We start from the raw sequence: 72,089 nt of genomic DNA, 5'->3' as shown, positions 1-72,089 counted from the left end.
TACTACTTTTTATCTACAGATTACCCAATGCCTAAGTTTAAGGCATTTAAGTATTTCATGATAAAGTGAGCCACACTGAGCAATATTTTTAGTGAAGAAGAAAGTTTTGAGCCTCTTGCAGTTCAGATTTGGGTCACTTATTTTATTCAGCCCAGTCTGCTCATTCCAAACTCAAACTTAACTCTCACTGACATTATAAATGTCGCTTGCCCTACTCCAGATACTGTGAGTCTTTTTTTCTTTTTAAGCACACTAATATTCAAACATCTTCTGTGTGGAAACAAAATCAGCAGTTTCTCTTTCTATAACTATCTCTGACATAGATAGCACCAACGGCTTCTGGCGCAAACAGGCAGGAGCTTTCAGATAGGTTATCTGTCACCGCACACAGGCTGGGTATAGATCCCCAAATCTTCCTGGATGTATCAGGTTCCAGAATTAGGGTTTCTGGCTCAGTTCCATTGTCACTTGCTAGGCTTTGAAGAAGGAACCGCTGTTCCTGCTTCACAGAATAAATCATCCTGCAAAATATTGATTGCTTGCTTCCAATAAACCACTCTGTACCTTGCAAACTATATTCCTAGCTGTACTTGGTAGATTGTTCTTCTTTCAGTACTCTCATTCTCCCTCTCTCTCTCCAGAGTTTTATCGACAAGCCTAAAATAAGTGATTTCTCAGAGCACAGACACGCTCTTTCTAAGAACATAGATATCTCTTAAGAAAATCTGCACCAAGATGTTCAAAAAGCATTGCTACACGTGGGAAGTTGCATTTCACAAGCCTCTCACGACACTGCCTCTGTTATGCATGCCAATAAAACCAGGGCATAGGCCCTTGGAGGTAAGCGCTGCATTTATTTGGTCTTTAAGCTTTGATAGAGTATTAGCTGCTGTGTGATCTTTATTAGAAGCAAGGAAACACTATGCAGTTTGTCAGGCAGTGGCAGATGTGAAGTAGTGTGTGTGGTTTTTTTCGTTTTGTTTTTTACTCCTAGCAAGTTCTGACAGCCCTGCAAACAGACACTTGGCCATGTACTGTGTATCAGTGTACAATGTGCATTTGATTGTGCTTTTTATTTCAAGCTTTCATTCACTATAGTGGGGCTATGGTCAGAAAAGAACTATCTGAAAATACACCCTTCCTCACTATGCTTCTTACTGTCTTATTAACCACAACTTTTATTGTATCTGCTTGTACTATGCAGGTACATGAACACTGAGAGGGAAGCATATAAACTAGATTTATGCTGGTTGCCCAAATTGACCCTGGTGACACTCCCCATTTTATATAATAAATCATACCTCCCTGTGGAGGAAAAGCTGGAAGTAGTTTATCGCTGAATCTTAAACCACAGGCAGATCTCCGTCCCCACTCAGCTGCTCATTGCTGCCATCTCAGAATTTGCTGGCAAGCTGCTTTTTATGGCTGCCTCTGGCTCATTTGGCCCGAAATCTATGAACTTGAACAGAAAAGCGAGAAGGTTTCTGCCAACCTGGCTCCTTTTGCCCTCCGTGGGCTTAGGACTAATCCCATAAACAACTTGGCCCCCAGACGGGCTGGAGGACAGCAACTCTTCTGCCTCCGCGAGGTGAACACGTGCATCTGTGGCCCTTGCACATGGGTACGCATCATCCCGCAGTGGAAATGGAAGCCTGCGTCCATACGGGCACTCCTCCATACTCCCCAAGCACCCTGAAAGCTCAGAGCTCTGGCCTGTGCCACTTCTTCCTTTCCAAGAGGATGACTGACTGACAGGAACGGCACTACCGAGAACATTTGCTTGACAGAAATGCAACAGGAAAACCTAAGCAGGTTATCCCACCCTTCCTTGTGCCAGGCAAAGATATAGGGAAATGTAATACTCTTTACTAGGCCAAATGACAAATTATTTTTCTCCTCTCCTTCCAGACTGCGTTAAAAAATAGAAATAAAATCTTTCTGGCTCTGGTAACTAGGCCTTTGTCCATCATAGGATTCAAATGCATGGAGAGTCAGAAATATATACCAAACTTTCCGGGGATGAAAACACAGCAGTTGTAAGCACAAGGACCTCAAATTAAATTTAGGGTTTTTTCCTGTCATCTAAGTATCTGCCTCTTTCCAATAACTTCTCTTTTAACCTGCGAGTTGTGATTAAAGGGTAAACTGCTAATTGCTTCAGCCAACAGGCTTAAATACTTATTCTTATCACCAAAGAAATCTCAGTGCAGTCATGTGCCTGTCAGAACCGACTGAAGAATCTGAACATTTACCTCATTTACACAAAAATTTGATCTGGATCCATGACTCATATCTGCCTGAACCAGAATGCTGACACCCAATACCAGGAACCTCAGACACCATGTTGAGTAGGAGCCATCCTTTATCTTTAAAGAGAGAGTACAGAATACACTTTTTCCGTTATTAAACCGAAATATGTATTAGTCAGTTTTCAAAGAGTTTCACCATTTTCAGTCTCAGGAAATATCATAGTTCCTAAGAGCTGCAGCCACAAACTAGAAACCTGTTGTGTGAACTATTGTACAAAAAGATCGAGATACTTTACAAAGACAATGCCTTCCCTGATATATAATGAAAGTAGGAAATTAAAAATTTTCCTTTATGCTGAAAGGACGTAACCGATAATGCACACTCTATACGGGTCCTGCTGAGTGTGCTTTTTAAACCCAGATGAATTTGCACTAGAAATAATACCGGAAATGCTGGCAAATTATTTCTCAGCTTCAGTTTAGGGCAGGGACTGTGAATACTTTGGACTAGTGCAGACTGCAGGATAAGAATACTTCCTTTTAAAAGCAACTGATTCTGCGATGGCTATTCTGCTGAGGTTACATAGATGACAAGTTAAGGACTCCAGTTGTCCCAGTATATGCAAGGCTTTCTCATTAATAACTCAGCTGTCTATCCAAGCTCAGCCTATTGTGACAGGTATGACTGCACTCCTGTTTTACTCATGCAGTTAAGATTGCATATGGTATTTAATTAATTATGTACATAACTAGGCAATTATGTATCTCACAAAGCAGTTATACAGTTATCTGACTTATACGTGAACTGAAAGCACAGAACAGACTGTACAACTGTATATACAATTATGACAGATGTAAATCAAAAATCAGTTGTCTTTGCTTAACTGTGTGCAATTGTCAGCCATCAACCTTATTCATATTTTGTACCAGATGCGCTTCAGTTACTTCTATTAGGTAACAGCTTTCCCAATTGGATGGCAGTGTTAGGAGGGAAAGGTTTACAGCAAGAGATTTCATAGGTCTCAAGCAGAAAATTGAAAGTTGCTTTGTGAGAAGGATATGGTGAGAGTACACAGCGTAGTTTTTCTTCAAAGCAGTGTGGTAAAGTACACAGGTAAGCATGTTTCCTCTCCAACAGCCATCTGGCCCAGCACAGGCTTTGTCCCTCTCTTGTCATTAGCATTGTTTTTACTTCATTCTTAATATGAACAAAGCAGTAAGAGAAGAACAATAACACATCCACAATAGCACAAAAAGTGACTTCCATGTTATGGTGTCGACCAAATCTCTCTTGACCTTCTTGTTTCTTCTGCATTTGAAAGACAAAGAGAGAATGGAGTGGGGAATATGTCTTTTCATATACATAAGGCACTTATTCTCATTTATCCTCTCTCTTTTTAATTTAAAAGCACTTCTGTGGCACTTGCTTAACATTCACATCACACTGTGCATAGATACAATTTTAGGCACGTTATTATTTTTTTCTGTCCTGAGTACATTAGTTTTTGCAAGGCAGCAGATGAAGAAGCCAGAGCTGTCTCATTTCCCCTTTATCATCACCCCTCTCCCCTTCAGTGACATTCCTTCACTTTTGTCTGCCCCACTCCCACAGTCACACACCTCACATCACCTTTTAATCCGTGGGATCCCAGAAAAGGTACCAACTGAAACCCCATCACCATTTATACCCTGAACAGTGCTGAGCAGGAGCTCTCCTGAGCCACATATTAAGAATTAAACCATGCAGTGGCATTGTTTTATTCTTTGTAAAGGAGGGTAGGATTAACAGGAAACCTGAACAGAGATTACTGGACACAACATCCAGCTTAAGCTGTAGATCCTGGGGGGGAAAAAAAAAAAAAAAAAAAAAAAAAAAAAATCAAAGAGTAAACAAAGGAAGAAGCAGGGAGGTTTGGAGGTGCACACTGTTGTCCTGTGCTCAGCACTGTGCTATAGTTAGGATAAACCACCATTTCGCTGAGGCTGCAGAAGCCTTATTTACCCAGCGCACCGCTGTGAAGAAATTGCTCCGAAAACATTTTGGAGGACCCTTTCATTAGCCTCCCTCCATGATCAGAAAGATCCTCCTAAAGAAAACAGATCACTTGGAGTTTACCAAAATGGTGTCCCCCAGTGTCTTCCCCTGCAGTGACATTCCCACCCCTGGCACATCTGCACCTACAGGCACCACACTCCCCTTCCTGATCTCTAGGTAAATTTCGATCAGTAGGTTTGGGTTTTTGGTTTTTGTTTTTTCTATGAATGGGACGACAAGAAAAAAAAAAACCTGCAAGTGCAACTGCTTGAATAGCGACTGAAACGTCCAAGAAACTAAGTCCAAGTGCCCTCTACTGGCATTGGGGAGAAAGAGGTGGCTGGATAACGTGGGTGGGGAGGGAAGGGGGTGGCAGAAAGAGGAGGGAAGTGATATTAAGCAATAGTAAAAGGAAACTGTGTCAATAAAGTGGGTATGGCCTGAAAACTATAATCACGTAGCAGAGCTATTAAATTGTTGGCAGGCTGGGTTGTTACTGTAATGTACAGTACATGCCAAAAAGCATATTGCTGGTATGAAAGCAGTAACAAGGCAGGATGTTGAAACAACTTCTGTTTTGGGGGTGGGGAAGGGGGGGGGGATAATGAAACTCTTTTTAGTTTAAGGGAATGTCTGTACTTCTGATACAGAAGATTAAAAAAAAAAAAGTAAAAAGTTAATTTTTGGCTTTTAAATTTCACATTGGAAAAAATTAGGGAGGGAAGTAAGGAAGAAAAACTCTTGATTATTTAGTACTTAATGTCTTTATTTTAAAGCTGAGAAAAGCAGTTGTGCAACAATGACATTACCACATGAATCTAGTCCTGGAAGAAATTATATCATGTGTGCTTATGGGAACTTAATCCATGAGGTCCCAGGAATGCCGGGATTGTATGTGTGTACATGCACGCACACACACTGACAAAACAGTTCATGGAAAAATCTGTTTCAGACAGTCATTTTTGGATAGAACAACTCATTCTTGCCCTGTTAGGAAAGCAGTGTGTACAATTTTATTGGTACCACTGTGCTGACATTTAGTGAATTTGCAAGATCAAGAAGTACTGTGTAATATACAATTGTAGGGCATACAGATTTTACTGAGTTCAGTAATCCACAGGATCTTATCAACTGCCTCAATAAAAGTTAAAACAAACCTAACATTACTATAGACAAACAGATTAACTGCAGTAGAACAGCAGGGCTCTGTACGAAAAAGAGAGTTAATAGAAATTCAAGCAGCAAACTTTGATAAACTGGTGGTTAAAAATATATGTAAATCTGGGAAAGTACTTTTCAATTCCTGTAATAACAGCAGCAACTTTTTTCAGATTTACTGAAGAGACCATGTCAAGAATGGAGAGTCACACAGCATTCACAAGACACAAAGGCACTGGGGAAGTGAAGCCCAGAACAGGAGAGCTGGACGGAGATGGGATTCAGCTGCTGCATGAGGAAGCAACTTGGGGAAGTGACAATTTTGTCTGTTTTTCTGCCAGGAAGGCAGGGGAGGAGACTGCTCTGTACAGCCTGAATAGAACTGGATGGGATTGCGATTACTCACTGGAAGATTGATGCGATGATTGCAAATCTGTGTATGGTGTCCTTTTTCTCCTGCTCTGTCCAGAATCAGTTTCAGAAATGTCGCATGTTAAGTAATTCAGTAAGTAGCTGCAATATTTATCATACTGGGAGAGGACGAATGCCACTCAATATTTGCAGCATTGCATCTGTTCTGCACTCTGTGATTCTATTAAATTCAGTTTAGGTAATCCTGATGTATAGCCACTTAATTACAGTAAAAGCAAGTCAATTTTTGACATCTAAATTATCCTAGTGCATGTTGAAACCTATCAGAAATGGTGATAAGACCTCGTGTGAAATCAGGTTCATGCATTACACTTTTTCTCAAAACCCATGTATTACGCATTTGTTAGACTGGACCTTGAGGTGAGGATCACATTGAGGTCCCAGTAACCGCCACCAGATCAGCCACAAAGTATCAGCCTAAAAAAAGCTTAAAAATCTTGGGCACCTTTCTGATCTAAAAAATAAATAAATACAAAAATTCTCCTGCTAGCCAGTTAGCTTAAGGTCTCTTTCTGTATGAAACACATGTTGATATTTGATTACTCACTTTAATAGTGTCCATCTGTGGAAAGGGCTGCAGTGCCAATACACATGCATGAAAGCAGTAATCTTATTTTCAATACCAAGGTTTGTTTTATCTGCTTCATCTTTAATATTTCACTGCTGAGAACAGGTTGTGCATATGGTTCTGCAGCAGCTTGTTTGCAGTCCATTTCATTGTGAGCACCTCCCTTTTCACACCTTTCCTTTTCCACCTGAGCTGATTCTTTATACAGTACAGCAACATTAGCTTTTATATAGCGTTCATCATCTGGCCCAAGACTAAACTTCCTCGTGGGCCGGATATTAAATCCACAGCTCAGGACTAGTTCTGATAATGAAAGTTAAATAACCCACTAAATGCAACAGGAAAAAGAAAAGAAAAAGTCTGTCTTGCCTAAGCGTGGATATATCTCACTTGAACAATGACCACATGTGAATCAGGGCTATGGTGAGGCTGGAAACATTGTCCCCTGGAGACAGTTACCAAAACTGTCTTGTGGAGAAATGTCTCAGGTGTAATATACACTGGGAAAAGTGAAATTAAACACATATATGTAGCTACCTTTTTATGCGTTCCTTGCATACTATTCTGGGAAAAGCCTGGCTTGTCCTTGCATGGTTCAGGGTCTTCCACTTCGCATGGAAGTCCCAGGTTCTGTGAGCTCCCACGAGCAGCAGAGGATAAGAAAGCCCCACAGCCCCATTTTGGCCCCTTTACGAGAGGTGGTGTAATAAAGCCTCCATCTGTCTCACATTGCACTTTGAGGAGGCTACGAGGAAAACAGCCATCAACAGGGAAAGGCCCTAAGGGTGACCTGTGTTGCTCTCACTGCGCCACAAACTCCCCTCTTCTGTTGGGCAGTATTTCAGTGCTTTCTGTATCTCTGGCTTTAATGTAAGGAAGCCCAACTACATCTACGAAGTACAAATAAGTGTAGGAACAATAATGCATTATCTTTCTGGGGGTGTCTATTTTGAAGGTAGACATTGCATTAACTTGCAAAAACTGATCTTTCCAGCCAGAGGAGAATTTTTTTCCTCTGTAGGCAGTTAACGGCAAGATCCAAATTCAGACTAACAACTGAATAAAAATCTCACTTTAAATATCTGAGATGTTTGTTGGTGATAACAATGGGATTACTCACATTAGTTTTAATTATCTCAGATTGCAAATTCAGATCTTTCAGAAGTACTTCAATACTTCACGTTCTCTTGTTGGTAGGGCAGAGATCAACTAAATGTATTAAGAGGAAGTCAGATACAAAAAAAGTACTTAGATAAATGCAATCAATGCATGGAATCTGACAATACATTTTTGAGCCTGAAAACATAAAAAATATTCCTCAGAAACAGATAGTAAATTGTCCCCAAACTTACAAATCCAGTTACAAACTGATATCATATTTTTCAACTTTTATAGGAACTAACATTACAGTCTCAGGAAGAGTCAACTCGGGGGAGTAAATTCAAAATAAATAAGAAGGTTGAAAGCATGCTAATAATGTCAATTTGGGGTGACCTTTACAATATCTCACTGCCAAAGAATCAGCATTCATAAAAGGTTAAGTTCTTTGAGAAGTTACCAGCCGAATACCCCAAAATTGAAGCATGCATAATCATTAGTTGCTTAGGAAATTCTTGGCAAATGTGTGTACATAAGAACAAAGATACATCTGTGAACAAAAAGCTTAAGGAACACTTTCTGCAAACCCCTAAATACTATTTCCATCCTAGAATATAGACATTTACAAGTAATTCTGCCAGTAACCAGTAGTAATTTTAGTACAATGTTTGTTTCCAAGTACTTGAAAGCACCTACTCTTGTGTAATGGACTAGGAATAGTAACTACCATCTTTACCCTGTCTACAGCAATTACTTCCCCCCCCCCCCCCCCCTTGAAGCTAGAAAAATGAGGCACAGACTTGATGGAAAGAGAGTAAATTTTTCTAAATTCTTCCACATTCAGCATATGGTTTAGTTGCAGTTTTTTTCCAAGCTAGAACAATATGCTTTACAGGAGACAAGATAATAAATGCTTAATTTGGGGTTCAGTTAAAACAAGCAACTTTATCTAAAAGCTCGTGCTTTGTTTCAAATTGACATTTGTTAAAAGCGTCAGTGTCCATATTATATTACATCACTGCAGGTCAGCTATCATGACTGACACGGTGACATGGGACAATGAAAGAAGGCAGATTTGCCTTAACTCTCGCCACGCCACATCTCCTGTATGCTCTGAACAAACCACAGACTTCAGGTTCCTTTTGCACTGTTACTAAACCTCTTTGCAACAATCAAGATAGACTACAAATTTAAGATATATAGAGATTTTTGCTTGTTGAGAAAGGAAAGAAACCAAAGAACCCCCCCAAGATTAACACAAGAAAAAATATAAGATACTGTCTGGCACAGGCAGGCTTTCTGTTGCTGATGTGCCAAAATCCACCATCACTCTCTCACATCAAGATACCCAATACAAGCCCTGCTTGGATCTCTCAGTGAGGCTTTAAAGTGACACATCCCCTACTTACAAAACACTAGCACATTTTACAGGGAAAGGCAACGTTAAAAAGTAAGCTTGTTATTTCTGTGATGAATGTTCCTATGTACTTCTGGGCTTCAGTAAATTTACATTCTAGCATTGCCATTCACCTTTAAATAAATATTGATGAAGGTCAAAGTTGTTTATGTTTTCAGGGTTGAAGTTAAGTGGCTAAGTCCACATTTAGGATTCTAACATAAAGGCGGGAGAGCGTATCGCTTCATTGGGTTACAGGTGTGCAACACCTCCAAAAGGTCAGGTTTTAATGAGGGCTCGAGTGCCACAGCACTCACAGACAAATCACACCACAAACTCCAGAGAAGGCTAAACCCAGAAAAGTTTATCAAGGACTGGTGTCTCCTTAGGAGGCCATGAACAGACTCCACACGAAAGGCTGAGCACATACTCCAGGTTGAAAAGACAACAATCCCACACTAGCCTGTGTGCCTGAGGGATGGTTCAGTAACATACAGCTCCTACCTGGTCCATGTCCCAAACTGGCCTTTCTCCTAGCAGCTAATGTGCTAGCTCTTCCTTCCCAATCCCTTTCAAAGGAGCTTAAACCTCCTCAGCAACTCATATATGAAAACCAGCTGGGCTGACTCACCCCACTGCAGTAATTAACCCTTGCTAGGTCTCTGTGGGACCTGCAGACCCCACCATAACAGCAGATTGATGGAGGCAAAACTCTAGTTTTCACTTGGGAGTTTTATTGGCAGGAGTGCGTGGAGGCGAGAGGGTGGGAGAAGAGAGCCCAAAATGATTTTCAAGTATAGTCACAACATTGATAAAAGCCTTAGCATGGATTTAGTCACACTGGAATTAAATTTGTGTAGCTCATGTCTCTGGTAGGGGAGCTCTGCTAGCACAGTTGCAAGCACTTGGCTGCAATCACCAAAATGCTTCTAGTGTGCACCATTAGTGGGTTCTCTGGCTACAGGGAATGGTTTCTGTAACATCTAAGACAAGGTTCTGCTCCATGATTGGGGATTTGAATATAGATACAGCCATTCTGTGTCAATAAATACATGCTGATAAAGTTATCTAGCCTTGATTACTGAATTTGATGAAGGATGTCTGCTAATTTGTGTTGCAGACTTTTGAAAGGTTACTGTCTCCACCTACTTGCTCTTCTGTTCTTCTGGCAGCTGAGTGAGAGGACACCTTTCAGTCATCTCAGGTCCCAGGGATTTTAGTTTACAGAGATAAATACCCAAGGCTGCGAAATACTTTAGCTTAAGATCTAGCACAGGTTTAATTCTGCAAGTCTCCTATAGTTCTTAGAGTGAGAATCACCAGGCGTTAGGAACTCATCAGGTATCTATTTATCTATATGTTTATATGAACCTGATCTCCTCAGCAATGAAGCATGATGTGCATTCATACATAACATGGTATCACCTCCGGAGTGGTGGCAACAAGCGCTTATGTTCATATACGTACTAGAAATAGTGTAAACTATGCGAGATAGGAATTTATGGTCTCCTATACAGAGGCTGAGTGAGAAAGCTTTGAGAAGGACAGATAGGGGATCAGAAGCAGGCAGCAGGACATCTGCAAGCTAAACTCTTGCTCTTCCTACAAGCCTTGCATTGTAGCAGCAATCCCAGCGCTGCCCACTGCCCTGCTAACCCATGCTCCCTCCCAGCCCACACAGGTGGAGGCTGAAGCCAGCTGCTGGCAAAATCCCACACTTTCTTCCAAACTCTCCGTTTGTGCCCTTGAAGGGAGACGCTCCCTGAATGCAGCACTCTGTGACAACCTGCCTGCAGAGGAATCGTGACAGCAGTGTTTTGATTTGGGCTTTCTGAAGTGAATGAGTGATAGGAAGATTTTCAGATCTACCAGACAGACATATGTTCTTGTTTCTGTCAGTCTTTTGCTTATCAGGGGTTATATAATTTATTTGCATAGGAACAGGGCATTTGATAATTATATGCTTTTCCAACACTGTGAATCAGTGGTTAAAAAAAAGAAAAAGGAAAAAAGATTTCTTCAGAGGCCAGATCAATTTTACAAGCAAATTTTTCAGAAGCAATTCTTTTACTCCACTTACGACAGCCACTGACAGTGCTCAAAAGCTGCAAAGACAAAGCTTCCTGTGATGACAGTGCCTCAACATACTGGGTTACTTCAGTCTAATTTACTCAAGTAGTACAATTTCAGTTTATACCAACTGAGAATGTATTTCTTCAGTTGATTAGAAACTGCTGACAGAAAAAAAAAGTGAAAACTCTGCAACTCAATCCTCGCTTCCCTTATGTTTTCCAAATAACTCTAATGAAGTAATCACAAACATCCTTAAAATTTGTGAAGTACTGCAACAAAGATGAGTCTGCAAAACTCTAATCATGTTTTAAATGTCCTGAAGACTCTGTCCAGGCTCTATCTTTATCATTCCCCATGCATTGCAATAATCACAAAGGCCCTTACTCCTACTCTGTGTAAAGGTAGGTGAAGGGGTAGTGTCAAATGCCGCATCACCTGCTTAGTGGGATGTGATAAAGAAGGAATTTGGACTTTGTACCTTTCCGGTTTAAAGTCAAATTGCTAATGCTTCCTGTGCAGGAGGCTGTTTTCCTATGCAGTTTAGTAGGTGACAAATTTAATAGGAAATGATTAAGTAAAAGCAAAGAGTGTTGATAAGGGTTTTATTCTTCTTCAAGGCTTTCGATAATTTATTTTCAGAAAATAATATAATCTTTAAGGAATTTGTACGCATCTTCAGCCTCCGACAAGGCTGCTGCAGAATTTCCTGTTTTTGTGTTCTCAGAACTGCTAAACTGCTGAAGCTGCCGGTAAAGACCTGAGTGTGTTATCCAGAAGAGGTGGAGTCTATAGCAAATCCAGATTCTTCACTGGTATTTTCAAATGAGTATACTGAAGTTACAGGTATTCCATCTCTAACCTCACAAATGGGGCTAGTTCCCACAGCCCCAACTCATCTGTGCACTAACCCTTTCTGTTTATCTTCTGTCGTGCTATCTTTTCTATGTATGAAACCATGGATTTTGTTGCATAAGTTGCCTGAAAGCCAGCTGTAAACATTTACATATAAAAAGGTATTAAGGTAGTCTTAAAACATGTTCTAATGGGTGCAGAGCAACGTGAAACACACAGACCCTGGAAGCAGCTTTGTTACTCCCTGAGATGTCAGATCCTGGTCTCAGTGTGAGCAGACCAACCCCTCGTTTCCTGAAGTGAAGAATCTTGTACCTACAAGGGGCTAGATCCTAATCAGATTCCCAACTGGAAAGCTGCTCCAGCTTAACACCAGGCTAAGGGTAGATACAGGTCTGGCATGGTCAACAGGGAGAAAGTCTGTGCTTTCTAGATACTCTCAGAGGTGTTTATCGCTTTGCAAACCTCCCTGGGAATGCAAACACAGCATGATTGATGGATGCACACAATTCAACAGAACAAACGCTTTCAGCAGATGGGTGGCCCAACAGGAACGTCTGAAGATCCTATTATACAGGAGCAAGAGTGTAATTATGATATTTTCAGGCATATATTCTGCAGGAGCTAGGACCCGCAGAAGCTCCTCGGCAGTCCCCCTCTTTGGCCGGGGCAGGAGCGGCAGGCGGCGGAGGGGACCTGAAAGTGTGTGGGCCAGGTCACGGGGCACCGAGGTGTGGTGCCTGCCCACACAAACAGCCGCCACTGCTCTGGCACCAGCCTTTAAAGCAACGCTTCGGCCCCCACAGGTCGCGTGCAGCAAGGCCTCTTTCTTTCTGCGACCCACCAAGCGATTCCTTATACTTCATGGCCATTTTGCAGATGCCAACAGGCCCCATCCCAGCACTCCCGCCAGGGAAAAGCCAGGCAGGGTCATGGCAGCCATCACAAACCTCCTGTCCCTGAGGGCCAGGCACGGCCCTCACCGCTGCCTCAGTTTCCCTCCATCCCCTAACACGTGCGGGGAAGCGTGACAACCCTGGGGACAGGCAATTTTGGGCCAGCCAAAGTCGGCTGGCCATGGGGACAGGCCTGCTCATGGACACGGGCCTGGCCAGGCCTCGGCCTCCAGCGGGGCCCCCTCCGAGACACGCGCAAGACAACCGGTGGACAGGGCAGGCTGAAAAAACACCAGGCTTTTGGTATTTTTTTTTTTTTTTAGGCAAGGGTCAGCAGACAATGCTTACGCCAAATAATAATAGCTGCTAAAGTGCTGTTACCTGTTTTGTGTGTGCTGGTAATTAGCTGCTGGTTACGCGCGCAATTAACGGGCGGACTGTTTAATACCGGAAATCGCATTGTTCTACTCGGGCTGCGCGTTGTAAGAGTCAGCATGGGGCAGTTTTGCCAGGAGTTATCTATAAAAACCTTCTTGAAGTGCAGTGAGGTTAAGCATCTGGACAGCTTCCAGAGAAGAACAATCGAGCCCAGCTATACTTTCACAGGAGATAATTTGCTTTTCAGGTTATGAAACCTGCGGCACCCAACCTGCTACGAAGCTGCTCGCTTCTCCGTGTTGCGATGGCGCGCTTGGCTCCCGGAGGGCTCATCCTGGAGACAGCGGGACACGCGCGGCACAGCCCCGAACCTCACCCAGGAACGTGCTCTTTCATGGAGCGGGGGGAAGGTATACACCTGTCCATCGGAGGGAGGGAAGCATTTCTTACACAAAAAGTAGCAATTTTAATCCATTCCCTGGGATTTTTACATTTATGAGATTGCATTAGCTTCTCAAAATTCTTCCGAAACGCCTACATGAAAGACACCTTAAGATCCTTGAAGCAGTCTGATCTGCTTCAGTTCCCCTCAAAAGATCCTATGCACAAAACCAGAGCTTATTTGTTGACAACAGGCTTTGGCTGTTCTTTTCCTTTGTCTTGGATTGCAGCCTCTTCCAAAGCTTTGATTTCCAAATGACTTGTTAAGCTTTACCGGGCCTGAACATAAAAGCTGTACTTTTATGTTTCTTATGCGGCATGTGGAATGGGGAAGCTCAACTTAACTGTGGATGCATCTCCTAAGACCTTTCTTCCTCTTGGGGCTCCACGTGTTGCCGCTTTATGAGAAGGCTGACTTGCTTCTTCAAAGCTTGTGTTGTTCCTGTTATCAGAGAGGAATCAAACAAAAAGGGGAGTTTCCACGTGGGAGGCAGTGCCAACACTAACCGTTATTTCATCTGCAATAATAGCTCAGTGGCATAAGGGGCACCCACAGCCAAACTTACTGTTTTTCTTGTTTTTCTGCCAAGAGGATTTCCTGATTCCTGAAATTAGCCCCATTGCCAAGTGATACAGTCAAATCACGTGGTCAGCAGTCCTAATTGCCTTGGGAATACAGAATTCAATTAACGCAGTCCTAGTCCTAAAGCATGGACCAGGGAAGAACTGTTCTTTTCCACAGAAAGCCTGATCTATCCATAAAATAATATAATAATATATATACATACAGTCTATAATATAATGAATTAGCCAGAGCATATTTTTATTTGAAAATTGCTTAAATACTATTCTAATACAGAGGCAATTACAGCAGTATGAAGTCAGCAAATAGCATGATAGCTTATTCCTCTTTTCTGATAACACTTACTATGCTGACATCTGGCACTTTCATACCAGCATGTAACCATGGTGGTTGTCTCACTGTATGTAGCTTTACATGCATTGATTTAATTAAAGCTGTATACTCTTGCAGTGTAGACAAAGCCTAAGACCTTTTTGTGGAGCAAAGCTGGATATAACAAGCCCAAATCTTCTCTCATGCTACCGTAAATGGGGATGTACAGAAGTCACCGGTCCTACACAGATGTAGGTCATTACAAATCAGATTTGAAATCTGTAAGCAGTCACTCTTGATTGCTATCACTTTATATGGCATCAAAGGCCCATTGTGCTAGGGAGGAGAACAGAAAGTACTATTATAACTAAAGGACCTTTTGTCTGTGCTCCTGCGCATAGAACCAGCAGCAAGTTTTGGTTGTCTGTTGCAAGTCCACAGGTTTGCAGAGGCCAGTGAAAAAATACCATCTACCTACAATGGCTTGTACAGAGAAACAAGGCTTTTTTACCTCTGTCTTCTATGACTAGTTAGAAATGTAATTCTGCAGATTTTACAGAATTCTCACTTGATTTCCAGTTTTAATCTTTACTCACATAAAGAAAGAATGACAGCTATTCACTCCGCAGACAGGGTTTTTATGTGCTGATTTATGCCTTAATGTCACATCAATCATCAGAAAACAGGGATGTAAATAACAAACTTTGTTTTAAGATTAAAGCAGCAAATGATTTTTTTGAAAGGATAAGTAGTTGTTTATTTCATCATAAGGAGGTCAAAATATACAGTACTGTATCATTCAGATGCTAATGTGGATTAAAATGTCAGGCCCACATTTCCCTGTCTAGGTTAGCCCAGGGTTGAATAAACCACAGAAATCTTAATTTTCTGTAAAATTTATTAACTACAGTTATTACAGGAGTCTTGTAAAGCAGGGACGTGCCTGGATTTTGGTTTTTATTAGAATTAATTACAAGTATGGATATAAACAAATATCTGATGAAACAACTAAGTTTCCTATCATCTGAAAAACATTAATAACAGGATTGTAGGTACAGCCTTGAAGTTAGGACTACGGTGGGGACGCGGGTGCCCCCTTGTGTTCCTATTAGAACCTTAAATAGTTTTTAATTTGTTATTCCACCTCACCAAGCCAAGAGAGAAGTTGTCTCAATCATGTAAAGCCTTTGCATTTTAGCATTTTAATTTACATTAATAACCAATATGAAGCATAACTTTATCACCATTGATTCTATTATACTGCAGACTTTTTGCTAATTTCAGCTCTATTGAAAACCACAAAAGGTGACTTGGTTGTTTTTACATTTAAGTATAACATTTATCAAAGGAGATTTTTTTTTTTTCCTGGCTGCTTTAAAGCTCTCTAAAGCTGAGGATTTGTTGCTCATGCCTTGCCGCACAAACTGCATTCCTTTGTCACATGCATTTTTTTCTGCCATTTATTTAATTCACTGCCACTTTCTTACCTTACGTACTCTACCCTCTATAGACTTAAAATCATCCACATGACCTTTCTTTAAATATACTACACATTGCTTGATGATCTTTAGAGTTGCTTTCTAACATTTAATGAACGAACCCTGTAAATGATATACCTTAAATAATACACCAATGTTTGCTTTAGCCTCGGGCATTTGATGACAGCCATGTAAAGGAGAATAATGAGTCATCTCTACTGCAAGGGAGTTTACAGAGAGCTGCTGATCCTTCAGCAGCCAAGTGTATTCATTACTTGGATTTCCCAGCAGGTAGGATAGACACTGGATCTGTTTGCACTTCAGCATCAGACATCCTTTTGGAACCCTGTGGAATAAGATATAGAAATTTGTAACAATTTTCAAATATTTCAGAACAGTTAAGTCCGTCATTATGTGCTATTTGCTACCAGATATTTTCCACTCGTTTCACCTCTCTGCTTTTCTTTATTTGCCCTTTATTTAATATGTGTAAGTATATGACCACCATCTGTATCATGACAATCCCAGAAAGCTACTGCTTGCAACTTTGCCTAAATGTGTTGGTTATTTTAATATAATTTTCCCAGTCAGCATGGAAAACAATTATCTTTAGAAACCGGACTAACATACCAGAGACATGTTGCTGTGTACTTGTAGTATTGTAGTTTTGGCATAGCTTTCTCTAAAATTTCCCCGGCCTAAACGGTTCACTGAAACCATGCTAAGAGTCCTTCAAGCATGATTAATAGCGTATTATAGCCAGCCTTGGTCTGCTCTAAGTTAAAGGAACATTAAATATTTTTATGCATGACAGGTATTTGACAATGTTATAGTGATAAAGCTTTTTTACACTACAAATATAATTCTGGTTTTGGAACTGGTTCAAGATACTAATCCGGCTTAGATGAAGGAAATGCATAGATCTAGTTATACCAACTAAATTTTTTACTAGTAATTGATAAAAACTTGGCTTTAATTTAAGATGCCTTGACCTAATTTTACTGGCCTTGAAGCCATCAAAACTTCAGAACGTGACAGCAAAATGGATCCACAAACACTGTTCCAGAGGTCACTGTTAACATTGTAGGATGCCAATCCTATTTGTAGCCAGATGCCTAAATCATTACAAGCTAAACAGAAAAATCAGCATGACAAATCTAAAGGTGACTGCTATGTGCTTTCCCTACAATAGGAACTGTGCAGTCATATGGGAATTGTCCTTTCACACAGTACGCTTCACACTGGAAACCTGACTCATCACTTCAGGTAACCATAGGACTATTCTGTGTCAGAATGGGAGAGTAAAAGATCTCAAACTTCCTCATCCCTTTCAGGGAAGTAAAAACAGTGGGGTTTTTATACTGATTAGACTCCACCTCACTGATATTTTAATTTTTCAGCTTTGAAAATCTAAGTATAAAAAAGAGCAGCCAAAAATCATAATGGACTAAAAGAATCCCGTCTTTAACTGTAATCTTGTGCAGCTCAACTGGCCGCAATGGGTTTGCTTCTGCTTACACTGATGTTGAGTTTGGAAGATGGTCTAGAACAGAATAAAATTTTTTAGCCACTTACATGTAGCAGTAAATGGAATACACGTAAAAAATTGTAATAGTTTCTAATATCCATCAAAAAATTCCAAACCAGCTAGTCGTTCCAAATTTATCCAGCAACCCTAAAAACCTACACATCAGTTAAAAAATTCCCACATTACAAGAGTAATGGAATCTGTCAGCTGTAGCTGTTCCTGGGAAACAAGATTATACTATTTACCATTCTTCCTGTATATAGGTGGAGGAAGGAGTAAAGGAGGGGGAGCTCATTTGAGATAATCCCCATTTTGACTCATCTAGCACACTTGCAGAAGAGTCATATGTTATTTGCTTATACTACAGTCTCCCTGCTGCACCCATTTTCAAGGTGATTGCTGATTAAAGCAGGAAGCTTTGAGGGAGACTGGCTGATGATTCTTGTTAAACTGGAATTTCCAAGCCTGATGTGAAAGAACTTTGTTCCTGCCCTTTTAATGGACAAATTCCAGCTCTGCGCTCAGATTCAGTACAGGTACCACCGGCTCACATCCTGCTCTCAGATACTTTGCATAACCCCTTTTAGTGCAGTAGAAGTTGTCTGCCTTTGTGACAGCTAAGCTGGAACATATTATTTTGGACAGAGCACTTTAAACTGCACACACAGAAATGTCATGGTATTGGAGTATATTTTTTTTCCAGCTTGTGCTCAGGAGAAGTTTGTGTCAGTATACCAGATACTCTGATCAGAATAGGTCAGAATAGTTTCCACATGCTAAGCACTCCCAGCTTCTGACAAGTTAAGTATGAGTTATTCCAGCTCAGAAAACAATGTCATTAATCTTTTTTTTTTTTTCATTTTCTTTCTAATCTAATCTTTCTAAGACTCACTAAATACCTTTGCATTTTATATAGCTTATAAATTAATCTCTTTTACCATAGGAACAACCACTGGATCTTATCGTCTGTGCTAAAACCACGTAGCCAGGCCATAACACTGTTTGCTTGCATAAGTGGCTCCATTTGTGTTGAAAGTTTCAGCATTTGTTAGCCCAACTGGGAGCAGATGTTTGAACTGCAGTGTTCTCATCAGCTGCATTCTTGTACTATGACATCCTCTTACTCTGTGCCCTTTCCCAGAGGAATTGACAGATTCAGGAGAGAGTAGTGTTAAAATAACTGCTATGGAAATAGCTCACCAGAATTTAGGAGGAGCTTGGTGGGCACAAGTTATGTGAGCAAGTAAGGCCTGCTGGATCCCCTGTTAAGTATCTCCTGCTTCCATTTTATCAGCATAAAGCTTAATATTTCTGCTGAGTTGTTACCAGATATTTGAGTTATCTTGAAATGGAAATTCTGGCATTGGTTTTCATGTGATCTAATACTTTTAGATTAATGATTACAACTTCCTGGGACTTAGTATGATCACCTAGGAGATGTGTAGATTGTGTTTTAGAAGCAATGCAGAACTATGTTTCTTAGGTGTGGGTAATCTTCTTGGGGATATTCAAAAAGAGGTAGCCATTTTCTATGAGATATTTTCCATACACAGACCTCATAGTTGTGGTTTGGGTTTTTTTTTTCCCCCAGTTCAAAAGCACAATAAACTGACAAATCAACCATACTGTTATAATTTTTTTTTTTTTTTTTAAATGCCATCTTCTGTTAATGGGAGAGAGAAGCTGTAGGAATACTATTGGCCTCTATAATTGCAACAGAAGATGAGGGACTATACACAGCCAAACTGTCTGGTATACTACTCAAGCAAGCAAAAATATCTCACTGAACATCTCTACTTCCTCTACATTTATTCTGCATTTTTTCCCCCTCAAACGGTCTTTTTACCTCTTCACGATCTCCTTTCTTGCTCAAAAAAGCTTCTTGCCCTTTGAATCAGAGACACCTTTCCCGCCTCTCTCTGTGTCTTTCATGAACTTGCAACTTGAAAGCATGCTTCCTCCCTAGCTTGCACTTTCTCATATCTCCCTTTCTGGAATAATTCTAAATTTGTGTCTGTTATTAAACTCTATGAAAGATTTGATACAGCTTCGATGAATGACACCATACATAAAGTGCAATTGTCAACAGATAAACCCTTTCTCACAAGTGGCTACAGTAAGAATTTTGACAAAGGAGGGCTGTCAGGGCTTAATTTCAACAAATCTCTAGAGCAGAGAAACAAATCTCAATTATATCTAGAAATAATAGAGGTAGTTAACATTTGCCCCATTTCTAGATAACCTATGCCAGAAAAATGTGGCAGTCTTCTTCCCCTCTAGTTGATTTAAGAGATCTGTTACGATCATCTGAGTGGTTTAAGTACAAAACTCCTGATTTCACTGGTGGGGGGAGGTTGCCAATACCCAGAGTGGGATGCAACACCTACACACCATACTTGTGAGCGCGGATCAGGTGTTACACACAGGCACCGATGTTGCGCACAATGGAAATTTCATATCGGATTTGGAAGCAAAGGGGGTGAGAAAAGTGCACATGAGTGCATGTGTTTGATAACTTCAGTCAGCTAGTATAATTCACAGGTGCATATAAAACAATACCCTGGGTTTTTCAGATTGTGTTAAGCAAAATGATTTCTCCTCTTGATTTCACTGGGAGTCAAGGTGAGTGGAAGCCAATGCAAGTTGGTAGTTACTCCAGGTGCACTCCAGGACTTCCTTGCTCCATTGAAACTACAGGAAAACCCCACTGATTTTGTGGTAGACCAGGATTTTACCCCAGAACAATGGCAGAAGTGGCAAAAGCAGAAGTGGCTGAACTGTTGCTAATCAATATTACAGAAAGTTATTTTTCTTTTGTTCTTAATTCCCCTTCTAATGTGTAATTACTTTGGCAATGCAAATTGCCCTCTGTAGGATACATAGTAATTCTGTGAAACGCGTGCAAATTAAACACTTCTTACGATGTGGAAGAACATCTGCCCCTGAATGAGTCATACTGGTCTGCATGGCAGCCTAACTTTATAACCCAGTGTCCTAACAGGGCTAATTTTCAAATCTGCATTACCATTTCAATCTATATTGCTTGACTTTTCTTCTTTCAGGCCTGGAGGATTGCCTACCTGTCTGTCTTTCCTGACAGCCTAAAAGCAGGGTAGGGAGGAAGGAACAAAAGCTGTATGTCTCTCAGGGGGCCAGATGCACTAGGAATCATTGCAAGTAACAGTCAAATCTGTTTAGGTTCTTTACATCAATTGAAATTTGTGATGAAGCTCAGTTTACACACAAGGTTTCCAAAAGATGCTCAAAATGAGCCCACAGCTCTGTGGATTCATTACTGTTGTGACAGTGTGAGGAAAGAGGAGCAAACTGCATCCTTCCTATTGATTTATAAAAAGCAATGGAAATCAGCCCTCTTGCAGAGGCTTGAGAGACAGTCCCAGGTCTAACCTGTGCTTTTGTTTCTACATTGGCCACTCAATATGGACAAGGGAAAAAAAAAAGAAAAAAAAAAAGCTTTCCATCTGTTTAATGCTCCAAGGAACCGCTAGCTGCATCAGTAACACCAAGCCTTGTAGAAACCCAAATTTTTAGTATGCTGAATTCTTTCATTTCTACATTTCAGGTATCAGTGAAGGGAGCATAGCAAATTTAGGGTGAGATTTAACAAAATAAAGCAGGGATAAAAATACCATGTGTATTTTTTGTGTGTGCTTTAACTAGCCTATAACTGATTGCTAACACGAGGTGCTTATCTTGTGACCACTATGGTGACTCCCACCCACCCAGTGGTCTACCTTGATTTTTTTCCTTGCAGGGATGTCCCGCCTTGCAGGGATGTCCCAGCTGCTCTGAAGCAGCAGCTGAACCACCCTCGTGGCAGGCGGGTTACTCTGGTAAACCGGCACCACCTCTGCTTTTCCTTAATAAACACACCGTAATTTGTAGGTGGTTCAGTACCTGTTACAGGAAGAGTTGAGTCATCCCCGTAGCCAAGGCATGAACCTCTAAAACAGGGGTGTGGGAACAATTATAGCTCTCCCATAGTAAACCGTACCTGCCTGTGAATCAGTACCCTGAGGCCCAAGTTTTCTCACTTTTGCCCAAAAACTTGCTGTTGTTTGGCCTTAGTCCTGCAAGCTGCTTGTGAAGTTGCACTCCATCCGAGCACAAGTCTCACATGGTTAATGGCTTGCAGGCTGGGTACTTAAACCAGCTGAAAAATGACTAAAAAGATAAGATCAAGTTAACGTACAAGGCCCTTAAAAAACCCTCCAAGTGACTGCCTCTTCTCTGTCTTCTTGAAGGAGGGTTCCTTTGAAGCATCTCCTCCGTTCTGGATGGAGTCGGTCTCGGCTGCTTGCTGCTCCCGGGAGTCTGGCTGCTCCCTGGTTTCCTGTTTGCTGCCTTTCTGCTTGCTCAGCTCCACTGTAGACTTCTTGTCTTTTGAACTCTCTTTGCTCTTTTGGCCCACAGGTTCACTTTCAGCTGGGGCAACTGGCTTCTCTGTAGAGTTTAATGTCTAAAGCAGTTTCAAACAATGGTTATTTTTAGTGTTAAATGTAAACATTTTGGAAGGCGATCCATAAATATATTAAAAAATGAAAGGCCACCTGGCAGGGAGAAATCCTGCTGTCCAACAGGTTTTCATTTACAGAGTTTGGGACGAACTCCTGCAGCTTTGACTTAGGGAAGGACTCCCAGGGAGCCGATAGAATTACTTACATGAGCAAAGACTGCAAGATCAAACCATCCCTGCATAGATTTGCTTTATTTACGTACATATCTATGCTGAAGCTGTTTTAGGAGGCAGAAAACATGCACGGAAAGATGCAGAGAGTCACAAGGACATACTTCCAACTGAGACTCCCCCAGCTTTTGCATCCCAGGCTGTGAAAGCACCCAAAAAGTGCAAGGGAAAGATTTGGGAGAGAAAGGAAGTAAAAGACACCATAAGGAAAAGGATAAAAACAACTCCGCTATAAAACTGCAACACTCTACCAAAAAATTAACAACATAGGGCTTGGCTATGGAAGGCTGCAGCATCATCGAAAATTTCATGCACAAGTGCAAAAGAAGAGATAAGCAAATATTCCAAAGACAAACACAATGACAGAGAAGCTATATATAGTAAAGGAAAAGATTCTGAAACTCAGAGTAGTATGGGATATGTTTGAAGTTCACAGGAGAAAAATCAGATCTGGCAAACAAAGGATAAGACAATGAAACTGTCACGGTTTGCAGAGTAGCAAATGACTAGATATGGTTTTGCTAGGAGACCTGTTTGCAAACGGGATTTTCTTTTTTTTTAATGCAAAAAATAATATTGCCTTATTTATTAACATAATAATTAAAATTGCACACATATTTGCCTTGCTGAAAATCTGGAAATCTTACATCTGTCTTCAAGGCACAGCCCAGAGCTTAAAGTTCTGTAATTTTTCCAGCTTTGGGGATTTTACCACTAGTCTTGAAATATTTGGTGTTCTTCTAAAGGCCTAGGGTTATACACTTACACGACAAGCTCAGCTTTCATTAAAAAAACACCCAACATTTTTAGACATCATGATTTCAGGGGAAAAACTGAAAGCAGAAACTCTAGAGAAACAGAATGCAAATACACCTCTCATATCTATTAAAAAAAACAAACCTCAAGCCACTCTAATTTTGGGGAAACAAGAATGAGAGGGGGTAGCAATACTACCACTGGCCTTTTTCAATTGATTCACCTTTCTTCCCCACCTAATCTTAAAAACCCCCCACATTTAAATTATAGAACCTGCAACCATGTAATAATTCAGTCTTGACCGGTTAGCTTAAGTTCTCAACAAAATATGTGCTTACATTTAAATATTTCCATTTCCAAAGGACAGACATACGTGGGTATATACTTGTTTACATCTGGATCTGTCTGCTTTTAGACTTAAAAGATACAGCCATTAAGCTAGTCTTTGCTCTAGTTCTGCAGGAGATACACGAAGACAGCACATGAAACCTGGAGATGCAGGTGATCAGTAGCCCCATACACCACGGCCAGGCACCATCTGAGCGTCAATAGTTTATTCAAGCAAATTCAACAACCTCAGAGTACAGGAGAACTGTCATCTGGGGCTGCACAGACACTGCGCACTACCTGCATCGTCCACCTCGCTTGAGGAGAGACACCTGCCTGGATGCACATCTGAGTGCCCGAGTGATGCAGGAGCTCTCTCAGCACAAGGATGAGCAGAACTTCAAAACCTCAAATTTAATTCTGTCTCTTTCTTTCTGACTCATTTTAACTATCAGACAGGAAGCTCTCAGTTGCTGAACCCATTGGTGAGTTTGACAAGATCCTTCTTACTCTTATTTGCCTTAGCTCACTTCTGAAATGTTTCTCTTTGGTACAATTGCAAATGTGCACATTCAATTCAAAAATAACCACAGCACCCAAAATACAGCTATGAGACTGGATGCGTCTGAGTTCAAAGGTGCCAGAACAACTTCTAACCCTTATTAACACTCTGTGAAATCTGTGGGTTTACTCTGCGGGTGTAAAATTAGAGTCGAGTCTTCCTCACCACACGTGTTTGATTGTGTAGGTGCCTGATAGTTACAGTATTGCAGCTAAATCTGAACTGGATGCAACAGGACTATTTCTGTGAGCAGGTTTTGGCCTTTGATGTTAGTCAAACAAAACACTTTAAAAATATTCATAATACATTTTCCAGGCAAAATAAGAAAAAAAAAATCCAATCAGATAATCTCTTTGAGGTGTTTCATATTAACCTTGAAAGGCAGGAAATTGGCATATTTTATATTGATGGGAGCAGCTCAGGAAATACAAAGTGAAGCCTATGAATAATGAAACATGTTAATGTTTCTTATTCTAAAGGGTGATCTGCACCTGACAGATTGCTTTTACTCGCTCAACATTAACAGTGTCACTAAAAAAAAAAAAAAAAAAAAAAAAAAAAAAAAAAAAAAAAAGATTAACAGGATAGTATTTTTCCCCATCGTGTTACAGGAGACCTTAATCCAAGGCTGCATTTTAAGCGGAAAAGGCAGACCCCTAAATTTCTGCAGATTTTAGATCAGTGTTTTAATGTATTTCTGTAACATACAGAATAGCAGCGATGAAAAGCGAAGAAGAATCACAGCATTCCAGAGATGCGATAGCATAATTTAAGGAGATCATTTCACAGAAATTCTGAAAAAGGAAAGAGTCAACAGCAGATACAGTCTTCCTTGAGCTCTTCTATATAGTAAAACCGTGCTAATTTACACTAGTGCAAATGAGAGAAGAAGGGAGACTAATAAGTTGATTTAAAAAAATGGAAGGAAACCGGCTGCTAATTAAAATAATAAAAAACAGATCCAGGACTGTAACTTTAGTCACTTACTCAGATTGTTTCACAATGCTGTTGTATGAAATAAGGAATAAATGTCACAAGACAAGACCTTCTATATTTGGGATGCTTTTAGAGAAATAATTCATAAAGATTAACCTTAGTATCATAGAACATCATGAAAATAGGAAGACTGAGAAAACAATTTTACTATTAATTAAAAAAGGAAATTCTGAAAAGGAAATAAAGGAAATTCTGAAAGGTCAGTTTTCAATATGACTTCAGTTTTGCTCTCAGGTTAAAGGAAACCCTATGTCTATACACAGAGCCTGTGTTTTATCTCTCATTACTGAATGTAATTATTCTGGATATCTTGACTTGCAACAGATGAGGGTTTGTCTCTCAGAAAAGGTAATAGTATTTGTATTTCTAATGAAAATGTGATTTTTTTTTTCTAAAGCCATAAAGCATATAATGTAAAGGGCACATCCAAAGTTTTGGTTTAGCTTTTCTAAACATAGAATGAAAGAAACAAAAACTGAATAAGAAAAAAAGATGTTCATAGCTTTTGTTAAATTGCAGTGAACAGTTTTCATTCTCAATTTCTTTTCTATAGAGTTTCCACCTAAATGATCCTTTCCTCAGCAGAGAAGTAAATCAACAAAGTAAAAATTATTCTGTCAGTGTGTATTTAGTTTCACTACCTAAGCCAAGGTACATGCAGAAAGTAAAATAATAGCAAGAGATAGGAATAAAATTGAACATAAAGGCACTAATTATTTTAAGAAAAGGAACGCACCTGGAAAAAAGCTTTTTTTTTTTTTTTAATCAGATAGTGACTCTTTAAAATCTTGTTTAATAGTATGAATAGATAAAATAAATAGATAAGTAAAGAAATATGTAAAAATATGAAGCTTGGCGAGCATGTAGCACTTCTCATTCAGGGATTTTTACATTTCGAAAGCTAGAGTTGTATGGAAGTAGGTGACAACAACCCATCACCAAAAGATGAAAAAAAATCCAGGCACTTACTTGGTGACAGGGGCTTGGGCCATTTACCTCTTCTGAACTGGTTGTCCCTCCATCACCCTTGACTGACTAAAATAACAAAGGATTATAGGACTTCTAACTGGGTTCCTGTTTGAGGCATTAATTCAACATGAAAACACACATGAATCAAAAAATGCAAGGTTTGATTTAAGCATACTCTTTACAACGCTAAACCAGAATCAGACATTTCAGAAACTCTACCATCATTTTTGAAATACCCACATCTCCAAGGTAGATTTTTGCTAGTTCTTTCCTATGTGAAGTGATTGTCTCTTGCAAGTCAATTTTCCCATTAAGGCCTGAGAAATATGAATGAGGTCTCAGTGGACCAGAGATCATATCAGCCAGTAAACAAGACAGTGCTATCAGCCCTGCCACTGCAGTTTTCTAGGAAAGAGCTTTTGCTTGCTTTTCAGAGGCAAATCTATCTCATAAGATCTAGTGGGAATTCCTTTCTATTTAACAATCATACTAAGCTTGCATACCCTGTGAATAATTAAAACCCACTCAGCTTTATAGATATATTTTTGTATTTTATCATCAGCATCCATTTTTCCTTTCCAGTTTATGCCTTCTCTCTCTATACATCTAAGTAATGGGCCTTCTTGGTGCCCACTCTTCCCAGCCCGGACAACCAGAGCAGACCCTGAGGCTGTACCACTGGCAGGTCATTCAGAGCAAACCTTGACTTGGAAATATGTTTTTAAGGTACGATCCCCCGTTTCTATCTAGATTTAAAAAAATGAGAAAAACCTGTTTGACAAAACTAGCTCAACAAGTAAACTGTCACAAATCTTGTAATATTAGATTAAGGTTTAGTTACAATTACTAATATAAAAGAAATGAAAGGCATAATATATATATGTTTAATTAAAAAGTGTGTTGGAGGGTTCAACGTGGCATTCTCTTGTGTACCACATAAGCCACAGAGCTTAGCAGTAAAGCATAAAATAAACTCCGGAATTTCAAAGTGCCCAAATTTAAATGTCATTTTTCATTGCATAAGTTCAATGAAAACAATGAAAGGATGTGACTTCTGTTCTAAAGATAGATCAGGCGGATTTGTGGTTTTCTGCAGCTTGTAGATTTGTTACTTGAAGCACAACAGTATCAGCTTGATCCTATGTATGGTGTTATTGCAAGGACCTATTTCAGTCTCTGATTTTCCTATAAAACCACAGAAAATCACTATGTAGCAACAGCATGATAGAAAACTAAACCACTCCACGACAATTCATTACTTGTCACAAATTGTGGGAAAAATTCTCTTTCTGGAACATGCTGCTGTGCTCTCTCTTGCATGTTTATGCTTGTGACTCTTTATCTGTGTAAGAGATTGCAGAAATGGAGGGGAGGAAGCACAGTATGGTCTGTCTTAACATTACAGGAGAGAAACTCAGTCCAGAGTGTATGAAGACATATTGTGATAAGATCTAGTTTGAATTTCTATTTCAGTAGGTCTTTAAATACCTTCAGGAAAAAAAAAAAGTTTATGCTATAACAGCAACCTCTTTGTTACCTTTTTTCCTAAAAAAATCCAAACCAAAACAAAATAGAAAAATAAGAAAAAACCCTGCTTTAGCCAACCTTTAGTAATCCATCTTTTTTTTTTATCAGAACATAAATAACAGAGTAAAGACCTTGAGGTCTTTGCCTAGACAAAGTTCTCTCTTGCCTTCAGTGAAACATATACGTAACGATCACAAGGATTTCTCTCTAGAGCACTGCTGACCTTTCATCCTTGCCTTTGGTCATTTAGGATTGCTGCTGCTGAAAGCTTCCTGAAAGGGTTTTCTGCTTTCTGTGGCAATAAGAGTGGATCAGTGTATCTTTAAATGGAGGAGGGTGGGGACAGGCAATAGACTTGCTACATTTTCATGAATAATGAAGGAAAATTAAGTTAGGACAACATAAAATACTTATTCTTGATTCCAAATGCTATTTATTATGTAAAAGTTTATTTACGTGGGGAAGTAGGCCAGCACAGACACCACAGACAATTTGGAAATAATATTTTTTGTTATTCCAGAAAGATATATTCTTCTTGGGAGCAACTTCATTAATCCAGAAATAGGATATTTTATTTGCAGAGACCATACTCAACACTATCTCAAACCAACCATGCTTCCAGTCAACTTCCCGGCTGAGGACAAAGGCTACAGCCTCAGTTTACAGTTGGTAATTCTGCTTATTCTGATTTAAAAATGCCATTTTACACCCTTATCTCCACAAAATACCTCAAAACAGACATTTTGAAAGGATTTATCTTACCTAGCTTTGCTTCTGTTTATATTCTATGGAGAAGAGCAGGAACTTTCAGGGCTCACATCATCTGACATGTCTTAGATCCTAAGGGGCTCTCAGACCTGCTCACCTCTAACTAGTGCCTTTGAAGGGAACCTGGGGTGAATAGCTCAGGTGTAGCCATTTCTATCAAAACATCTGCATTGGTTCTGATGTATCCTACCCTGTAAATAAGATAGCTATTTGATTTTCATTGATAAGACATGACTTTCAACTGGCAACACAGGATTTCACATTCATGTAGGTGTGGCTTAGTTAGATAAAAGAGCAGTGGTATTTCTTCATCTCTTATTGAAGCACAGGACTTTAAACTAATACTTTATATCTTTCTATAATTTCCCAATAGCTTTTGTAGCATTAGTTAACCCTCTCCCATTTTAACCACAGCAATGGCTTTTGTGACCTTTGCAATTGCAAACAGACCACAAAGAAGGGATGTCTGTACTGAGCAAGTCAGCAGGCAGTCTTCAAGATACACACTGCCTTTTCCAAAGTAAATTACTCCTAGTTCTCGCAATGGCTATCCTTGTGTCAATAGTGGCAACTATAGTGCTATGGATCTAAATGTCTACTTGCTATTGGCCTGTGCTTGTGCTCTCTGAGCAGAATATGTCAAAACTGAGGCACATGGAGAATAACTGACTTGCCTGTCTGAGGCTCACAATAGACTAAGTGGAAGTAAACTTAATTTCTGAGTCCCAGTCTTGAATCCTAAGAAGATAAGCTGCCTTTTCTTAAGCAGCTGGGTGGTTGACCTGTGTAACATAACTGTGGATGTTATCAGAATACCTTGGGGTCATCTTCTGCAGGTGGAAGAGAAACCCAGTAAACAATCATATTAATGTAAAATTAAAAGTCTATCTCTTTCAGCAGCCAGAGCAATAATCCATCTATTGCCAGAATGGAGACTAAACAATAAAGTCTATCAGTAAACAGGAGCCTGGGTTTTATCAAAGAAGTCCTGCCACATTCTTTCTCACCAACAAGCACGGGTTTGTTTCAGAGACCGTAAGTACCTGTACTTGTTAAGATCCTATCTTACAAGAATTCATGGCCCGCTCCATCTGCAACAAGGCAGGAGTTCTCCAAGAGGACCTGCTGGATGAGTCAGTGACCTGCATCACATGGATGGCACGGTTTGTACAGGCTCTGATGCCACTTCAAGGCATTTCCCACACCTCCAGGAGCCTCCTGCCCCAGTGTCACCTGTGGGAGGTGGAACACCGCAAGGTACATCTAGGCATTAGCCGAGGTTTGTCCAGATTTGCAAGTGGAAGAGGTTGAACAGATGCAACCACATGAAGACATCATTTTATCTCCAGTGCTTCGGGTAAGAGGTGCTAAGGACTAAGTTCCTCACACAGGTAGACAGCACAAGGGGATGGTCTGATATAAGGCCCTTTGCTGTGCTCCTCAAACATACATGCACGCTGTGGCCAGGGCTGCAGTGTAAACTCTCATATGTCTGAGTTAGTTTTAAATTAACTAGCATTAGTGTGAACAGCAGACTCATGACATTAGCATGAGGACTGGGGAGGCTGCAAATGGCAGCCCCCCAAAATGCGCAAATTACTCTTCTCTGAGCTCCACAGTGCCAGAATTATGCTGCTACCAGGATGCCAGCTAGCTATTGCAAAGCTGGCTTGGGAATTCCTCTACTTTATGGCTGTTGCTGTAGGATAGCTAGACCTCCAGAGAAAACTACAGTGGAAATGGACCTTCCTTACAGTGGAAATTATACCTTCCAGCACACAGTCTGCCAGTATAGCTATTCTGAGCAAAAGAACCCTATTAGACATCTCTACAGTACTCAGCTCAGCTCTCTGCCCCACAGCACTGGAGCTTCCCCCCCTTTTCCTTGTGAGAAAAATCAAGCCTGTGTTGGTCTTAAACATTTCATGCACTTTCAGCACTCACCACTAGTTCAAAAGCTTTACAGAAGCTAGTTGTTTAGCAGTGCCTTAAAATCCTTCTGTCTACCTTAGGAATCAGAAATACTGATTGACCCATTGGCATGAAGCTGTAGGGCAGCTATATAGCTCCGATTGTGCGCAACAGCGTTGCAGCGATCCAGTAGTCCAAAAGTGATTCAGAGGAAACAGCCTGGGGCATACTTCAGGGACAATAAATATATTAAAATAATCCACTATGTTTGGAAATTGATAGCCAAAAGTAGAGCAGATGAATACTAAAGGTTTCAAAAACCTGCAAAACCAGTTACACAGTTAATACAATTCAGTTTCCCATGTGGGTAGATGTTTGCCTACATACTAGTTCTGTCTTTCTAGGCCAAAAACTGGATTAAACCCCTGCTCTGATTAGAGCAGCATTACATCTACTGCTTTTAATACAGCTCTGTTTTCTTCCATGATGACTAAGATGGGTGTGGAACAGCTTTATTTTTTAATTGGTGGTATTTTTTTTGGTAGGGTGACATGATTTGAAGTCACAGTTGCCACAGACGTCAGTGTTTGATATGCATTGGTCCCGAGTCACCTTCTGCATGTCTAGTATCTCCCATGGTAACAAGCCTCTATGCAGGATGACCACAAGTCCCCTTGGATTTAGGAATAAGGTTGAGATTTTTCCAAACGGACTGGTTTCGTAAAATCTTATGTGGAATTAAAGGCATGTTGGGTGCACAATTCTTGGCTGATATTAGGAATTTTAGCTTGGATCCTCAAATACACCAGAGTGGCTATGTAGTAAAGTAACTCTGAAGAAAAAAAAAAAAAAGTAAATGCACCCATCATGGGTTGGGCTAAGGTTAACAAACAGCTGAAAATAAAAGAAACACTGATCTTTTGGAGATAAAAAATAAATCAGGATTTGGGTTGTTGGGTGTACCTTCCTTGGTCTGACTCACGAACTTTAACCTTTGACAATGTGACTGTTCACAGTTGTATGTACCAGCACATACCTGTGAGCAGACAACCTGGGCTGTTTATTACATCGTGTTATAAGAAACTACATTTTTCACATTCTAATGTATAAGCTACTCTGACACCCACACGTAGCTGTCTGAAAATAAAACAGCTTGATTAAAAATAGAAATCTTCCATACACATTTGTAAACCTTGCCAAAATAGATCAATTGCTATATAAGTCCTCAAAGGCCTGCTACAATTTTAATCAGAGAAGCGTTAGTTCTAGACTTGGATTATTTTCTTTCTTGGCCACTTTTCTAGACTCTGTTGAGGAATACTGTCTGGCTGTCATTTGTACACAAATCAGCAGGATTGCTTCATACCTATAACCACGAGCCGATACCAGCCACATTATCGCCTCAGCAGTTTCCTTCTTCCCTCCAGTCTCCTTCTGGGAAGGAGGATTAGATTCTACTTTGTGCCTTTCTTTTTTCCACCTAATGCATAACATCTTTAAAGCAGCGATTGTATCCTTTCACATACCGGTTCAGCTAACCCCCGTAAGCTGCCAAAAAAAGTTTCACTATTAAAACCAGGACTCCCTGAAGCAAGCACAGGCTGTGACAACGGTGGGCTAATAGCAGATGGTTTCCTCCAGGAGCATCTGCCCGGGTCTCGCATCACGCAGTGGAAAGTTGCCTCGGTGGCAACCCCGAATTCTGCCTCAAACCCCTTGAACTGCCCTGGGCCCCCCCCGCCCCGGCGGAGGACAAAGGGCTCCGGCGGAGCGTGGAAGCCGCAGCAGCCCCCGGGCTCTTCCCGGGCTCTTCCCGGGCTCTTCCCGGGCTCTTCCCGGCGCGGCCGCCAGAGGGAGATGCAGAACGCGAAATGCGCACGGGGGGGGGGGGGGGGGGGGGCGCGGCGCCGGGGACAAGGGGACAAGACGAGGTCACACACCCACCTCTGGAAACGGGCATAGCTTCGCTCCTGCTTTCTCACAGACATTGATTTTCCAAAGCTTTTTTCAAGAATTACCACCCCCGGCCTTGCACTGAACGCGTTGCTCTCAACTCGTGAAGCTGAGGGTCTTGCTTACCAGTTTAAAAAACTTCCTCAGGTTTGCTTTGGGGGTTTTACTCTCTTCTCTTCTAGGTTTCACTTCTGCAGCTTCTGGGCTCTTACTCTCACCTTTGTCAGGAGCCCCTGCTTCTAAAGACGCGTCCGCTTTTTCATTGCTTATGATCTCTGCTTCTTCTGATGCGTTCTGGGGTTATTTGGGGTAAATATTAAGAAAGTGGGGAAAACAAACTTAATAAGTGAGGTTTGGTTTTTTGTTTGTTTTTAAAGAGGTTACAGTCAAAGTGCTTCAGCAGTGCAGTAAGTTGGTACATCAGGAACCAATGTGGCATGAAAGCATTCTCAGCTTCACTTTATCTTGTACAGGTTTCTTCAGGAATTTGATCAATCCCAATTCAAAAAAAAGTATATAAGGTGGTGGGATTTTAAGTGCTTGTTTACATTGAAGAAATAGCCTTTCTTGAATTGCAGTACCAGTTCCCAAACAATAATTTAACTTTGATTACAATTTTAAAAGGAAATTTAAATGAAATTACATACAGTAATATGTGCCCCAAGTAGATGACGCCCAGGTAAAAGCAATAAAAATGAGAAAGATCATACCCAAGAGTTTGCACACAAAAGCAGGAATAGGATTAATTAAAACACACCATGGATATTATGAATTGTTAAAACTCTAGCACCCTTCTTAGTGAAATACAAAAGTGTAACATTGCAGGCACAGTGTTCTCAGGCTGGTCACATTTGCAACACTAGCTCCTCTTCCCAGTTGTGAAGATATAAATGACTTCTGAGGTACAAGGTAGTTAAGTAGCTCATCTATTACTTCACCCAATCCCACAGGTCACAGTCCCCCTCTTTGATAGTGTTGACCCTCATTTGAGTTCAAGAAAAGCTGCTGGGTACTCAGCAATGTTGCCTTTATAGAAGGATTTTGGGTCCCACTGAGCTTTTGTGAATTACTGGGAAGTTCCTCCTGTTATAATAGTACTTCAACCAGAGGCATGCGGTTGGTAAATTCCTCTGAAATATGGATCCCCATAAGATTTATGGGTTAATCTCCTGCATGTCTCATTCCACGGCCTTCTCAAGGCTATCCTGGGAACGCTCAATGTGTTTAACTGAACAAGACCTGTGCGGAGCAGAATACGTGAGCAGGAGGCACATTTCTGCTGTAGGAGGTGGAGGCACAGCTGGGCAGGAGGCTGAACATGCATTTCCTTAGCTGACTATTCTGCCTTCTATAAATGCCCTGGTAAATAACATTCTTCTGTGCCCTCAAGAACCACTAATTAATTCCCATCCCACTGTAACTGTGTAAAGAAGTATCTTCCCTTCTACCATAAAAAGAAGCTATTATGCTAATAACCAGGTAATTTGACCTGCAGCAAGGCCTTGATCGTTTTGCAGCCTACTGCAGAAAGGTGCAGAACATTATAAAAGCAGAATAAGGTACACCCTCAGTAGTATAACTTCAATATTGAATCAAACAGAAGCAGTTACCCTAGGTATTGGCATTTCAACACATGCTGCTGCTTAAAAATACGGCACAGTTAGAGCTGAAATGTCTTACTATGGTTACCATAGGAAACAACTGCTGTAAATAAATCTCAGAATGATATTTCACCGTTTTTACATGTACTTACAAGAACACACATGTAATTTATACTCACAGTCATTTTGACCAAATTAATTTTAGCCACATGAACACGTAAACAATTTAAAAGATAATACCAAAGATTCACCCCAGCCCCAGATCCTGACTCTGGGAGGGGTGAAAAATGGCTGCCTCCTCCAGCAGCAGCTTACAGTACTACTGTCCTTGTCTACTTTTCCAAATATCTTCAACTTGGTGATTCCCAAGTAGTATCTTTGGTTTAATAGCCTTTGATGGATTTTTTTCCTACAGAAATTTAGCTGAACATTTTCTGAGTAAATATAAATTTCTGACATCCAGCAGCATCCTGTGGCAAAGGATTCTACAGCTTAAGTATGTTTTTTTTTTTTCCAAAGTACTTCATTTTTGTTTGTCACCAGATGAAATGATTTGATACTCTACTGCTTTTATTTTGAGCAATGACTGCTCTTTCCTGTTCACCTTTTATGTTACAGTAGTCATTCTGTATGCTGCTGTCATCTTCCTTTCTGCCAACTCCTTTCTGAGCCAAAAAAAAAAATATCCTAATTTATGTAGTTCTTCATACAGAAGCCATTCAATATATTTATGCATTTTTCTCTCAGTATTATACCTTTTAGTTCCATCATATTCTTTTTGAGTTGAAGGGGACCCCACATGCAAGATGGGGACACACCATGGAGTTCTACAGCAGCATGAGAGATTTCGCTTTGTTCTTTACTCCTCTTTTGTGGAAGAAACAAATGTTTTTGGGATGGGGTAGGGGGAAGGAGAAGAATGATGAGAGAATGAATATTCCTTGTCCCCTGCTGCCTGAGATGACTGCAGCACAGCCCGCTTCCCCATGGAATTGTAGATTTAATTTATATTTATGAACATTTTGAGATAATCAATCTATAATAATTTTCATCTATATTTCTGCCTATTCACACATACATATAATCAATTCACCATCTATTTGCTTGAAGGAAATGATTCATTGCAGGAGTTGAAACAGTGGCTCAATAAAGCAGTAACCTAGCTTCTGGGAGCTCATCATTCAAAGATTACAGTTTGGGATCATATTACTGCTACGCTGCTACAGCTGCAACCCAAATGAGTTTTGTCTCTCAAGCTATGTCTATGCAAAGGCGTTAGTGTCACTACCGATAACAAATGCATCCTGGGGCGAAATGCCTAACTCTGAAAAGCACTGTCTATTTAAATAAAGAGCTAAGTAATAGTCAACTATTCAGAGAGATGGATTTGTTTAAAGTAATCAGTGACTTTTTGTACATTTCTTGATGGAAGCCATAGGAGGCTTTAGGAAAGTTTAAATCCTGTTTTAGAATAGCTTATTTTTACCTTTTTTTTTTTAAACTTAGGTATCTAATGTACATACGGTACTATTAGGCATAAAGTTGTTGCAGAAGTTACAGGTTGTTTGAGATCTTAAGGCTGCTATTAAAAGTTTTATGATAAATTTCTTGTAATCATCTCCAAGAATCCTTCTTGTAATCATCTCCAAGAATCCTTCTTGTAATCATCTCCAAGAATCCTTCTTGTATACCTATCTCCCTCTGTAAGACTGAAGTAACTAATGTTGAATATTCTTTTACGATTTTGTAATCTCAAAGATATCTCTGGAGACCTAGTCCAACCTCCTGCTCAGAGTTGCTGAGGAACTTGTCACGTTGAGCTTTTAGTATCTCCAAGGCTGGAGTTCCACAACTTCTGTGCAATCAGATCAGGGTATTTAGACACACTGGGACAAAAGGAAGCTCTAGAGACATCACAAAATCTTCTTCTCAAACAAGACTGACCAAGGTGGCAGATTCTTGGAGACTGATGACACATGACCATGATATATTGCATACTTCAGAGAGGCAGAGAATGCCTATGCATAGTGTCTCAGTAGATGGGAAAACCCCTTGCAGCAAAGAAGGTTTTCTGACATACTTTTAAGAACAGTTTTTCATTTTTGTTCCTGTTTCCCCTAAGAAGCTAGAACAAAAATTTCCATTTGTGCATTCAAGAGAATCACCAAGGTGTTTCTGGCAGGAATTGAAAGTGTAATAGGAAGAGCCTGACAAAGATGAAATCAATGAACTTTGAATGATGTTACATTAACCTAAACTGTTCTCTAGAGCAACGGGTTCAATTTCTTTACTTCACCTGGGAGAAAACCAAAAGTTATATCAAGTTTTGTGGCTAGTTTTGGGAAGAAACTGCAATTTGTATAGAAGAATAATTTGCAAACAGCCCAGCTCTATGAGCTTCACAATGCTTTGATGCATAAATGCTCTCATAGAAGTACTCTCCTTATACCTATAAATTGCATCAACTGAGGCTGCTGGATTCACAGGTCCAAATTCTGCCTCTGGTTTCCTTAGACACCAATTGTAATAAATTCAACCTAAGTCAGCAGCTATTTTTGTTATGCACCACAGAGACAGAAGTGCTGTTGGGTTATTTATTTTTCTTTTTTTAAAGGCACTCTGCCAAGCTTAAAAAACATTTCAAGATACATTTATTTGAAGTAAGATGAGGGCCATCCTTTGTTCTTCCTATTACAGAGCTACCTTTGTTTTCTTTTTCAAAATAAAATTTTATCTTCGCAAGTTGTGTTTTATAAGAGTATTTTACTAGACTCTTTATTTCACTATGTTTGGGAAGCATTCTTCCACTTCTTAAATGACAGTGTCCCTGATTCTGTTTTAGTAATAAGCTTACTTAAAACCGTTGTGGTGGGAAGTTTGTGTCTGCTCATTGAGCCATCTTCTGGTTCTTACAAAACCTCCTATTGTTTTGGGGAACTATTACTACACTGTTTTCTCATCTAGGTTCGTGACCATACAAATTGTTGCCTTATAAGAGTCTAACTTATTCTGTGACCTGGGTAACTTTGATAGGAATTTTCCTTTTGCTTGCTGCATCTTTCCTCAAAATTGAGGTAAACACTGTACCCTGCTTTGATCTTGTGCTAGAGTCTGAACTGGCACTCTCCACTGCATTTCATTAGACTGCAGGAACAGGTTTTCTGTTTTTCCTGGGTCATACCTTCTTTATGAAGCAGCTTTTCTTTTATCTTAACAATATATATGAAAGATGACCTTTTGCTCAAGAAATTTCCACTTAAAAGCAGTCATGCTTGAGATCTGTTCCTGCCGCTCACTCGCAGGCTCACGGGCAGGAAGCAGGGAGGATTAGAGAGACTTTAATCCACCTTCCTGCCCTCCTTTGCCAACGCGAAGACGACAGAGGTTGCTGGAGTTAAGGTAGCTCAGCTTTAGCCACCAACACGCTCTCGGACCTCCACCCTGAAGCCCCCCGTGACCTGCCGCTGCTGCCTGAAGGCGCCGCTCAGCAGATCTTGAGCTGTAACAGCTCAGACTATTAACCAATTAGTACTAACCACTGTCAGCTTATGATTAAACCACACTGGGCTGTAAACAGCCCAGGAGTGTGGTTCTGCCTCGCAAGTCCTGTTGGTTTTATTTGCTGGGTTGAGGAGGTGAAGGCCCCTCTCTGCCGTAAGGACAGCAGCTATACCAGTAGTCAGGTTGTGAAATGGCCCCCAAAAGCCCATTGCTTATTGCCCTCCTCACTCCCTCAGGCAGGGGCAATTCTCTTTCCAGTTCCTTCAACCATTTACCCAGCAAAAAAAGGCCAGAATCTCCTTCTCTCCTGCCTGATAGGTGGTATATTCCAGGATGGGAGCAGGTAAACTACTGCAGGAACTCAGTAAGTCCTGGGTAACTTTATCTCGCACGCTCCACCCAAATATTTACCTTTGCTTTCCTATGGCAGGGTATGACTGCAGGCTCAGCAATAAAAGGTGTTATTCTGCTTCACTTAATATCTAACCAGTTTGCTGTCTGTATTATAGTGCATAAATACACCTCAGTAAAAAGGGCACGATTTTTCTGCGTTTGTATGGCAACAGAATTGCAACAGCTTAAAATTCTAGTTTTTAAAAAGTATATCTGCTTTTAAAGATAATTCACAGAGCAGTCTAAATAGTCCTTCAATAACTTTCCTCCATCACTTACTGGCATGCTTTAGTCAGATATAAGTGAAGCATCATGTTTCTCTGCCCCTGATCAGAGATCTACAAGGTCTTGAAACCAGGTTTCCAACACAAATATGTGAAATTACTAACTGTAATTTTCTATTACTATTCCTTAGTATTTGAAAGAAAAAAAACAACACCAAAAACCAAAAAACCACGTTAGCATGACAAACATTTGAGTAACAGTTATGAAAATTCTTCTGCAGACTGATCAGGAAATGGGGCAAATACAGTCAAAATGGTTTCTATCTGAGGACTTGAATAAGAATTTTTTTTTTTCTTTTTCTTTTACATATTTATTCATCTGTAGTCAGAGCAGCAGCATTAACTGCAATGTGTTGACAGGCACTTCATTAGCTTTACTTTGAAGTGAAAGCTCATCAGAAGATAGATATTTAAGAGACTGCCTGGAAAGAGAGAAGCTAGATCTGAATCCTGGATCTATTGAGTGTTGTGGTTGCTATTTGTTAGTTCAAAAGAAAAACTACACATGACTCTGAATTACACACCTATTTGAAACAGTTGCTAGCTTCGATTCTCTATCCTAGCAAAAGGGCAGTACATTAAGTGTGCCAGAAAGATAAAATCGCTGCAGAAAAAAAAAGACAGAATCTTCAAACCAAGCTGAGTTTGAGGCTAACCTGTTAGTCTAAGGACTTTTTTTTTTTTACATCTATCCTCATTTTTTTTAGCTTCAAGCTGACTGGGTCACCAGGGTCTTTCATCAAAGGAAATATAATATTATTCTCTGTCAAGAAAGTCCAGTAAAGCAACATCAGCCTTTTATAGGTAAGGATTCAATGCTGAAGCATGCAGGTTTATTTTTTGGGGTTTTTTTGTTGTTGTTGTTGCTGTTGGGTTTTTTTTGTTGTTTGGTTTTTAAATTCTTAGGACCAAATTTAGTCCTCTGCTGCAGAAATTTACTCCAGAAAACCTGCAAAAACATTTGGTCTCAGCACAATTCCAGACCCAAGAAGATCTAAATAAGCAGAAGGGGGCTCATTTTACAAAGTTCAGATTTCACACACTACTGTAGTTCAGTGCATTTGCATAAATGATTTAACTAGTCCTTAAGATTTTTTGTAGGAACCAAAACCTGCTCAGAGTTGTAGAAAGTTCTCTACAGCACTTTCCATTCACTGACATAAGCAGCTAATGATGATGTAGAATAAGTTAAACCCAGCATTATGAACAAACAGAAGTAAAAGACAATTTTGGTACAAGATTTATACCCCTGAGATGTTTGAGATCCCAGGACTTCACATGAAGATTATTGTAAGGTTAAAGAAACACAGGGTATGTACCTAGACCTAGTTTAGTCTAGCTATAATATGAGATATGGGGAGCTGGTGTGCACTGGGGGCAGAACCTACATTATGCAGAGCAGTAAAATATCTATAACTATATTAGCTTGGGTTAATCTTTCAAAACAAGGTTTTGAAGTCTTACCAAAACCTTATCAGATTTTTTTTTTTTAAACCAACCATCACCACCAGTTTCTCCTCCACAGAAGTGATTTCCACTATTTTTCTGTGAGAAAATGTTCCTTTCTTACATGCTTTTTCCTTTTCAAACATAAAAGACCTTGTTACTTCATTATGAAATTACTGAACTTAAGATTTATTACTCAGTTTTACACTGAAACTGCATGCGACCATCTGCTAGGCGGCCTTTTTTTTCTTATTTCATCTTCATGTTCAGCATACACCTTGCTTCCCATCTCTGTTTTCAAATAAGCCAGACTACTCAGAGAAGGTTTCTGTAGCAGTAATAACTATATAAAAAAACCTCCCTCTCCCTCTTCTTCACAACTTTCCTCTCATTCTAAGTACCTGATTTGCCCAGTTCCACAGGAAATTAAGTCCCAAGTAACAAGCTTGTTTCAAGCTTAGATTGTTTTCAAGCGTGTTTACTCTGTAAATATCTAAACACCTTTTTTTTGGTGTAGGTAACATACCCAAACTCTATCTCCAGTATCACTGCCCAGCAGGGAAAGTACAGCTCAAGAAGCTGCAGGGCTAGCTGCTCAGGCAGCATCTGTGTGTTTGGAAGCAGTTAATTTCTGGGATTTGAACTTGAACAGAAGCCCAGGAAAGCAGTTATTCAACATACAGTGATTCAGTAAAGTTTAATAGAGCTCTTCTCTTAAACAGAACGAGAAAAGAATAAACCTTCAGCTTATAAACCATAAGGACCGTGGAAACAGGAACCATGTTTTCAAAGTTAGTCCTAATTTTAGTTAAAACCATTATTTAACAGAGGAAAAATGTGTCTTCCCAAGCAATCGACCTCAATCCCCAAACTTAATGACTGATCCACTCTGGTATGCAACTTTTTCTATTGAGTAAGAATAGACCCACCAGATTCCAGGTTTTCAGATGTTTAGAACTAAAGCAAACAGTTCTCATAAAAACTAAATGTTTTTTTATAGCTATGTCTCTATTAATGATATCATTTCATAAAGAATGCTATAATGTCTGTGGGATCTTTAACAAATACGTTGAATTGACAGACAACAATGTTCCTTCTTCCATAATATCACTTAAATACTACAGACAAGTTTAAAAGACTATGTTCTATAAGATTCTTCTGCAGGAGTCTAACTGCCATTATTAGCCATGTGCATACGTGACCGCCCAAAGCTCACGTATGCATTTGTACGTGTGTATATCCCTCATGCTCCTTGTGCATTTAGCACGTGGGATATGCTCAACTTTGCAGATTTGACTGCTTTACTATAACTCTATGCTTAGCAATAACTCTAGACGCTGCGTGAAAATGGAGCCGTGGGATGGGCCAGCTCCGAAATCCAGACATACCTTTTTCCAAAAGAGCTTGCTCAGTGGCATAGGAGTGGATGATGCTTTCTCCTTCGTCACCTCTTTGGGGGCTTCACTGGCCGCTGCCTGCTGTTGGGCTGCAGGCTCGGCGACTTTTATATTCTGCTTAGTTGTCTGCGGCTCTTGAGAGGAAGGGACGTTTTTGTCTGATTTTACAGAGGTAACAGGCTGCTGTTCAGTGCTCTAGAAAGAAACGTGAACACATAAGGCTATTGGAAACTTGTGGAGGATGAGATACTCGCCGCACGTTCAGGCATCACCTGGTACAAGAGGTAAGCGCACAGCGGACCGCCGCTGCCCAGGACACGCAAGGTGCAGCTTATGAGTTGCACGCCTGTCCTTTCAAATGAAGTAACGTCTTGAATAGAGGAAGCAAATTGCATAGCAACCCACCCTTCATAACAGAGATGATTAATTGATAAAGAAATTAAACCACTCTTTGAGACTGAAAATGACAGCAAGAATAATTACCCTTTGACTGCATTATTCATACAGATAACTTGAATCATCCTACTCACTTTGGTATTAGTTGTCTGTTGGGTCTCTTTTGCAGCCTGAAGGGAAACAAAACACAAAGACAAGTCTGTCTCCGGCAATGTCAGTGCTCACAGTTACACAGTTCAGGAATTGTCTGTGTCACAAATTATTTTATTTTTAGTGAATGTTTGTGAAAGTCCTGGCTCCTGCAACCATGGAAACTGATCTCTGGCAGAGGCGAGGCTGCCTGAAGGGACTGCCAGCTCACATCCTTCTACCTGCAGCAGCATTGCAGCCTTGTGTTGAATTGCTTTGTGCTCATGCTGCTGTGCTTGCAGTCCTCAACTTGTTCTTTAAAGATATGTGTATTTACAGATGCATCCCCAGTTTCTTCAGGTAAGGCATTACACAGGGCTTTAAGATACTAGCAGAGATTTTTCTGAGCTGGGTCTGCATGTGCACCTTCCAGTGCACACTTACAAGCCAGAGCTAGGTCTTTTCCACTGGGGCAGTTGCATACCAGTCAGGGACGTGCTAAAATCACCTCCAAAGCAGGAAGCTTTGCTTTCTGGGATACAAAACATAGGCAGATGACTGCCTGGAAATGAAGGGCACAGAACAGCAGTGGCTTTATAACTTAGAATCAGGAGTTGCAGCTCTACAAAGAGAAGCTCTGCAGGTGCTGGAGGTTGGTTTAGTCCATCCACTCACGCTTCGGTGCATTAGGTGGGATTTACTCTGATGATTTTTTTTTTTTTTTTTTTTAAACAAAACTCACAGCAATGGTTCTCCTGGTTTCATCAAAATACACAAAGCCAGGAGGGATCCAGTTTGTTAAACTCCTTCCTGGCCAGTGATATATACCAGTATCTATTGACCCTAACATCCAGCATAGCTTGCGCTGAAGACAAGTATCTGAGCTGTACAAAAAGAGGAGCAGCAAGCCACAAACTCAGGTGAATGTGAGCCCAGCACCCCTGGGTTTAGGCAGCCCACCACAAGCTGTGCAGATTTCTTGAAAGAATAAGTGAGAGATATTTTGCAGGAGCCAAGAACTTTTTTGTGGTTAGCTCTAATGAACAAGATCCAGAGCAAGTGGTAAGTAGTAGTGTAATGTCACAAGCTGGCTTCAGTACTAAAGCTGAAAATAAGTGATTAACCCTTCTCTTCCAAGTAAAAATTCCATAAATCAGTACAGTTATACTGCAAAACTGGCATGCAATGCAAGGCAAATACATATGAATGGGAATAAAAGGACAGACAGGGACCCAACTGTTAAATGCCATCCAAACTCAGTCTTTGAGGTCAAATGGCTAAATCACATCGCATCAGCCTATGTTATGGATTTATATTAGCATGCACGTTGCTATTTGAAAACAACATTCACAAGGTGCCTTAAAGTTAGTATTCATGTAAACACAGGACACCAAAAAACAATGTTTCTGTTAACCTAATAGTCAATTTATTCTTAACTAAGGTACAGAGAAGTGAATTTTAGAAGACTTGCAGAGAAAGAACTTTCAGAGGAGACAGTGAAGTGCTTAAAATTAAATATGAATACATATATTAAAATGATAATTTCAAATAAAGGGATTCATTACCTATTCATCTAGTTGACACATCACACTAAGGCATTTCAAGTGAAATGAGATAAACCAAACTTTTTTTTTTTTTTTTTTTACTAGAGGTGATGACTTCAGGGCTTTCCTGTCACATCAGTGCTCTGATTTGAATTTCCACTTTCAATCAGCCTTACAAACAAACTGTTGGCACCATTTTAATCCACCTCCTTTATTCTTAATATGTCATAAGTGATACCTCAGTTATTGCTTCTGTATTTTGTATGTGGAAAGAAAGCTGTGAAAATAAACTTAGAAGCAAGAAAAAAACTATTTAAAAAATAACGACATTTTATAAGACAGATTTTATTACTGTAAAAATTTAAAAGTTTAGTGCTGTTGTGTTTCTTCAAGATAACTGCTTACATTCCAGACCAAAAGTCTTTAAAATTCTATAAAATAGCCTAATCAAAACCAATCATCTCTCCCAACAACTCATTGCAAGATTTTGAATTGTTAGAGAAGAGGCTTAGCACCTTAAAAAAATGCTAGCTATGTTTTTTACCAGGAAGCCCTAATTCCTTATGAATAAGTAACTCATATTTTAATTGTATTAAATATAAAAACTATTAGCTATCAAGGTAGTATATACTAGATGAGATCTTAACTTTAAGCTGTTGGCAAAAACTGTAAGCTTAAAGCCATTGGGAAGGTTATTATTCCTTCAGTAATATGCAGATGACAGTTTTATCTCAAAAATGAGATAGTGGAAAGAATGTTTTTGTTTTAAAAATATCTTAAAGACCTCCCTTTGCCTTGTGCCCTTGATTATAAAGCCCCCTACTCACCAGAAATTCCATGTGGGTGTTCTGAGTGAGCATTAATATTTAATTACTTTCCTCCCCCAGTGGAAGGGTCTCTGCTTCTGCATTCTTTGGGCTAAAAAGCTAAAATTCTCTGCTTTCCTGCCACAGAACATCATGGCAGATTATCTTCAGAGAATGCAGTAATGCCCAAATATGGACCTTGAAATTAAAAGTTTTCAGTGATTTTTTTTTTTTTAAGATAAAAGATAATCCCCTCTGAAACAACCATTTGCACAAAAAGTGTGCATTTTGAACAACTTTAAAGTATCCTTGAAAAGCAGACTTTTTCCCCTCCAAACTACACATAGAATTCAATCAACAATGACTTCTTTTCTGTGTTCAGTAAAAAGTAACTATTTCTGAAGTAAATTCCATGTTCCAACCTTCTCTGTGCCATATCAGATGACCCACTTCACCAAACCACCAATTTTAACCACATGACAGTGCATATTAAGGCAATGTGGATCATAAAGCCTTAACTGTAGTTGGCCTGAGCTCTTGAACACGTCCTACAACTGCAGGCGCTGTTCATATCTGCATAATTCATTGCTTGTCTGTACCTTTTATTTTATTTTAAGTGGCCAGGGAAGTTTAGTCAGTGTTAGTAACTGGGAAGCACATAGCGGGGAAGGTTAGAGGCATTTTCAGAATCCTGAATTCACAGATGGTATAATGAGAGAAACATTGCACATGAAGATTGTTTTCATAATGCATGGCACAGAAAGGCTCACACCAGTAGTTTTCAGAGCACTGCACAGCTGGCCAGATGCTGATTTCAGTTACCAATTAAATAACTTCACTCTGTGACAGGAGCCATCTGTTACTGCTCAGGGTTCTGCTCTTGCTAGAGTTTCATACAGACCTTATGCCTAAAGAGTTTACTAAATGTACTGTGTCCTAGCTTGGGACTCTCTGCCTTCTTTTTCTTGGCTCCTTTAGTTTGGGATTCTGCCGCTGTCTTCGGAGCAGGTTGCCCACCATGGCCTTTTTCCGCTTTCGATCCCTTTTGTACAACAGCATTTGAAGTTCAGTACTTATTGCAAAGTTCTTACTTGGTTCATGAAAGACATTAAAACACTCATACATGTAGTATTAAAACCAAACATTTCCTTTTTGCCCTGGACAACAAACTGTTTTCTTCTGAGTGATCACTCAGTTCTCCTTAGTCTTTCTTTCACACGAGTAGTGAAATAAATATGAAAGCTAGGGAAATCAAGTTGACTCAAAATTACACCACAATTTGCCCCCTAAAATATTCATTAAATTGAGACCCAAATCCCACAAAGACTGAGACTTCTGTATTTTAAATTCAAGTAATAAACTGAATTTGGGATTTATAATTTTAATAGGCAGATATATAAATCTTTAAAAATACCTTCTTTTTTTTATTGCAGTATTGTAGGGACTTTAAAATGTTTTGCATAATGCATTATTTAGGAAAAGGGCAGTATGAATATTAATAATATATGCTACATGAAATATTTCAAGTTTGCACCAATGTTTGTGAAACGAGTTAGAAATGAAAGTATCAGAAAAATAGCAATGATAGACTGATACTAAAAGTGTTGAATAAGCGCTGCTTCCTTTTCATTCTATTCTAAATATCTGCAGGACGCAGTTTTGGAAATCATTGCCCACTGGTGTTAGGGAGTGGATCTCTAAAAAACTAGGTGGCACATCAAAAAAGCCACTACAAAGGGCTATAAAATAAAGAAATATTGATACATGTCTATATGGGAAAAAAAAGCATTATCAGGCTGTTTTTCAAAAGTGGTAGCAGACTACCTGCACCTCAATGCAGACTAAATTACCCTGCACAGGGTAGAAGTGGGCCTGTTCAAATACATGACTTGTAGAAAAGTCTTGGAAAAAATTAAGTAACATTTGCTAAAGTGTTCCATTTAACTTTTCACAGCATTGGGAAAAAAAAATATTTTTTAAATCATAACTCAAGCACCTTCTCAAAACTTCACTCTTCAATCACCGTTGTCCTCCCCCTACCCCCTCTCCCCCCCAGTCTTCTACACAACCCTCTGGATTTATCAGTGCAGGAAAAAACCTTAAGTTCTCACGTTATGAACAAGAGGGTTTGTTGTGTGTTGGTTTTTTTTTTTTCCTTCCTTCCCCACCATTTTCATCTTTGCAGTAATAAAAAAAGGAGGGGAGACAAAACCAGAAGTATCTAAGGTTGCTTAACTGAGCTTCAACTTACAAACAAGTTAACACAAGAGTCTGTTCTGCAGTAACTGCACTGTACATATGCCTACAACATATGACTAATCACAAATAATATGGGGTAGCATTCTTCACTCTTCAGTGTCTCTCAGCGTCAGGTTTAAAGCAGTAAGATGCCTTTGATTACCTAGTACAAAGGAGGATGTAGTATTTTTCACTTACTACTTGCTAGTATCCTGGACTTCATTCTGATCTCCCTTTGGCAGTTTATTTCTCGATTTAATTAAGAAACAGGCCAGTGAAGAAATACAAATTTTAAAAGTTATTTCAGTGACAAATGACTCAAGTGTTCACCCTTCAGGTAATTAACTTGTCCCTTTGCAAGCTTCATTCTGGTTTCTTTTACATTTGAACAAGGGAAAAATAAAAGCTTTCAACAAGTAAAAAGCTTTAAAATGACTTGACAAGAATTTCCAGTAACTATGGAAGCATGAAGAGACCCAAACTCCAAAGAAACAATCAGCCTACAGTATTTACAGTGTGAAGTATCAAGCACTGTGGTTGACTGTGGTTGACCACAACTAACAGGGTGGGAGGACAGGTCCGGAGTGCAGAATGTAACACACACCAGCATCTGAAGTTGAGATCTTGGTCTCAAGATCGTTTCATTCGGTGCAGTTACATGCTTCCTATAAAGTGCTTTGTACTAGGAAGAGGCTGTGGCCAGTTGCATCAAAATTGGCCATTTTTCCCTGCAGTACTCTGTACCATTCTTAGTATTCCCAAACATACAGTGATGCGGGAACAAGTCAGGATCTGCTACAGAAGGCTCACATAGGTGGTCTGGGGCAGATCAGATCTGAATGCCATGTCGGTTAGTATAAACTTGCAAAGGATCAATTAATCCAAGGAAATATGACTCAACTCATATCAAACTCCTGCATTCACACAGATGAAATGACAATCGTTAAGGGTGCGCCCAGGCTGCTGAAAGCATACCTGTCTTTAGCCAGCTGATTAGAGCCAGCGGCATCGCTGATGACAGCGCGTTGCTACAAAAAACCAGAGTTCAGCTTCGCGGATGCCACACACCTCTGCGTTTCAGCAGGAGGGAGCATGCTGCCGCGCTCTGCAAAGCTGAAGCGGGCTGCGGCTGTCTCAGATTTACAAGAAAGCTTGTCTGTCCTCTTAGCCGTGGCAGAGCTCTGCTAAGAAACACTGGGAACGTACCAGCCCCCGTGTGATAAAACACAGCTCCTCCCTGCAAAGGGGGTGCGTGAGCAGCCAAAATGAAAGCACCACCAAGACTCAAAGGCACAGAGGTCCCAGCACCAGCCAAAGCACGTGAAAGCCCCACAGCGCTCAGGAGAGGCTCAGGCTGCACAAAGGGGAAAGCCTCACTCAAGAACACATCTTCACCACTTAGACAGAAGTTATTTCTCAGGGGAAAAGTGACCATTATTTCATTATACACATCAGCTAAAAAATCTGCAGTTTTCTATATGACAGTTAATAAATTAACCTTTTTAGCATTTTTCCTTGAATATAGTGAAAATGTCATTCTTTGTATTGGGAAGATAGTGAGCGTAAAGGAGTTCTTTGTAAAAAACAACCCCCATTTAACCTCTACATAATGGAGTTCGCATATCCTGCTAGTCATCTGGATTTGTTTACCCTCACAGGTGTGATAGCAAACCAAACCCAAACAGCATATTTGTTTCCAAATTACAGTACACCCGCACCTGTTATAGAAGCACATGGGTGCACTTGCTAAAGTCAAGTATGCAAACGGGACTGAACAACTGGATTTTTCAGAAGTTGTTGAAAGAGCTACAAGTCTCACTGAAACAGCGCAATTTGATAACTACCTTACCTGGATATCTTGGAAGACCTTAGCCCTGGTTGACAATTTCCAGAATTATTGAGCTATAATTGGGGAGTGATGTGTATCCCCCATGTACTCACCAAGCTTTCTGGAAAGACTGACTTCGTTTTAGGACCAGGCTATATAAAAAAATTGAATGTGACAAAAAGGGTAGAAAATAGGATAGAAAACAAAAATGTTGATGCCTATAGTAATTTTGGCTACCTAATAGTTGCATGGAAAGACTATTTCTTTTTTAGGGTTTTATTCCTTATGTGTTAATTCAATTTTATCACAGGCATTGCAAGGAAACCTTTAGTTCTTATAGTCATAACAATGTGTAAGGATATTTAATGTGGAAGTTCCCAGTTATGCAGTCAGTAACATGCCTGTAAGCCACTGAAACACTAGAAGGTAGAAGGCAGCTTAATATGAATTGTCTCACTTCTGCTTCTGTTGAAACTATTGCAAGTTTTGGTACTAACAGAAGAGGAAAAAAGGGGAAAGAAGAAGTCTTTAAACACCTATATTTTTCCATTTCAGAAGATTGTTTTCAACTTAAAATTTTTACAGTTCAGTTTTTCCACAATTTTTTTTACAAGTTTGTTAAATACATTGGATCAATCTGAGATTTTCAATACCTCTAATAGCAAAAGAAAGCTATAATAATGAAGCTTTTCTGAACTCACATATAAAGGACCATCACTGCTCATGGACTCTAAAAACAAGTTTCCTCTTGCCAGTGGAATCTAAGAACAAATTGTTTGTAAAGAGGAAAGCAAGAGGCCACATCTGCCTGTTACATGGAGGAGCGTTTCTCTGGTTCTGTACCTGTCCAGACAATACAGATTTCAGGAACATCACACACACTGGTAGCCTGATGCACTGTATTAGAACAGCTTGAGTGTTCAATTCTCCACACTTAAACCCCCTGATCCTCATCTCTGCATGTAAAGGGAAGAATCCTGAGCGGTCGGGGAAGGACAGTTCTCCCTGCAAGTCCCACTCCTGCTCGACCAGCTCCATCACCTTCCCGAGGTTTCAGCTGCTGCATGCGAACAGCCCGTCAGCCGTGACCACTCCATACAGGGGTGCTTCACCCAGAAAAGTGCCAGAGAGGAAACGCTGGGTTCTCCTTCTGCTTTTTATTGATTTCAGTGGGAAGCTGACCCTTGCCCATCCTTCTGCACCCCAAGGGGGGACCCAGCAGTAGCTGTGGATGCACTGCAGGGCAGGAGGGTGGGAGCAGGCTCCTGCCCACCCAGCCACAGAGCTGCCACAGGCAGGGGGTCCTCACATGTCCCCCCCACCAGGACATGGCAGCTCCAGCAGGTGTGAAGAGAGATAAGGTAGACACGCATATACGCAACTGGAAATGAAAAGCCAGCAGCTTTACACAGGCCTATGAGCCAATGGTGTTTTCTGCGGACTCAGGAGGATTCCACTGCAGGGACATGTAATTTTAGATCAAGGACAAGTCAGAGTAACAACCAAAAGCGCTACCAGGTCATCATCAACCTTGCAGAAAATGCTACAGTTCAGATCTTCATTGTAACATATGATATGAAGAATTGCACTGTTTATGCTCACCTTCCTTTCAAATTTATTCAGGGGAAAAATATTTTAAATTACTTCAAATGATAATATCAACAGGGGAAAAGGCAACACAATGAAGAGGAAATAACTAGGTCAAAAACATCTAGTGACCAGTGACAGAAGGAGGAATCTGCCTACCTTGTCTTCAGAATCACTTTTGGCTTCAGCTTTACTTGGGGAAACCTTAAATGTATTTGAGAAAAACAAACAGTCACACTGAACTCAGTCTTTCAAAAGGTCTGAAAGATCATATGTTTGAAACTAGCAGTTTTTTCTAGCACAAAGGTGAAAGAAGTACAAATATTGGTTTCCCACCCATATGGGAAAATTTTATATTATAAATGTTTCTTGAGAACATGTTAAAGTCAATGGCTAAAATGAAAAATACCTGGACCAAAGATATATTATTTAAGCTTATACATCCAATTAACCATAAAGGTGAGCTTTTAGAGCTATTACAACATAAATTTTCATCATACGAAAAACCCTTAAGACAGCTTAATACCTCCACGTCTACAAGTATCTATGCAGAAAAGGAAGTTTCCAGAGTAAGTCATCATCACTTGGTCATAACTGCACTGTACCTACACATCTATCACTCTCAAGTCATTCTCTAAGGCATCTGTTTGGCTTCATTACTTCTCAGTGCCCTTGACAGCAAACATGTTACATTTAACTCAACACGTCCACGTGGGATTCTTATAAGCAACTTACAGCATAGCCTAAAGATGAAAAGGAAAGGCAAAAGCTTACCAGTGTTTTAAGGAAACTCATGACGGAGTTATCTACTGCAGCAGCTGCTTGGGGGTTGTCTGGTTTTACCTCTGCTTTTTCAGGTTGCTCAGCAGCGAGACCACTGACACCTGCCGAGTCCTGCCGTAGGTCTTTTTGGTTGCAGTCATGTATCTCCTAAAAGAAAAAGGGTAGGGGGGTCGAGGGCAGAGTTTCCTCAGTCCTAGCTTGCTTAATTTCCAGTGGAATGCAAAAGTAACATTTGTGACTTGCATTATGTTGCTCCGAGAGTCACAACCCTAATTCCAACCATACTTCTCCAGCCTACGTATTCAGAACAATCGAGCATTTATACATCTCTCTCCCCTCTTTTCTAATATATTCAGCATTTGCTGTTGGTTGGAGGAACATTGTTCTCAGCTACCAAGTATAACAAACACAAGTAAAGTTGCACACGGCATCCCAAACAACACTGCTTTTCTCTTTTCAAGGCTGAACTTGTGAATAGGAACAAACGCTGAGATTTTGGCCTTTGGTGGCTCAGTGTCTGATTGTACCATACAAAGATTGCTTCCGATATTCTGTATTCTGCAATTCCAGAAATAATTTTTATCTGGCAAACACAAACATGGTACAGATTAAAAGAAGGAAAAAAGCAACAACCCAAAGTAGTTCTTCCGAGCCAGATGGAGCTGCCTCCTCTCTTCCTGGAATTACAGTTCCCAGAGCCCAAAAATAGTTTTCCAGTGCTCACTCACAAGTGTGTAATATTACAAGTTATTCAGTTTCTGTTTAGGTACCTAAACAAAGGTCTGTTTTTAAAAAAACTCTTCTTGGGCCAGTTTTGGAGAGCTTGGCACCCTTTTACACTGAATTTGCCTGCCATCCTGACCCCTTTTGCCTTGAGCCTGCACAGGTAAAGCCAACACAAATGTTGTGTAGGAGGGAGCAGCTTGAGACAAGTCCTCATGTCCCATTCAGCACTTCCTTTTGTAATATTTAAGAGTACTACATCTGGCTAGTAATGTCTGAGTCTGTTACCAATAATCCTCCTCCCTTTTGTCTGTCTACATTGTAAGTAGAGGGATGGATCTGTCAATTATTATTAAAGGAAATTGTGCCTAGCATGATGGTGGCCTCGACTTTGATAGGGGATTTGAGACATTATTGAACAGACAATCATAGCAGTGCCATCAGTCTTCAGCAGAAGTTATCATCCCCAACTATTTAGACAGCAGTACACATCTGGTCACTTAGGAAGCAGTGACTAGAGAAACAGTTGTCAGGATACTAGATGCTCAGATTACTCCAGAGGAAAAATCAGGACAAGAAATAAAACCGATGAGCCTGTCCAGGTGTCTCCAGTAAACAGCTTCTTTGAATCACTGCTCTCAAAGACTGCACAGAGGTCTAAGCAATACCAACAGTTTCTTCCTAAGCTGCCAGTTAGACATAGTTGTTCAATGCCATTTTTACTCAGAAAAGTTAAAATAAAATTGTACTCTTGAGAACCTTTCCCTGTACTGGGCAATTAAAAAAAAAATCACAATATTTGTATAGGACATACGTTTCTGTAGGTCACTAAAGGAAGGAGTAGACTAAAGATGCATAAACTTTTAAAACTTCAGAGGGCTAATTTGGCATCAGGAAAGTTGAGCATGGAGTGGCCAGTCTCCACGCAGCATTTAAAGAATTAAAATATGCAAGGTTTTACTTGCAAGAACAGACTTCTAATTCTCCACCCACTGTTTTCCAAGTTTACCCAGGAAGAAACACAGCACAGTAGTTCAGAGTGCTTCAACAGGCTATTTAGAAATTTCTTACAAGGGTCTAACACACCACTTTGTCCAGCTGCCAGTTACAGGCCAGAGTGGCTCCAAGAACAATGTGTCCCATGCAGAACATGCGTGGCCACGCCAGCTTCGGCAGCCCTGCTTCCAGGGATGCCATCTAAAGAGCTCTCGTCATATGAAAAATGCTGGCTCTATTTCAGATATTAAATGGGCAACAAAGGCATGAGGCAAGAGACTAAAGAAGCAGGAGGCAGAAGGTATGTTGCTAAACAAAACTAGCTTCATAACTGAAGTACCTGATGCTATCAAACAAAAATAAGCAAACGAGTTTTTACCCACACAAGCCCAAGCTCTGGTGTTGGGCTGCACTCTGCTTAGGAGGAAGGGATCTTTTCACCAAGGACTGTAGCAAACAGCTGCTACCAGCAGCAGATACCAGCTGGGACAACTGCAAAGGTGACAGGTACCACCACCGGCAGCACCGGCTGTTCCAGGTTATCTCCCTGCTAAAGCCACACTTTGCCTTGCAGAAGCGAAAGCTATTGCAGACTGTACAGAGCTTGAGGCACGACACCGTCCAAAAATCCCTGAACTCCAACTCGCAGAGCACAAACGGGCCCCGTAATGACCCACTACTGCACGAGGAGCCCTACGCCAGGATTCCCAAGGCAAGGCTGCCATTAGCTACCGAGATAAAACTCAAATCTGGACTTTGAGAGGTGCTGTGATCCATCTTGTGCTTTTGCAGGAATACTGCTGTAGGAAGGAGCACAGACTCAGGCCATCAGCATATAAATCAGGGAGAGATAATGTGGAGTCCTACAATATCACATTTTCAGAGCAAGAGTCGAATAACCACAAAAACCTCTGCAGCGGCTCACTGCATAATATGCTGCACAAAGCCCCAGAGGCAAATAATGAACGAAAACTCTAGAAATAAGAGAAGAAAGTCAGCATTGGAAGTTAACAGATACTACGTAAATGTGCAATTCATTTCTTTGAGGAGCCAAATTTAGAGGTGATAAACACCTTAAATACTTACACTGTAGTTTCAGCTCAGTCATTAGAAAAACATATCAAAAGAATGTATTCCTGCCAGCACTTTTGTTTGTATGAATCATGGCTCAGTGAAACATTTCAGGCATATAATTTATCTTTTCTTTGGCTTACATAGTAAATGCTTCATGAATTCATGAATTCTGTCCTTGTTTTAATTATGCTGTGTTCTGAATGTAGTTTTGTAGACCACAAAAATAAAGAGTGGTTCACCAAACACAGAATGTTTGTGCAGCTCTTAAGCTACAACTGTGGAGCCTCTCTCTTACTTACCAGCAATGCTGTTTGTTTTGTGTTGGCACTCAATTCAGGGAAACTTTGCTTTGCTTTTAGCTTTTACAGATACTACAAGTCATAATCCAAAAAAAAAAAAATAAAATAGAAACCGTTGGCAGCAATATCTGGATTTTTAGTACGGTTATTTGGTAACAGTTTGTAGTTACTACAGTAACAGCAATTAAATTAGACTTGGTCATTCTTGCATCCCACATGAGAACTAGCAACTTTAGAGGGATCAGAAGGCAACTGTGCTGCAAGGCAGAGCCACAGCCTTTGTTTTACAAATGGAGTTAAAGTAAGTTTGGCAACATACCAGCAGCATTTAGTTGATATATTTTTCCCAGAAAAGGTCCTTAACTCCACTCCACCCTGAACGTATACTCCTTTTCATATTTGAAGAATGAAAGACAAAAAAATTATAGTCCAGAAATTAAGGGATAAGATTAAAATTTCACTCTCCCCTGTGATACAGTTCTGCCACTCATTTACGCCGAGCAACTTGAACCTGTTTTCCAAGTCCTCAAAGATTTGCAGTGGTACAGCTTTAAGCACACATGTGAAAGACGTACAGGCACTTTTTTTAAACAGGAGACCTGTCCTCAAGCAGGCCCCCAGGCACCACAAAGCTGTTGTGTGGGCTTAGGATCCTGCAGCCACTTATACACACACCAAACAATCTACAGCTGGTGAGGGCCTGGGATTCCCAGGTTATTGCCATTAATGAGGGTCAGGATGTGGATAGGTAAAAGCTGAAGACTGGAACAGAATTCAAGATTAATAAGCAAGCTAGGCATTATTGATATAAAAAAGCTTGATCTGAATGAGCAGTGCTTCTAGTACCTGTTTGAACTGGCACAATAAGATTTAGATCATCTTGTTCCATCCCCTGATGGTTGCTCATTACGAACACTTACTTACTTGAGCTTTGCCAACATCACTATTTGCTACCAGCAAATGTTTAACTGACTTCTGGTTAAAGCTACTTCACATTGTTATTTTATTACAGAGAGTTTCACACTGTACTACTTCAACAGCACAAACTGCAATCTAGAGTGTGAAAGGTCACAATCACAGCAAAATAGGAAATGATGAATTTTGCATTTGATTGTAAAAGTAACAATTCTTGCAAGCCACAGGCAAAACTTACTCTTTGTGTGTATTAGTCAAGAATATCTGCAGGAATTTAGAGTGTTGAAAAGATTCAGTCTTATAAGCTACAAACAGAAGTGCCAGTATGGACTGAATAGATTATTCATTCTGAATTATTCACCCCGTTCTGTTTATGTAGTGAATAACTTGATGTTCTGCTAGGTTGAGACTACAGGTTCTTTAAATGCGCATATATAGCTGTCTGAAGTACTAGCGATGGGTGCCACTTTTGAAGGGCAACAGTCAAAAATGCAGCTGTTTATTCCTAAAAATGAATCTTCAGAAAAATATTACCATTTATAAGTTTATACAACAAATGTGATCTTCAAATTTGAGAAGGCATAAGATAGAGAAGACAAGGTAGAAGAATAGAAATTGAAGAGACTTTTGGGGACAACCTGCAATATTGTCAGTGCAAGCAGTGAGCATTGCGATCTATGTCTAACACTATTCAAAGCATCAGCAGTCATACAGCAGTCTTATTTGTAAGCCTGAACAAGGCCAATAAAAGCAGTTACTATTAAAATGGCATTTACACACAGATTCTGATGAGGGAGCCATGCAACTAGGTTCTCCCTCTTGTTCCTGACATTGGACAGGATTCGAGCTAGATCGTCAATTAGTGTACACTGGCACCTCTCCAGCAGAACTAATAAGAGTTATGCCACTTATCCCTATACAGGGGATGGGCTTTTCAGTAGTTAATTGCCTGAAAATTAATCCTATAATATATTTGCTGATATCAAGCTTTGCAGGAAGTGTAAAATCTAAACTCATGTTTGTTTTCAGCTCTTTTCTTTGATTAGTGTGCTCTCAGATAAGTTACTTCTTATATCGCATTCTCATCCTGTAAAGTCAATTCTAAGGGAACATGTTTCCTTGACTAAAAATTCACAATAGCTAAGAGTGCAAAAATTGCTGCTGCTTATTCCTTATACTAGTATGTAGGGTATGGAACAAGCAGCTACTGCTCAAGTAGTGATTATTTTAAGAATGGCACAAAACATGCTAAAGAACTCCTTTAAAACCATCCAGCGTCAAACTTCAAGCTCCTAAAGCATAACAAACAATTTGACTTTCAGGTATTTTTGCTTTCATATGTAGCTGGCTGCTGTTCATCGTCCTGGCAATTGGAGCATGAACGCAGCTATCTTGCCCAAACCTTTTGTAGAAATACAAATGAATTTAAACTCGATGTCAGATGCCAGCATTTAGTCATGAGGCAGACATCGGAGCGATTACCACTCCACCATGGGTTCTTCTTCCATACCTCCATTCAGCCACCCCTGCGGGGGGTTACCTGCAATAATTTTAAGAGCAACACCGATTCATTCACACAGCCATCATGACATCAAGTTGTCCTGCGCTATTAGTATTCCTAAGAGGTTTCATTAAGAGTGAAATGGATATTCCTACTCAAGCACTTGCCTTCCCCTGCGGGACACTGTTTGATGTGCTCTGTAATCCAGCAGCCTCTTTCGCTGTGATGCACCCGTCAGGAAGGTCTGAAGTCTGCCTTTCCTCCTGGGTATCAATTTGCGTTTTACTCCTTTCCTTTCCCTTCTCCAGTTTGAAGATCCTGTCAAAGAAGGTTACTTGTTTCGGCTTTGAGGCAGCCGCATCCCCTCCCTCAGGTGTCACTGAGGCCGTGAGATCGATGTCACGAAGCGATGCTGCTGCCGGGGCCCGGGTCAGGTTTTTATGCGTGCCTTCCTCCCGCGCAGCTGCCGCGGGAACCTCCACGCTGTCACTTGGTGCTTTGTTCACTCCGGGCGCCTCTGAGCTGACATCAAGTTTCGCCGATCCAACCGATGAATCTGTAGCTGGATCTTCAGTACGCCCTGGTACAGACCATGAAAACGCAAAGACAGAGCGGGATTTAGCAGATGGCAGAGCTCTCCTGGCAGCGCTCCCGAGACTCTGCCCGCCCGCGTCGGGAACGGGGCTCTGCTCCATTGTCTTTGGGGAAGAAACGGCCACATTATCCCGTGCAACACTTGCCTTTGCATCCACTACAAACAGAAGCATAAAACAGTAATTATCCAGCACAGCAAAGAAGTTATATTGGTTGTACAATTAATCATGGTGACCTTGCTCTTTAATAAACTAATTCTGAAATGTGGAACCTCGGGGAGGACCACACAGAGTGCGGCTTGTTTAGAGACCCCGTTGTCTTCTGGTGCTAAATACGAGCTGCTGCTCGTCTATCAGACCTGCCCATCTGATTTTCTTTCCTGTCATTCCTCACTGAAGTTGGTGCAAGTTTTGTGTTCTCCACAGCCCCTCTCAGCTGCTCAGGTAACAGCCCAGGGTTTTGACTACTTAGCCCAGTGGACATGCTGAGGATATTTTACTTTCCAATTAAAACTAAAGAAGTGATATGCAAAAAAAAAAAAAAAAAAAAGAAAAAAATCAATAAAACTTGACAGTTCTATATTAATGTTACACTTTCCTCTGTCAAAGCTAAATGGGAAAAAAGAATGGAAACTGCAAGGGCCGATTTAGTTTCCTGGCTTGCCAAACTCCCCACAGGGCCATGCAGTCATAACTCATTTCATTCATTTTTCCAACACTGTTCCTTGCCTTGCTGCCTACTCTCCATAGTGCAGTTTCTACTTGCACTTCTCCTCTATTGTCTGTAGGTTAGTTTAAACCTGATTTGGATACTTATAAATCACATCCGAGCCAGGCTTCTTATCCTTACGTTTCTGACTCTTTTTACCCACAAACAATATGGGTCTTAATCACATTTCCACCCCCTCAAAATTCTCACAAATGATTCCCCCTTGTGTACACACATGGCCATCACACTTCAGATGTGAAAAAAATCTTTCATCTGAAAAGTATGTTTTATGATTTTATATTACAATGGCCCTTTGATAATACAGCTGAAGTGAAAATCCCTAATGCTGTATATGCAGACAGGAGCAGAAGACTCCTGCTTTACAGGAGACAAAAGAAAAAAAAAAAATCTTTCTTGTATCTGTTCTGTGGATGGGAGACTGAATCACAGATTATGTGGTATGAAACCCCAGTAAACAAGAGGAGGCTTGTCAAGAGGTAAACCTTACAGCTCTCCCTCAGCTTGAGCTTCTCTTCCCTACTTTGACTAGAATATATATCTGATTTCCCTGTCAATCATAGCCACAGACTTCAAGGATGCATTTAGATCTACGTAATTATAACTGTGAAAAACCGACAGTCTCAAACTGACTTGCTAAATTAGAATTTTAAAATTGTCAGGTTCAGTGCAAAATTGAAATTATTTCAAATGATAATTGTAATAGTCTAGTCAATATTATGCCCTTCACATTTTACATTAACAGAAATAAAACCCCAGACACCAACAAAACCTGACTAAAACGTCTGTCTTCCACAGTACAGATCTTCAGTGTTCAGTTTCATTTTTTAAATTCCTTTTTAAGATAAGGAAAGCAGAACATTTCAGATCCCAGCTTGCAAAACTACCCCTTAGCTTTTCACAGCAAAATTACCCCAACTTTCCACCATCCCCCTCCAAGCACTTTGCATAACACACAAGCATCAGCAGGCACTGCGGAACACGTGCCCGTATCCCTTTGATAAAGGCTGTGGTGGCAGGATTCACAACTGCGGCCAGCATTTTACCGGCTGCCAGGGAGCTGGCTCCTAACTTCTTTACTTCTAGCATTTTTAATCTGACATTTGCTTTCTTATTGTGTTTTGGGCCTATGCAAGCATGCAGAGCACCTCAGTACAACCTGTTCTGTCCAAGTAAATAGATTTTCACTTTTGCGTGTACTCTAATAGAGAAAATTTCTATCCCTGGATTCCCTCTGTTACTATTCACGTAAGAAAATAACTCACACTGGCAAGAATCCTTTGCCAGTAATATTCTTCTGCAATATTTCAAAAGCACCTATTTCAACTTACTGACATGCAAAAAAAAGGCACAAATAACTAGCTACTCAACCACCTATTCAGCTATTCAGTCAGGGCCACTAAGTAACAGTTACTTTCCTAAGCCTCCTGTAGTACTATATGAAAAAGTACTGAAGCACTAACTTCTAATTATAGTTGGAAACTTGGGAAGGAAGCAAAAATCAAACCCTTCCCCAGCTAAAGAAAGCAGAAACAATATCCATCGGAAAATAATTGTAACAGATGCTGAACTTCTGCTTTATGTAACAGATAAAAAATGAAACACAGCAAAACTGTCTTTAGTATAAAAATAGGAATATAAGCTCATCATTAAGAAAACCAACCAAACAAAAAGTAGCTCATGAACCGATCAAGCTCCTTTTATCTCTAATTATCATGGAAGGAATGAAAGACCTGGAAAATATCACTGGCATGAGCTCTGCAGCGTCTCTTGTGTCAAAACAGTTCAAACTGTTTTGGGGAAAGTCTGCTCAGACACCAGGCAAAGCAGATCCCACCACCAGAGAGGAGACACTACAGTGGTGGGCTGAACAGAAGAGTTTGACTCATGCCATATTCACAGCAAACTGTGAAGGAGAAAGGATTTGAAATTGCAGGATTTGGATGAAAAGTGCCTGATATTTTTGGTTTTAGAGAGACACAGAAGTGCCATTCTTTCCAAAGTTATGCCACAATCCAGAGGCAGAATTAGGAATAGAAGCAAAACCTACCAAATTCTAGGCCAGGTCTGCAAGTAGATCAAAGCTGCTCACTCTGAATGAGATTAATAACTGCTCTGAAACTAAAATCAATATACAATTTACAGCACTGCTGTGAGGTTGCATTCCATACTACTACTACACAGGCATTTTCCTTTCAAGTATTTAACAAAAGACAGTCACACTACAGAAGATTTGTCCTTCCTTCCCCTTCACTTCGTCAGGATATGTTAAAAAGGCAATACTATAGATGCACAAAGTCCCTCTTCTGTAAGAGCACACTCAAAATAAGGACATTTTTTCTGAAATTTGCTAGATAAGGCAGACATTTTTTCCTTGACTTATTAAAAAAACTGTACAGATAAGAGTAATGGTTAGTGCAATGTTATGTCAATGCCATTTCCCTGCTCAGAATTGCTGACAGACTTTCTCCCCTTTCCTTTTGTATCCTTGACTTTAGCATTTTAGGCACTTCCATAGGCTGAGAATGAAGAACAACACTGTTTGCTGACACAGACTGGGACCAAGTCTGCAGAATTAGCACTGAATTTTAAAAAGCAAGTGCTTAGATTTTACTAGACAGAGCCAGCAAATAAAATATTGTAATGGAGAAAGCTTTAAGGTGAGCACAGGCCATGTGAGCTGCAAAATGGACCATACAGGTATGGAATTATTTCTCTTCATTATGGGAGCTAATGTAGCCAGAAGCCCATGGGCAGGCAGCAGAGCTCAGAAAGCATCGGTGTAGAGTGCCTGCAGCAAAGCACCTATTTCACACGTGTTTGGGACCAAGACGCAGCACTCGGAGGGAATGGCAGATGCAGGCAGGAATCCTGAAGACGCTACTGACATGAAAGGAAGTTCAGAGCCACCAGTCTGACATAAAGGAAAAGGCTGCCCGAGCTTTCGTCAGCTGATTTGCTTTTGCTAATCAGTGGGAATACAAGCAGACTTCAGCCTGGTGCACATAACAGATGGCAGCCAAATTCCCTCAAGTGGGACCAAAAGCAATTCTGTCCAGCACTTCCAGATTGCCTTCCCTCCTCCTTCACTATAACCCGATTTTCTCTGAAGCTTAGTTTGCTCTTTTTATTCCTGGCAGCAGCCTAAGCTACATACTAGGTAGGCGTCTATTTTTGATGCTCAGTTTGCCCAAGTTAAATCCTTCAAATGCTTTCTTGAAACATGCTCCTTTTCCTTAGCCTTTGATTGCTAGTCTGGTTTCAGCAGTTATATGCACCCTCATGGCTAATACTTACACATAGGGAACATATAAAATAAGGTCCTGTGATGTCTTACATTGGCAGCTTCTCACCTCCTGCTATTTATCCTACTGACTCTTTCATAGTGCAAGTAATTTTTAGCTGTTGAATGAGGAACAACTTGAATTGGCAAGGTCTTCAGCATAGATATCTCCTCCTGCAGGCCACTAGCATGTGAACATGCCATAAAATAAATGCTAGGAGAAAATGTTTTCTGATGATGTTGCTTTTGACAATAAAAAAAAACCTGATTTTTTTTTTTTCTTAAACTGAACAAGCCATTAGCTACAAATACAGTTTTAGTATCTTTGACTATTTTGAATAGAAGCCAGTTACAAACAGATATTTTGCTTAGCAATGTATTTATAGTACCACAGCATTATCTTGTTCCCTGGCGTTCAGATAATCATGGAGACAGTGGATTTTAATAGCCAGGAAGGAACCATTATGGGCTACAAGGCAACATTTGGCACTAAAGTCCATCAGTGTAGGCCAACACAATGGATTATAATAGCCCTGAATGAATTACTGTAGCAAATACTAGGCTTAAAAATCTAAATACCTAGAAAACTAGCTTTTTGTTGCTAATTTACATTTCTGACATATTTTTACAGATATTGTGTAGGTTAATTTTTTCCTTCTGTTATTTAGAACTGAGTTGGTATCATAATGCTACAGTAGATGTAGAATTTTCAGATCTCCCAAGTATACCTTGTGTTTGTGCGGGAGACCCCAAAAAACTGTTGTGACAAGTCTGAGTTTTCAGGAGCATTAAAGAATTCCAAAATAAGACAATTTCCCCCTTTCTTATGAAAAAAGATACTAAAATTATTTTGCAATCTTGCTCAACTATCCCATGCAAATAAAGTTGCCAGTACATTTATGTTCTAAGAATAATTTTCTTTCACTGTTAACTAGCATTGTTGTTTACCCAACAGATTTACTGGAATTAATGAAAATAGAGGGAGAGAAGCTAGCAGCAAGAATAGTAATGATCATTCTTTAAAAAAAAAAACCAAAACAAACCAAAACTAAAATGCCTCGTGTTTCACACCTTACAGGCACACAGAGTTATTGCAATACACCCTTTCTGTTAGATACTGGCTAGTAGCAGATTTTGCTGAATCAGATTTATTCTCTGGAATAAAGGAGTTGCATCTTAACTGAACTTTTCTTCCTTGTGTAATATTTCTTTTTATGAGCAGGTCATTGTTTTCATCTGCATGTAATTGCCACCCAAATACAAACAATTTTTTTGCCCATTTTGTCCTCTTGATACATTTCTGCTCTATGTAGTGCAAATCTCAGACATATATAGCTTTTAGTTCTGGCCTTCTTCCCCGTACCTGTTGTCTGCCAAGTACTTATATTAGTTAAAGTTCAAAAAGGCCAACACAAAACATTAGGAAAAGTCAGGATCAAATATGCTATACTTTTGCTTGCAAAGCAACATGTCATGAAGTAGCAGTAAGGGCACCACTACTATTTAAATGGCATTACAGGAAGAGAAGATGGATGCTGGCGCTCAGTGCAATATCTGCAGCCCTGATAATCACTAGGAGCAGGAAAGGCAAGTTATGGAAAGAATCCCTAAGTCCACACATCTGTCAGCCTGTTTGAGCAGAAGCAGCAAATGTAGGGAACCAGTCGCCAATCTGCTCACCCAGATGTGAAGCAGATGGTGACGGGGCTCTTCCAAATAACATTACTTCCTTTGGTCATATTAAGTTAACTCTCTGGATTCTTTTTTTCATTATATTGGCAGATATAGATTTCATAGACTCATTTATCAACTATACCATTTAATGCACAGCACATGGTCAGATCACTGGCAATCACAGAAATGCAAACTAACAGGACAAAGACCACAAACATATATCTAACACTATTAATAAAATCCTCTTGCTTTACTTGCCTTTTTTGCAGCTCTTTTGTCTTCTCCAGAAGTGCTCACTTTATGACCATAAAATAGATTACAATACTATTTCTTGCATTATTTCATTTTAGAAATACTATCAACTGCATTTTCTATAGGAGCAACTTCTATGTCCAAACAGCACTTGCACTTTTATTTCAGCAAGACCTTGATTACATTACACAAGCCAGGGAGATTTCAGTGGTATCTAAGTAGTTAATGATTTTAACTGCTTTTTAAACATTAATAAAGTTAAAATATAAGTAATATCACACAAGACAGTTCAATTTTTCAACTTGCTACTTAAACTGATTTAGTAATTGCATTAATTAGGTAATCCACTTAAGTAAAACAATGCCATATGCTTCATTTTATATATTAAGAGTAAAATGTACACTTATTTTCTAGGTCTTCAGACAGTGTAAATCATCTGGCTTTTATTTACTTCCCAGAAATCTGTTGGTTTACACCAGCAGAAACACACAGCTACAGGCTTTTATTTTCTAGTAGGCAACTGTTTAAACTGACTTATTATAGCTTGATGGCATTAGGAAATTAGCCATGGAACAGAGATTCTAAACTGTAATCAGTAACATCTGCATATTGCCATACCAGTCTTTGCTTATTTTTGTCTAAGCTTAGACTTTTTTCAACTGGATGTAACAGGCTGAGGGGGTTCTTTTAACAATGAATAATAAAATAATATTTTCTTTCCTCACAGAGATTGGATAAAATTGTTGGGTTTAATTGTATTCTGAAAACAGAAAGAAACCCAATGCAAGGAAAACACTGGTAAAATTAATGTGGCTGAATCTGCAAAGATGTGAGCTGAAGCACCACTGCTCCAAATGAGTGATGCAGAAAAAGGCTCCAAAGCCAACAAGAGGTGGAAGGAGAAATTAATGAGGTGCTGAAAGTTGAGAAGAGACACACACATCTGTGGATGAGAGCAATTACCCATGAATATTGGGAGATAACTTTTCAAAACTACTTGGAGATAAATTTTTAATGCTCAGGCCATGTAGTTCACTCCAGATTTTCAAGATGTCAGCACTGGAAGCAGGGCTCAGGTGCTGACAGGCATCTTTCCGTGGGGAGCCCAGCGTCCAGCCTGCCACTGGTATGATCACTCCAAAACTTGGTTGCTGTCCTGCTATGACCACCACCCAAATAGGTCTGAAATGGGATGTCCTTACTGAGTAGCGATTTACCCATTCCCCCACCAACTATGCAATTTCTACGCTAACACCCACAGTTTATACCTAATAGGGGCATATCGATTTTATTTCATTAGTGTACAGAGAAAGAGAAGCAAGTTGTCATCACCCCCCATGCTCTAGTTGCCCTGGCAGTAGTCGAGTTATATCTAATATATCCTATAACAGTAACAGGAAAGAGGTGGTCAGGATTACAACATCAGTCTTGTGACACAATTTGAATAAATTCTGGTAAATAGGACTGACCTCTTGGTAATAACGTCAGCCATGCTGCATCCCCAGCTGTCACTTATCTATATAAACTACTGTGTTATAACCCAAGTTCTCTGGAATTCAAACACAGGCAGTTGACACAGTTAAATTTTGTTTACAAAGATCTCACTGCAGATTAGACATGCTCTGCTCTCTTCAAGAGAGTCTACTACCTCTAAAATGAGGGCAAGGTAGGTTTCTCTATATGAAAGGTACCACTAAGGCCCAGCTCAGGATCAGAAGTGGCATTTCACTGCAAAACCTCAGGTCCAGATACAATTATGTTGTAACAACCTCACAGCAGGTATAATGCCTACCGCCTTACGGTAGGTTTCACAGCCAGTCACTTTTTCTAAATGACAAACAGGACAGAAAAAATATCCCTACACATATTTCATTGGTAACAAATAATTGTTTGGTATCTTTGAAGTCAAAGCAATGCACCTACTCAAGAACGCAGGACCAGATATCAGAGAACAAGATGGAAATGTTTAGATGAACAAAAACATGCTCACATTTATCTTATCATTTGTTGAAATTGCTACTGAAAGTATCAGAAATATGGCTTCACAAAAAAACGCAGAGGTGGTTCCTAAGATTTTTACAATCTTGTGGATGAGAACATGTAGCTAGGACCTGGATTTTATTTTAAATTTTATTTCCTTTTTTTGTAACCAGCTTGCAAAGAATTTTGTAAAGTTTTCTTTTATTAAAGTTAAACTGTTCAAAACACCCCCAGAAGGCCACATGCATGCAGAATGTTTCAAAAGAATGTCTTTTATTGCAGTCACTAAAATAAGTCCCCCCAAACCAGCTTCCTACTCCCTTCTTTTTCTCTTTTTCAACTTAATACAATATTACTCTGTGCTTTAAATAATTTATACTAATACATTTCTTTTGGGCTTGCATGATTCCATCACCCTTTCCTACACTCGATATGGTAACAACCTGGGGCACTTGGTAAGCACCCCTTAGAGTCATGTAGGTAAAATGCCAGATCAGCAGGGTGAACTCCTGTTGTGCCAGCCTCAGGTATCCCTTGAAACACCTTCCTCAAGCTCCTTACAAAACTTAAATCAAGTGAGACGCATTGAGCTCAATGGTAAGCGGCTCAGCGTTACCTAGAGCAATACAGTAGTCATTTTGCTGGCCCATTACTGTCTTAGCTCCTCTATCCATCCCAAGCTACTCCTTCTCTGCAAAGCTTTGTACTGTTCTAGCCTGCCTATCTTCAGGCATCACTATTAGGCAATTTGGGGATAGACCCTTAAGTCTAGGGCACATTGTTGATTTCTTTTATAAATTGAAAATTATAGGGGCTCTCCATATAAACAGCCCACTTTCTGTAGAGTGCCAGAGTTGTGCCCACTGTGACCGGAGAATGGGTTTGGCAAAGTAAAGCAGCCTGATCAACAGCACAAACATTTGCTTCACAAAGGTTATTTTTCCACAGTAGTTGGGGAATATTTTAAAGCTCAACAAATTCAGTTTCTAGCCTACATAAGTTTACTTTTTTCAATGCATTCAGTCCTCCCCGCCCCGTCTTTTTTTTTTATAGTCTCCTATACTGGCTCCAGACTATCAGTTTCCCCACCAGTAGATATTTCAATCTGGCATCTGAGCACAACATCATCACCTGGTAACTCCTGGCTAGCTGCAGGGATGCCATGACATTAAAGACAACTTGCTCTCCCTTCCAACACATGAACTGCTCTCTTACTCCAGTCTGCAAACCAGCATTTCATTGTGTCCCCCACAAACACAAAACCTCACTAAGCGGCCACTGATCATGGCATCGGTGCCATTGCTACATCGAGCCCCTTTCAAGAGCTCCAATTTGTGCTCCTTGCAGCAACAATTCCTCCAAGGCTTGTTGGAGGCACTATTTCCACCAGAGCCCAGGCAGATGTAGTTTATCACAGGACACCCTGAGGTCTGTGAAACAACCTGAAAGGGACCAGTGCCAAACCACTCCTGCCCTGTAAAACTTCATGCTAACCAAAATCTTCAGTCCATAAAACCACTTTTTGTGGACCAGATGCAGAACAAAATTCTTAGAACAGTTAAACAAACAGCTTCCAAGGTACTTTGAAAATGTTTTCCTATTTTACTTTTTGTTATCTTTAAACTTTCAAGCATCTGAAAAGCCACATCTACTGATTCACAAGTAAGAGTTGAAACATGAGTTCATCTTAATTTGAGACCATGCACCAATATTTATTGTTGCTCTACTATAAACCTCTCTCTGCCTGTCTGGTGGCAAAAGAAGTGCAAATACGCCACCCTTTCCCAGTACATACCTTCACCATTCATTGCAGGAGAATGAGTCTGAACAAATGCTGCAGATCCATTTTTAATATTGTCAGGAGATTCAGATAGAGCCTGAAATAGCAAATAATACAGTTCTTAGGACCAAGTACATCATGGGATTTAAAAATTGCAATATGCAATAGCCAGGGAAGGTGAGAGTGGGCAGTTCTTGCTTACCTGATAGCTCTTTACCGTGCACATATTGTCTTCTTCAGCTTCCTCTGGGACACTCATTGTATTCCCCATAGTCACTGTAAAATGGAGAGGAAAAAAAAAAACCAAACCCCAAATAGCCCCTTCTTTCTCATTAATATGACTTTACCACCTAATTCAAATTAAGAAACAGCCAATGGTGACAGACTTTGACAGGCTGTTTAAATTCCTAATGAACCCCAGCTCCTTTCCCAAAGGCACCTGCCCTAGTCATCAGTCTGCACCAACCAGTCTTCCTCAAACCCAGTTAAGCACAGGGGCTCACACCTGCTCACTAAAAACGGTACAAGCTAACAAACTTTTCTTGTTTGTTGAGGAAAACTGGATGCAGTCACACCTGCAGCATTTGTTAGGACTCGGTAGATAATAAGATGGAGTTAGCAGCAGAATAAAGAGAAGATGACCAAAACATATGAATAAATTACAGCAGCTTGGTGGGGGTTTATATTTTTGCTTGGGTTTCATTAAAAAAAAAAAAAAAAAGAAGAGAAAAAAGAGGCAGCATGTAAAGATATCATGCATGTAAACTCTGAAAAATTAGGCCCTCTATGTCCTGCAGTTATGTATAACAAAACCTCTGGGGAAAATTCTCACCTGTGACTGTGGAAGTATTTGGCTTGCTCTAGACAGCTTTGCCAGTCAACTGCAGCTCACAGAAGTAACCGAGCTACATTTCCTTGGCTGGTTCAAGCACTGCCAAGACTGTAACTGCAGCAAGTCAGAGACAACATGAACCAGCCACCACAGCGTTCGTCTGTGGTCCTAGATGTGTTTTTTGAGCATCTTGTGTTGCCACAGGTGCAACACTACTGATACCTGAACTATTTAGTTTAAAATGGCTTTCTTATGTTCATACCTACTGGAGTCACGGCTCTCACTACAATACAGGTATAATCTTAGCTAGTTAATGACTATTAGTCTATAGATAATTCAACACTTAGTGAAACTGTTCTGATTTCTTTAAACTTTGGTTCAGGAGCAATGTATTTGATTAAATTTTAGCCTTTTTGCTATGTACAAGTACACACAAACCTGTTGGGGTTTTTTTGTTCTGTTTTTTTCTTTTCTTTTCCTCTTAATTTACAATACATTTATGTACCCTCTGAGCTTGCTAGGCTTTAGGACTATAAATTCTTTGTGGCCTGTCCTGGTTTTGGCTGGGAGAGTTAATCTTCTTCCTAGTAGCTGGTATGGTGTTATTTTTGGATTTAGTATGAGAATAATGTTGATAACACACTGATGTTTTCAGGTGTTGCCAAGTAGTGTTTATACTAAGTCAAGGATTTTTCAGCTTCTCATGCCCAGCCAGCAAGAAGGCTGGAGGGGCACAAGGAGTTGGGAGGGGACACAGCCAGGGCAGCTGACCCAAACTGGCCAAAGGTATACTCCATACCATGGGATGTCATGCCCAGTATATAAACTGGGGGGACTTGGCTGGCAGGGGACAGATTGCTGCTGGGGAACTAACTGGGCATCAATTGGTGAGTGGTGAACAATTGCATTGTGCATCACTTATTTTGTATATTCCTATTATTATTATTATTGCCATTTTATTTTTGGTATTATTATTATTTTCTTCCTTTCTGTCCTATTAAACTGTTCCTATCTCAACCCACGAGTTTTACTTTTTTCCCCGATTCTCTCCCCCATCCCGCTGGGTGGGGGGGAAGTGAGCGAGCGGCTGTGTGGTGCTCAGTTGCTGGCTGGGGTTAGACCACGACAAGACCAAACACACTCCCCGCAACATGGTTGAAGGGCAAATCAGACTGAAGTCAAGAGGAAGGTTCCTATTGACTTTGGCTCAGGATATATATGTATATATGCTGTTAAAGCTACACAAATAAACAATAAGGAGAAACTATTCTAAGGCACACCTGGAAGGAGTAAGGTCTCCAAAGAGAGGAAGGCAGAGGGCTGGAGCCAGCTCCAGCCTCAGTGCTCTTTCTGTTGGATGTCCTGCACAGCCACCACGGGTACCAAGTGCTCTTCTGTTTTATTATTGCTCTGGTTTATGCCTGTATGAATCAGTGAAGGCGCTGAGGCATGGATGAGATCAACTTCTTTAGCGTTTTAATTAAACAACCCTTGGCAATTGGAGAAAAGAAGGAAAAGAGTAGTTTTGCTAAATCTTGCTCACTAGAATTTGAATGCAAGAACTGGGAGCAGCTCTCCTTTCAGCCCACAGCCCCAGGTGTCTGCTTCCAGTTACTATTTACAGAGCTCAAGCTGGTTGTGGTTTTTTCCTAACCTCAATCTACAAACCTTTGCTTTACAGGGATGGTCCAGATCTGGCTCCTATTTTATGCTGCAGCTAAGCTGGGCCTCCCTCCGGAGATGGTTATTGTTCTCTGCGAAGTGCCTAATGCCACGCTGAACGGCCCCCACTGATGCTGAAACATGAACTGCAGTGGTGTGCTGCTGAGAATGGCTGCATAAATAGTGGCTGTAGGACTGAGCCTTGATTTCAGAGTGCAGAGTTATTTCACAGGGTTTTTATCTTCTCAGCTGATATTTCCACTATAAATCAGAACTTCTGATTTATGGTGGAAAACAGCCAACATTTCCCCATGGATGTACAATGGCCTCTTGTCCTTGCTATGTAGTTCTGTTTCCTAGCAACTTTAAGCATTATCCTATCGGAAGAGAAGAAAACAAGATTCAAATCCTACTGCTTAGTCTCGATGGTAAATTTAGTATCTGGTTGAATCTGGAGGATTTACTTTTGTTTTCCATTCACAAGGCCGCCTGGTTTATGCCAGGAGACAACTTAAGCAGAGGATGGAGTATTTGCAGGTTACGTGCTTCCTTTTTCACATGTGCTGTCAAATCAGTACATATCTACGGGGAGTGAGAGAAACAAATTCCTTTTTTTTATTTATTTATTTTGACAATGATTTGTAGCTTGATTCTCAATTGCTCCAGTTTCCTGTTGATGCAACTCTACTCACGTCAGGTGAGTTATCTTTAACTGATACAGAGCAGAGATCACAGGCTCTGGTCTCTGGCATATGTTGCTCGAGGAGAGATTACCCATTCTCTACAGTGAAGTTTATAATTCTCACTGAAATAAAACACACACAGTGGTCATGTGGAATTTTTAAAGATTTTCACTCACCAGAACCCTCTCTCGCATAGAAAGCTGGACAAGACTTGGAGGCTATTTTTGCTAAAAATGGGACAAACTTGCTACATAACCCTCTGGGGAATATGATCCCAAAACGCCAAATGCAGTTCTCCGCCATGCACATATATAATATGTCTTCAGACTTTTTCCTTCCTCGCAACAGTAATTGATTATTGTATTGCACTGAGTTTTACACTGTATGAGCGGTATTACAACTGCACATTTGGCATGCTCTGGGGCAAAGTGGCTACTGAAGAAAGGTGACAAGTCTGTGGCCATTCCTCTGGGTACAGAGCTCAGTCAACAGCACAGTCTCACAGTCCTGGCCCAGGTCCTTCAGTAAAATTAGGAAGATAGGTATGTATGTGTGCTTCTGCCCTATTTTAAAGAAAAAATGAAAGGTCACTGCCACCTATAGACAAAACTGAGTATCAGCAGAAGTGATAATACACACATACAAAATGGTATCACATTGGCAGAGTTTCAAGTTGCCAAGCAAGTAATGTCACAGCTATTCGTTGCTGCCATTGCATCTAGAAATTGCTGCCGTAAAGACTATTGCACCTGATTGCACTCGTATGTGGCTCTAGAGCCACATAAATGAGCTACTCCAATTCTGTCATTTACATAAAATGGTTACTTTTTTCCCAAAGTGTTCAGGCCTCTAGTTTATATGAACAAATCCATTTTTCTCTCATTTAAAACACCTTCTGTTGAAGCTAAAATTCCTAAATGTGGAGCCAGAGAGGTTTTCTGAAAAATAAGGGGCTCCCACAAAACTCTCATTTGGTGTCTTTTTTCACCAATGAGTTTACGAAGACCACCATTTTGAACGTGGGCTGCCAAAAGCTAAGCACCAAGCCCCATCTTGGCACCCAGCTAAAATCCTCACAAGCAAACAGATTTGTAAAAGATGCTGAGGACTCCCAGTGCGCAGTGACTTGCCTGAGAACTGCGAGTCTTGGGGAACTCTCAGGATTTGGCCACAGGCTTGTTTCTAGTGGGCAGAATCAGACATTGTCAATCACTGAGGACCTCTGTCCAGCTGGGAACCCTACGCTATCTCTTGGGATGTTGACTTCGAGTCTCCATTGGGTGGTTTTCGTTTGTCTCGGTTATTAATCATGGTTATTTATTAGTGGTACAATCACCAGGCAGGAGCTATTTGTATCCTTCGTTCTATGTCTGAAAAGCACAAAGCTGGTCTCTGTAGTAAGCTGTGAGTATGGAGCAAACCTCCACTAGACCTGGGAGCTGTTGTTGGCAAGATGTCTATTTTATGAGAGGAGATTTGACAACATTTACAGAGACAAGACAATTTTCAGAGATTGAGAGAGGAAAAGAGATGATCCTGATGCAAGACCTTTTTTCAAAATGAGAAGAAAACCCTTAGAAGTTGAGAGGAACGGGGAGTAAACTCATTCTCATCCTTAGGCTTCCTTTCTAGATACAGGTTTTTTTGTTAAGTTTGAAGCATATTATCCCTGCAGGGGGGCTCATTTAGACCAGCTGGAATGCAGCCCGACTGGTTTAAAAAGGAACATGAACTACCAGCCTCCAGATCAGACACAGCTCTGAAACAGTTCCTTTCCCAAATTATGCTCCACTGCTTCTATTGTAATACAGAAAAGAATCCAAAAGAAAAATTGTATTTTTTAGATTTTTTTTTTAACTTTAGATGAACTGTAGCGTGCCCCGAGCATGAGCTCAAGGCTTGGTAAAATTCTCCTTTTTCTCTCACTCTCAAAAACAATTGTTTTGGTCCTGGCAGAGTGGTAAAACCTTTGAAAACTATGAGAGAAAATGATGACAAAATCCGTGACCTACTGTGTACTCTGGCTAAAGCCAGATAAGCCTGACCTTTCTAATGTACTGACCAACCTAGAATATTACAATCGCCTGTGTCACAGTGTCTATTAATAAAAAAAGTACACAATTAATTCTTCACTAAAACTTGCCATATGTTGTACTTAAATGTCAGAAAAAAAATCAACTTTGCTTAGTTCTCTTTGCATCTCATTTCATTATAGATATGTCTACTCTGCAGGTGTCGGCGAAAGACTTAAATAAACTTGTGTATATTCCAGAGGCAGAGGAAGGACCTAGGGTGCGTTAATTCATGCAAAAAGCAGCCTCCATTATGGCCGCAGGGCAAGGACTGGATCCTCAGCTCTTTAGACTGTCCCTGCCCTTTCTCCTGCTTCTCGGAAAACAGGTGAACATGGGCACGTGTCAGTGTCCAGCTAGAAAAGCAGAAGCTCCTGCTCTGATTCATTTGCAGACAAGGAAGGACTAGCAATAGGACAGAGTCTTAGAAAGTCTCCTTACCTTCCTTCAGTGCAGCTCTCAATTGCTCTCCTGCAGAAAAAAGATAACTCAGACACGTGTTGGGTATGATGAAACCAGGGGACAAATGCATCTGAGCATCGTCAGTGGCTAAGGAGGAGAAGCGGACACGCAATAGACAGCAGCGAAGGGACAGGGAAAGGAAAGATTGAGATGACTCACCTAGAGCAAACAAGGAACACCCAAGAACAATATGAATAGCAACCTGGCAGCTGCCCCTGCATCCAGGACATGCAGAATTACAGTCCTTAAGGGTCTAGGGGCAGTTTTTAATACAATTCTTTCAGCCACTCTGCATTGTAGCCAAATGGGAAAAGGAAAATAGTTCAAACATTCACACCATGGGCTTTCAGGGAGGGAACAGTTCAACAGTGCCACAGAGGTGAACAATCCCAACCTGGCTGGTAGAAACGCTCTGTCAGAAAGTCGATCTTTTTGTTCTTCTGTTCTTTTGCAGAAAAACCCGGTGCAGAGAAAGGGAAAATTTATACTAGGCACTTTAAAGCCCAGACAAAATAAGCGAAGCACTTGCAGGAGCTCCCAAGATTATTTAGCACAAGAGCGCATGCAGGACTCTGCTCAAGCGTGGGACAGAAGTGGCAGCAGAAGAAGAGCAAAAGCAAAACCCAAGAAAAGTCAAACCAACAGCAGCAGCGGGAGTTACCTGGGGGAGGGCGGCTGGGGCACCCAGCACCCC

At 40.3% G+C, this 72,089-nt stretch overlaps 1 protein-coding gene across 6 annotated transcripts; it reads right to left on the bottom strand.

Annotated features, from left to right (window-relative positions):
- Positions 1-14,375: 14,375 nt before the first annotated feature.
- On the bottom strand, positions 14,376-71,466 carry BCAS1 (brain enriched myelin associated protein 1). Of its 6 annotated transcripts, none has more exons than XM_030009868.2 (13): positions 71,375-71,466; positions 65,887-65,960; positions 65,700-65,781; positions 55,563-56,146; positions 49,879-50,034; positions 49,264-49,308; positions 44,353-44,493; positions 41,107-41,142; positions 40,568-40,771; positions 32,081-32,248; positions 25,796-25,861; positions 21,691-21,957; positions 14,376-16,295 (listed from the first exon to the last, which is right to left on the bottom strand). In XM_030009868.2, the coding sequence occupies exons 1-13, from the start codon at positions 71,463-71,465 to the stop codon at positions 16,221-16,223; spliced, it is 1,989 nt and encodes a 662-aa protein (XP_029865728.1). In that variant the 5' UTR covers position 71,466; the 3' UTR covers positions 14,376-16,220. The 6 variants fall into 6 exon arrangements, with proteins under 6 accessions (XP_029865728.1, XP_029865731.1, XP_029865729.1 ...); XM_030009871.2 differs by having other exon boundaries at positions 55,563-55,975; XM_030009869.2 differs by lacking the exon at positions 25,796-25,861.
- Between the last annotated feature and the right edge of the window lie 623 nt (positions 71,467-72,089).

The sequence above is a fragment of the Aquila chrysaetos genome, chromosome 3, assembly GCF_900496995.4.
Source record: "Aquila chrysaetos chrysaetos chromosome 3, bAquChr1.4, whole genome shotgun sequence".
Lineage (NCBI taxonomy): Eukaryota > Metazoa > Chordata > Aves > Accipitriformes > Accipitridae > Aquila > Aquila chrysaetos.
Note: the sequence above shows the minus strand (reverse complement) of the source record. Positions and strands in the feature narration are given on the sequence as shown.

Bases quoted from the DNA above. Each gene is read 5' to 3' on its own strand.
- BCAS1 (XM_030009868.2), bottom strand. From the start codon at position 71,465: ATGCATTTGTCCCCTGGTTTCATCATACCCAACACGTGTCTGAGTTAT. The intron at 65,782-65,886 runs GTAAGCAAGAAC...TTGCTATTTCAG, and splicing joins GCACGGTAAAGAGCTATCAG to GCTCTATCTGAATCTCCTGA. The intron at 32,249-40,567 runs GTATGTCTGGAT...AAATAACCCCAG, and splicing joins GCAAGCTCTTTTGGAAAAAG to AACGCATCAGAAGAAGCAGA.